The sequence below is a fragment of the Lygodium microphyllum genome, chromosome 22 (genome assembly GCF_053477565.2).
Source record: "Lygodium microphyllum isolate KBCC chromosome 22, Lygodium_microphyllum_v1.1.10, whole genome shotgun sequence".
Taxonomy (NCBI): Eukaryota; Viridiplantae; Streptophyta; class Polypodiopsida; order Schizaeales; family Lygodiaceae; genus Lygodium; species Lygodium microphyllum.
The window spans coordinates 78733606-78805694 of record NC_141156.1 but is presented as its reverse complement, the minus strand read 5'-3'; positions in this window follow the sequence as shown (position 1 = coordinate 78805694).

Genomic DNA, 72089 nt, shown 5'->3' with positions numbered 1-72089 from the left:
TCCCTCATTCTCAATCACCCAAAGGTCACAAAAGTTGGAGGAGCCAATCTCCCTTCGTGAAGTATCGCTCCCTCCAGAATCAGATCAGCAAGGCAGGATCGCCGGGAGCTCTTCTACAGTGTCTTTTTTTTCTTTTTTTTTTACCAAGGAAGCACCTTCCATGGTAAACCTATTGATCCCCCTAAAAACAAAGGTCCGACCTTCCCTCTCTCTTTAGCTTTTTAAAAATCCCCCTCTTTAGCCTGCCTTTTTTTTTTTCCTTGCTTTTCTTTTCGTGAACCAGAAAAAGCCCACTTTTTTAGCCACGGTTTCCTCTCATACACACGCAGAAAAGTAGTTTCTTTTCCTCTTCACGTTGCATATCCCTTCAACTCTAGATCTTTTGCTTTGCTTCAAGCTTGGTAAAAGTATGAACACAAAGCATCTCGGAAAGATCCCAGAGACTCACAAGAGCATCTGCACTCCCCATTGCAAAGTACCTCCCAGTCGGATCAATGGCAAAACAATAAGAACCTGCTGTGTGAGCATCAAGTGTGTGTAATGTAGAAAGAGATGGATAGACAAGATATCCACCATTCCATTCTCAGTTGTGAGGAAGAACAGTTCACCTTCTAAGGAAACTTGCGCTTGTTTCTTCTGTAAAATTGAACATGAATTAACTGAAAGAAAAATGTTCAAGCAAAGCAAAGCACAACGTCTACGTCAAAGTATGTACAAAGTTACAAATCTCATGCACAACTTTTGGGTGGTTTTCACACCTCGAATGCGTAGCAATACGACACCGTCACAGTCACTAACCAACTGAGGTGGTTGAGATATAGAAGTGTTAGGAGAGGGTAATGGAATAAGGAAAAGTGGATGAAGGGAGGGATAGGAAAAATCATAAAAGGAAGAAAAGTTTAAAGAAGGAGTGGCAGAAATTTGGAGGGAATCACTAAGGAAGCGTGTTAACTGATAAATAGAAAACGTGAAGGGTACATGAATGGATGGAGAAGGACAGGGTGGAGAAGGGGAAAATACCCTATCCTCAATAAAGGAACAATATGTAAAAATGGGAATTTGAGGGAAAGATGAAGGTTGGAAAAGAAGGGGTAAAATAATTGTGGAATTAGATTGACAAAGGGAAAGATATATAGCATATCGGTGAGCCATTTGTTGGTAATAGAGAAGGGTAGGAACAGAAGGTCGTAAGAGAGATCATCGATGATAGGCATCAAAGAAGGTAGCATCAAACGGATTATGTTTTGAAAGATAGACTAAGAGATCCATCCTCAGTTGATTAGTACTCTGGGCAGAGGTAGGAGCTGTGTTTTGTCTTTGATTCAGGACCACAGAATCAATCATGGGATGCCACGAATTATCATGACAATCAGCCACTTTGGAGAAATAACTCTAGAACATGTCAGCTATGCGCAACTCCAAATGGTTGGCATACAAAACAGCTTGTAGAACCACATCCCCCACATACCATGCCATATCCAAAACAAAAAACGCAATTAAAAATTAATATTGGAAGACCCGTGCATCGGAAGGAGGTGTAGAAAAAAGGAAAACTGGGCAGATAGACGTGCCCGACAATCCTATCACATCAAAACATAAGTCTGACTGAGATAAGATGCGTTCACGTGGAAAAAACCCAAAAAACAAACCAGAAAATGGGATTGGAAATTAATATTGGATGAATCGTTTGCCAGAATGACATGCAGTAAGAAGGAAAAATGTTCGCAGGAAGGAGTGGCACATGGGTATCTTATTAAACTGTAGTTCCGGTGGAAGTAGGAGGGGTTCACATGTGAAAAACACCAAAAATACACCCGAAAACTCAGTGAAAATTTAATAAGTAAAAATCCGGAAGTCAAAAAAGGGTGGAGGAAAAAGGAAAAAGGAAAAAGGTGGGGGAAGACACAAGGGACACGGCTGTCAAATCAAATTGGAATTCCGATGCAAACAAGGTAGGTTCACATGGAAAAATGTCAAAAAGACGCACGAAAAAGTCATAAAAAACCGGAAAATTAATAATGGACAAACCGTGTATCGGAATGACTCGGAGTAAAAAGGAAAAATGTCAAGGAAAAAGTGGTTGTCAGGGCTATGATGTCAAATCATGGTTCCAAAGCAAGAAAAGCGCGTTCACATGGAAAACCGGCTAATTTGCGCAAAATGCTTCAAAAATTAATAACTCGAAAACCGTGTACCAGAACAGGGGTAGGTAAAAAGGAAAAATGGTCATATCAAAGGGGGGAACAGGACTATAAGGTTGGATTTGGACTTCGGTGAGCGTAGGGTGCATTCACATGGCAGGACCTCAAAATCAGGGAATGAAGGAAAACTGCAAGGGAACAGCCCCAAGAGTGGGTGGAAAATGAACGGGTGGGTGGGAAGGGACCCCATCAGGGTAATAGCAAGGCATGGCATACATGTATGAGCAAGTTAAGGCATATGCAAAAGGATATACAATGTAGATGCGTAGGGACGCGTCCCCACACTTAAGACCTTAACGGATAGGGTTAACCGAGTAACAAGGACCTAGGACCATGCCACAGACCATCCACTAACGTCCCCACACTTAAAACATGAACACGGAGAAACAGAAGTTGTAGGGTTAGAAAAACTTGGCCCATTTCGTCAAGAAGCAAGATTGAGTGTCGATGGCACGTCCAGTGTTGTTGTCGGCTTCTGGAGGTACCAAGGCATCTTCACTGTACACGTCCTTCATAGCAGGGACTGCGTGGCAGCACCCAGGGAGGTAGCTGATGGAAGGAAGCGCAGGAAATTTATCGATGACGAGGGATATTGCACTCCACTCACAATCACTCAAATGGAATGAAAGAACAGTCACTCGCCCCATGACTAATATCGCTCGAGGAATAAGGATTGAAACCCATATCGCATACCCGATTTAGGAATCGACAGGGGAATGGTGCAGAGGGAGTATGCCAGGGTGCACAGTTGATGGTGCATTAGTGCGTTCAACCCGTCTGGCATAAGTGCAAGGAGGAAGGCAAGGGAGCCTTATAGTGCAATGCACAAAATAGGGTGATGTGTCTTGTGATGATGGCAAGGACCCATCCCGTGGGTGCATAGGGAAACGGGAACATACCTGACTCCAAGTATCGTAACGTCCCTCAATCTCACCTCTCGGTAATTGATTGAAGAAACTCCAGTCACACTCAGCCCACCCTCTGTCTCATGCTTTGTTGATAGTTACAGGAGGGCAGCCCATTCCTGAAACCAATTGATATAATCCTCACAGTCACTTATGCAAAGATTATATGCCTTGTGCGCATTTGATGGTGCAACGGTGCATCCCTCCCTGTGCCGGCATATGGTGCGAGAAGGAAGGCCAGGGAGCCTTATGGTACAGTGCACAGAACAAATTGTGCTTTGTGCATTGAGAGGCCCATCCCGTGTGTGCAACACTTCATTCACACGACTCACCTCTCATTTGATTTGAAGGGAAAAGATTGGTCTCTCGCCCCACCCTCTGTCTCACGCTCTGTTGATAATTATAGAGGGCAACCATACTCACTTCCACATCCGGTTAGGATGAAAGCTCACGTCACTTGATTGTTTGTCGATGAAGATCGCGTCGTCAGTTGTTGAAGAGGCGTACCCAGGGAGGTAGCCATCAAATCAAACGTTGTGTTAGATAGGACATGTCGTCTGCGAGAGAACAGGTAGACACTCTGTAGAAAGACCCAGGACACAGTGTACCAAGGGAGGTAGCTTCGGAATTGGATCTTGGAAATTTCAAGTGATGAATCCACTTTCTGGACTGTTGGGTGTTGCCACCTTTTCCAAAGCCAGCTTCTCGCCCAAGGGTGTTTACCACCCTTTCTTGGAACGAGGCCTGCTATGACATGGAAGTTCTTTCTTTTCTCTCATAACAATTTTGTTTTTCTTTTTTTTTGTATTTTTTTTTCTTTTTAATTTTTTTTTCTTTCTATTTTCCCCTATTCCCGAGGGTGTTTCCACCTTTTCTCGAAGAATAGGTCGGCATGACAGGGACCTAAGTCCTTTTCTCCCATGACCGATATGTATATATTTTTTTCTTCTTTTTTTTGTTCTTTGTTTTTTTTTTTCGAATTAAGCAAGGAAATGGTAGAAAGACCATTTGTCAGAACCAACCTCGCCACTGTCGCTGGTGGAAAATAGAGGATAAGATATCAAGGCTGGAAGATAGGGTTGAGGGGGCAGAGGGTTGTGTCCACTTTATCAGGAGTGGCTGAAGAACGGCTATTAGAAGTAGCATCATAAGAGTGATAGTGCCACGCCAACGAGGGAAAGGATCAAGTGGCCATGATTGTCAAGATCCCCAAGGAGGGAAGTAGTTCTTCAGGCGATATCCATTGATCAGGAAGGGATCATCAGAGGCATCAACGGTCTGCACTTGGACAGAGCCATTAGGGTTGACAGCAAGTACCTTATATGGGCCCATCCACCGCTGTTGAAGCTTGCCAGGAAACTTGCCAAATCGTGAATCATAGGCTAGGACCAAATCACCTTCTTTGAACTCCTTGTGCTTGATGAAGCTATCATGGTAAGCCTTACGTCGAGCTTGCGTGGCTTCCATGCACTGGAGAGCCATCCTACAAATTTCGTCCAAACATTCCAAGTGCAGGAGACGTTGTTGCAGTGAATTATCGTCCCCCAAACGCTCTTTGATAGCCACTCTCAAAGAAGGTAATTCCAGTTCAACAGGGAAAACAGCTTCTGTACCATACACCAGCTGGAATGGTGTCTGTCCTGTTGCTACTTTATGGGAGGTTCTGTACGCCCAGAGGGCCTCTGTAAGTCGATCATCCCAATCACGACGATGTGCTGCAATCGTTCTTGTCATAATCAAGCAGAGGATGCGATTGGTGACTTCGACTTGGCCGTTGGCTCTGGGGTAATAAGGAGTGGACTTGCGATGGCGGATCTTATACAACTCTGTCAACTCTTCCATGACTTTGTTAAGGAAATGAGTGCCTCTATCACTTATCAACTCTAAGGGACTGCCAAAACGGGTAATGATATTCTCGTACATGAACAGGGCCACACTGTTACCATCGTCCCGCTTTAGGGCTTTAGCTTCACACCACTTTGTAACATAATCCGTGCATACGAGGATGTATCGGTTCTGCTTCCTTCTGGTAGGAGGATCGATCGGACCTACGAAGTCGATCAGGTCTGACGCTTCAAGTCCTACGGATGGGTGGTCCCGGTTAGCCAGGAACTTTTCTCAAAGTCTTCGACGAACAGAAGGATGATCAACATCACCGAAACAAGTAATGAGAACGATGACTTGGAATTACCGATTACCCGATTCACGCTGTTTTAGGGGAACGGAATGGGACTATGCCTTTTGGCAGAGAGGTCGAGCCTTGCATCCCTCTCGTTTCCCATTCTCCTTGAACCAAGTGCAGCATGAATCCGCTTCAGACCAGGCGTTTCTGCGTAAAGTAGTTCGATCAGGTCTGACGCTAGTCGCTGTTAGTAAATGACCAAACAATTCCGGTCGATCCTAAGTGGGAACGGCCAGGACACTTCCGTTACGTGGCAAACACGGAAAGTCCTAGATTGCAAAACCCGCAACATTCCATGGGAGTGCCGGGTGGAGTTTTCTAGACAACCTTTTCGATGGGCTGCTAAGACGTGTTCTAGAGGATTCTAGTGGACACGTTACAGTTGGTATCAGAGCGGACTTACAATGGAATTGTTTTCATAAAAAATTCATTGAAAGATGAAGTAAAGAAATTGTTCCTGTCCAAACATTTTCTCATCTTCAATGCTGTCTTGTAGAATTACGAGGCGTGGAACAAGTTTTTGGTATTCCGGATCATGTTCATGACTGCAATGCATTCTCCGCATTATAGGCAGAGAATTGAAATGATGAACATCTTGGAGCAAATTTATAATCCATCACCGCTATATATAGAGCGAAGATGGACTGGGTCTTCAGGAATCTATTACATAGCTGCCCACCGGTTCGCTTATCTACAGACCAACCTGAAGAGGATCAAGTGGTTGGAAGATTTGAAAGTCGTGAAGCTGTTCATTTTTGTGGAAGCTCACGTGAATTCGACTTTGCATATTCGAGGTCATAGAGTTGAATTAAACTCATATGTATATGAGGAAGTAACCCGTGTAATTCCAGCTGATAGAATTAAGGTATTGGGCCGCCATGGGAAGTATGGATTCCAGCGGAAAGGATATCCTGAACTTCCGATGAATTATCGATTCTTAAAGATTCATGACCCAAAACCCTACTATTACACAGTTCCTGTAGACAAATCCAATACAATGTTGTTCTCCCCAAATTAAATGTAATGATTGGATTATCATCACTCGAGATGTTGTATGAGGCTACGCCATATAAATATAAATAAGGATTTCTTTTACCACTATCTGATTGTGCATCAGGGTTGTTGCAAAAAGTTAAGATGCTTCATGAGTTACGAATTAGCTGAACTAAAGATAAGCTAATGTCAATTATCATATAATAATGTTAAGAAAACTTTTACGCCAGGCACAACCCCAGGTACAGGTTCCAAATTCGCCCCCTACATCAAGTACTACTGTGATCCAGGAGAAGAAGTTCCTCCTCAAGCAAATAAAGCCACCCGAGTTTGACGGGAGAGGCAGATTCGTCCAGTCGGACGCTGAGATTTGGATTGAATCTATGGAGGACTACTTCGAAGCCGCTGGCACTGCACCAACCAATCAGGCCATGCTCGCCAAATTAAAACTCACCGGTGAAGCCAGACTATGGTGGAAAAAATGGTGCAGGGATCAAGGGATTTCAGAGGGGTCCGTTACCTGGGAGAAGTTAAAGCAAGCCGTGCAAGGGAGATATTTGCCACCCGCATATCGTACTCAAAAAATGAATGAGTTCTATGAGCTAAAACAGTTAGGACTCACTCTTGACGCATACTACTCTAAGTTTGTCTCACTCTTAAAGTATGCGCCACAAATGGACACGACACAGCAGGTGTCCAAATTTTGCGCAGGCTTAAATCCACCTGTAAATACCCGTCTCGAATCTATGCGACCATCAAACCTTCAGGATGCACTCATTCGAGCAGCCCCTATAATTCAGGAAGTACAAGCTAAACCAAGGAGTATTAAGAATTGGTCTTATAGCGACCCAAGCAGAGGAGCATTCAGACCCCAGGTTAAGAGAGTTCAAGGCCACAATCAGGGACAAAGAAAGAAAGCAAGGACAAATAACGTCAACAACTTTGTTCCTACTCACGGTAATGGCTGAAACATCCGATGTTTCCACTGCAATGAACTCGGTCACTTCAAAAAGCAATGCCCCAAGCTCAGCGAGGGACATCGTCAAGGTATTGGCCGCGGTCAGGGAGCCGCCGCCCGTGGAAGGGGAAGAGCTGCCTGCATTACCAATAGGCAAAGATGTGAAGCAGAGGAAGAGGAAGATCCGACTATGGAAGCGGATTTCGAAAGAGCGACGGTCCATGCTGCTCTACACAAGAAGGGGCCGAATCGCCAGTTCTCGGTAATTCAAACACCGTCGGACTATCAAGGTAAAGGTTTCAAAACCTTGATTGATTGTGGCAGTACACATTCCTTTATCTCACCAGCATGTGCTAAGAGATTAGGAATAGCCACAGTAGAAGCACCTACCCTACTTGTGGAATTGGCAAACGGTCGTGAGGTAACTTGTGCTAGGCAAACTGCTAAGGAGGAGTTCTATCTGGGAGGAAAGAAAACCTTAGTCAAATTCAGAGTCATGAACTTAGGCATCCATGAGTGTCTACTCGGGATGGATTGGCTTAAGCCCAATGACGCCCACATCCACTGTGGAAAGGGTCAAGTTTCCTTTCGAAACTCTGACAGAGAGTTTGTTACGACTCAAGGTGAGGCAGGAATGCCGAGAATCCAGCTAGCCAAGGTATCGCGGATCATAAAAGGGGTTAGGAAAGGATTACCTGTTTACTTGATCAAACTCAACAAGTTAGATCAAAAGCAAGAGTCTCATGAGGGACCCTCTTGGCTAAAAGAATATGCTGACGTATTCCCTGAGGAATTAACTGAACTTCCACCTCCAAGAGAAGTTGATCATGAAATAAGGCTAATACCTAGAGTTGCGCCAATTGCAAAGAGACCTTATAGAATGTCTATTCCGGAAGCTATTGAGTTGAAGGAACAACTCAAGCAACTGTTAGATCAGGGCTACATCCGGCCTAGCAACTCACCATGGGGAGCTCCAGTCCTATTCCAGAAAAAGAAAGATGGGACACTTCGACTATGTATTGATTACCGTGGGTTGAATCAATCAACAGTCAAGAACAAGTATCCTATTCCTAGAATAGATGAGCTTCTTGATCGCCTTCAAGGTGCAAAGATCTTCTCCAAAATTGATCTCAAGTCAGGCTACTATCAAATCAGGATCAAGGATGAGGACATTCCAAAAACGGCCTTCAATACAAGATATGGGCACTTTGAATTCTTGGTTATGTCATTCGGCCTTACAAATGCACCTGCCACCTTCAATAGATTAATGCAGGATATTTTTAGACCATATCTTGATGACTTCGTGCTTGTCTTCTTCGACGACATTTTAGTCTATTCTAAACAGGAAGAAGATCATGAACCTCAACTACGGATTGTTTTGGAGACAATGAGGTCTCATAAGCTGTATGCAAAAATGAAGAAGTGTGCATTCTTCAAGCGTCAGATTGAATATCTAGGATTCATAGTATCATCTGAAGGAATATCAGTAGATCCAGCCAAAGTCAGAGATGTGCTTGAATGGCCAATACCATTATCCGTCAAAGAGATACGTAGTTTTCTTGGCTTGACAGGATGGTATAGGGTCTTTATCAAAAACTATGCTTTGATTGCAGCACCTCTTACCGACTTACTAAAGAAGCAGACTTCCATTACATGGTCAACTCCCGAGCAAAATAGCTTTGACCAATTGAAGCAATGTTTGGTATCAGCACCTATTCTAAAACTTCCTGACCTCAATAAGGAGTTCGAGGTAGTAACTGATGCCAGCATTCTTGCCTTGGGGTGTGTTCTTATGCAGGAAGGTCATCCAGTAGCATATTCTTCAAGGAAATTGAAGAGTCACGAAAAGAATTATGCCACTCATGATCTGGAGTTATTAGCTGTCATCCATGCTCTAAAGCTTTGGAGACACTATCTGTTGGGAAATAAGTTCACTCTAGTAACCGATCATAAGAGTCTCAAATGGATTTTTACCCAGAACGAGCTCAACATGAGGCAACGTCGATGGATTGAAGTATTGGAGGAATATGATTTTGAAATCAAGTATCGACCAGGGAAAGAGAATGTAGTTGCCGATGCACTCAGTCGCAAGGCATTCCTAAACTCCCTAATCTTGCAGAATCCATCAACGGCCAGATCTCTGGCTACAAAGGTATCTATGCCAAGCAACCCTATACTCGAACTAGCTAGAGAGGAAGCATGCCATGACTTAGCCTACCAAGCAATGATAAAAGAAATATCTACCAAGGATCAGAATTTGAAGTTACAGGCCAAGTATCATGAATTTTCTGTTGACAATGGACTTATTTACTATAGAACAAGGCTATGTATACCAGCAAGCCAGTCACTTAAGCAGAAGATATTGTGGGAAGCTCATGACTCCCCTTTCGCAGGACATCCTGGCTATGCAAAAACTCTCAATACAGTCAGGAAGAGCTATCATTGGGAGAGGCTCAAAGGTGACGTCCTCAAATATGTCACTAAATGTTTGTCTTGCCAACGTATCAAGGCTGAACATGTCATGATGCCAGGAAAATTACAACCACTTGACATTCCCCAAATGAAATGGGAATTCATCAGTATGGATTTTGTGGTGGGCTTACCCCAAGTCCAAGGAGGATACAACTCCATTATGGTTGTAGTTGACATGCTTACTAAGGTTGCACACCTGATTCCAGTAAAGACAAACTATAAAGCCTCCGATATTGCAAGAGTGTTTATCAAAGAAATATTCAAGCTACATGGGTTACCTAGAAGGATCATTAGCGATCGAGATTCTCTTTTCACTTCTCACTTCTGGAGAGCTATCTTTGAAGCTATTGGAACCCAACTCTGTTTTAGCACTGCCTACCATCCCCAAACAGATGGACAAATAGAGCGAGTAAATCAAATCATTGAGGATATGCTTAGGGCTTACTGCTGTCGAGAGCCAAAGAGATGGATTCAATACTTGCCGTTAGTAGAATTTGCTTACAATGCTTCTTACCAGCAGAGCATTCAAATGACGCCTTTTCAGGCATTGTATGGTCATGATTGTCGAAGTCCCCTAAATTTTTCTGATCCTACCCTAAGGGTGGAAGCTTCAAGACAAATGTTGGAGGACATGGATGACCAAATAAGGTCAATAAGACAAGACATACAAGCAGCCAAAGATAGACAAAAGGCATATGCGGATTTGAAGCGCCAAGAGAGGATCTTCGGAGAAGGAGACATGGTCTTCATTCGTGTACGGCCGAAAAAGAGTTCTTTATCTCTAGGTGAATGCAAGAAGCTAAGTCCAAGGTATTGTGGACCGTATAAAATCCTCAAATGCCTGGGACCCAATGCTTATAAATTGCAACTTCCTGATAACCTAAAGGTTCACAATGTGTTCCATGTTAGTCTCTTAAAAAAATATGTACCCAACCCAAATCATGTACTTGATGACCAACAAATTGTAATGCCTAGTCAAGGAGTCCTTGAACTAAGACCGGAAAAGATTTTAGATGTCAGGGAGAGACAGTTGAGATCTAGAACCTTGAGAGAATGCCTCGTCCAGTGGAAAGATTATCCCGAAGAGGATGCTACCTGGATGGATGAAAGCTCTCTCAATCTTCAATATCCCCAGTTTATCTCGAGATGAGGACATCTCGATTCTTCTAAGGGGGAGAGAATGTAATATTTCCGTGTACCGCGTACCGTAAATATTAACTTCCCGCACGCCGTGTAAACCCTGTGCAAGGTTATTCCCTACTTCGTAATTATAAGTAACTTAATCCATATCATTCACGAGGCCGCCACATTGTAAATTAGAGGCAGGGATTGAGGACCGTAAAAACCGCAAGGAAACGACCGCTTGGGAAGGGGCAATTGGATAAATTTAAGGCAAAGTTTTTTATTATTATCCCTTCCCCCAACCGACGCATGGCTGGAGGAGAGGGAGTGTGGGGGGGGAATGGCCAAGGAGGAGTGAAGTCGGCTGCATGAGGGGGAGTCCTCCACGTGTGTGGAGGCCCTCTTCCCCACCCCCCCCCCCCCAATGCCTATAAAAACCCCCCCAAGGCTGAGGGTGAGGGGTGGACGGGCCGTGGAGAGGGAGGTGGGGTCGCCGTGGAGAGGAGGTCATCGTGCAGGAGCCGCCGCGCTGCCGTCCAGTCCGCCAGTCACGCTGCCGCCCAGTCCGCCAAACGCACTGCCGCCCCGTCCGCCTGTCGCAGGCCACTCCAATCCGCCGCCATGCTGGATCACGACCCCCCCCCCCCCCCCCCCCCACGTGGCCTGTAGAAGCTGGAAGCTTCTTAGAAGCTTCTTAGAAGCTTCTAAGGAGGGGGCTTCCTTAAGGCCCCTTCCCACCACATTCCCCAAAAGACCCATTCATACCCCTTCCCAGAAATTGAAGAGGAGAGGGTGAAGGCCGTAAAGACTCCCACAAGACCCTTCGAAAAAGGCTTTCGCAAAAAGGACTTTAAAGCCGCAAGCCATCCAAGAATCAACTCCGTGCCAACACGGGGTTTTCCCTAAAGATCTCCTAAAGCCCTTTTCGGCAAGCGCCATTCCGCAAAGGAATCTTCCGCATACGAGGAAAAGGCCAAAGGTCGGGAGGTTGCATTCCGAGGCAAGTAAATCCGTAGACCACAAAGGCAAATCAGAAGCCGACTCTACACCTACGATGGCCCCAAAAAGGACACAAGATGCGACTGCGGGAGGTTCATCTCCGAGTATACAAGTGGATATCTCCCCGACCCCTCAAGTCCAGGTTCTTTCGAGTTATTTTCACATAAAGAAATGATTAGGCGCGCTTAGTTCATAAGGGAGATTGCATCTTTACGCTTAATTTTAATGCATGTGGAAATTGGAAAAAAAAAAACATTTGGTAAAGTATCTCTTGAAACATTAGGCAAGATTGAAATATGTCATGAATTTGAACGAGTTATCCACCTTAGAAGACTAGTTGCATGTAGCTTCTTTGGTACATTATCAAAGTAATGAGTCTAAACTTAGGGCAAAGAAATGGAATTTATAAGTGCATTCTCTTTCGTCCTAGACATGGTAGGAATAAGCGTGTGCCGCATGTTAGGCAACATCCTCCTCGTAATGATTTCATGAGGCAAGGTTAACACCATAAGATATTATCCGAAAAGAAATAATAGAGTACGGAAATGATCTTATGGACTTGCAAATAGCATGTAAAATGGAATGAATTAACACTAGCTTTAGTTTGGTATAAACTTCGTCAACGACATTGTAGCTAGGAGAATGTTGCGTATTGCATAGTCATCATGCGAAAACGTCATTCATCAGAAGCCGCATTTAGGAAAGGTTGCATGGTTCGTCAAAGCATAAGATTCGAAAGTATAGACTACAAGGTTGTAGGCATGATTAATAGGTCTTAGGAAAAGTTAGTATCCAGATTATCATGTATTTTTGCTACACCAAGGAAAGATAAAAATTATTGTGAACCATGTGATGCGTAGAAGCAATAAATCGCATGTTTACGCGTATTGGTGTAGTTGTAACTATTGTTCTCCATTAGATTTAGCTTATTACCTTAGGAAAGGTTCATCCTTGTCGTAAGACAAGTATATTGAGTTGTCTAAATCACCTAAACCACAAGGATTCTTATGGGCATGGTTGGGTCGATATGATAGGTATCCCAAGTATTAACTAGGGTTTAGTGCAATAAGAATTCGACCTAGTTTTACACTTGTTGCCAAGTCTAAACCCGCAAACCCAAAGATCTTACATACGTTCACGAAATATCGAATCAATTGGATGTTCATGCATAAAATGATCTAAGGTTTTATCCTAAGGATCATTCGTTCAAATGGTGAGACTCCGACGGAGTTGCAAATTTCTAGGACCATGGGCCAACATAATTAGGAATGGGTTGGAGGATACCCTAAACCCTGCTACTCGGCTAGAGGTAATTCCGTGGCCGGAGGACGCCATTCAATGGGTGGAATGATCCCGTGGAATGATGCAACGCATGTGCAAAAAGGTTGCAACATCGTATAGACTTGAGATTTGTCCACAAGAGAGTTTTGTCATCTCTCGAAATGAGGTTGGCAAGTTATTGAAAGAATTTAACTTACAAGAGGATGAGTAATCATCCTGTTACTCACTTTTCTTGGGGAATAATTGCCAAGGAAAAGGAAAGTTAGGTATTTGCCTTGAAGCAAATGACCAGACAATAAACTAAAGCGACATGGTCGCTGGAATCTACCACAACAAGACCTAAAGTATTGGTAGGGTATGACCCTAACCCAAGAATGATAGGAATCTTGCCAAGTTGCAATTGATTCCAGATCGAATGCGGGTTGCATTCGGAGAAGAGGAGTCACTCCTTAATAGTTTGCCAGCTAAACGACCATTGGAAATTGATTGTGCTTGTATCAGTTTGGAAAGCACTGTTTGCAATGTTTGCTCAATGAACTAAAGGACGAAAATATATCTAAATACTTCAGGTTGAAGCCTGAAGGGAGAGGCAGCTTCAGTTACCCCCGACTGCCTGCCTGACCCTAACCAAGGGGGTTGTTAGCCACGCCGGGAACGTGGACCAAACCCGCCGCGAGAGATCTCTCCGTTGAGTTCTACTTGGAGCAGGAGGACGCTTGGGTGCCAGAGGGGGCTCTGGCCGTAAATCCCTCGCCTTCCGGGCCCTGCACAAGAGACTAACGTGACTCGGGATTGGATCTCGAGGCCCGCATACTAGTCTACGGGCGGAAACTTGGATTAGTGATCCCTGGTGGATTACTGGATAGCCTTCGGGCGGATTATGAATACGCCTACAGACGGGAACTCCTTGTATTTCAAAGATAAAAGGATAAAATGATAATAAAGAAGTTGTTTGGCATTGTTTTGTTTATGTCCTGTGATAAGATTACGTGAAGGAACCAGTGCATAAGAGGGTTAATTCAAAGAAGCTGTTTGTATATGTCAAACTAATGTGGTAGGTAATTACATAACTAAAACAAACCGAGGAAAGTGCGGAGGATGGACCATGGGTCCGTCCTACGGATGGGTGGTCCCGGTTAGCCGAGAACTTTTCTCAAAGTCTTCGACGAACAGAAGGATGATCAACATCACCGAAACAAGTAATGAGAACGATGACTTGGAATTACCGATTACCCGATTCACACTGTTTTAGGGGAACGGAATGGGACTATGCCCTTTGGCAGAGAGGTCGAGCCTTGCATCCCTCTCGTTTCCCATTCTCCTTGAACCAAGTGCAGCATGAATCCGCTTCAGACCAGGCATTTCTGCGTAAAGTAGTTCGATTAGGTCTGACGCTAGTCGCTGTTAGTAAATGACCAAACAATTCCGGTCGATCCTAAGTGGGAACGGCCAGGACACTTCCGTTACGTGGCAGACGCGGAAAGTCCTAGATTGCAAAACCCGCAACATTCCATGGGAGTGCCGGGTGGAGTTTTCTAGACAACCTTTCCGATGGGCTGCTAAGACGTGTTCTAGAGGATTCTAGTGGACACATTACAGAATTGAGCTTTCAGAAATCCAGACATATTCACAATTTTCCATTCTTCTCGGGTACAACCACGATGGGTGAAACCCATTCACTATTTACCATTGGATAGATGAAATCGGCTTCCAAAAGCTTCAGCAGCTCCGCTTTCACCAATGTGGAATAATTCGGGTTCATTTGCCTCTGTCATTGCCGGTACTGGCTTGGCATCAGGCTCGAAGTCAATATGATGCTGACATATTGTGGGATCAATCCCTTTTAGGTCTTTATAGGACCATGCAAACACGTCCAAATTTTCTTTCAACAAGTTGTACAAGGTTGACAACTCCTCTTCTGGGAGACTGCTACCCACCTTCAAGTGGCGTTCAATGCCATCTGAATCCACAAAGGTTAACTGCCTTTCACCTTCTACTTCACGGATGAAGGTCCCATGGATTGCTTCTGGGTACAGATCCGACTCCTTCAAAGGAGCGGTATCCTCTTCTGATGTCCCACTAGAACCAACTTCTTCTTTTGGTGGAGACTTAGGTTGCTCCTTAAGATGTTGAAATGGGATTAGAGCCGTTTCGGGTTTGGTTTCAAAATTAATTACCTCTTGGCTTCAAGACTCCTCTTCTGATGACACGTCTAGGAACGTCACATAACAGGGACCCTCTGATGCCTGTTGGGTTTGTGGGTCTGGTGCTTGTTGGCACGGTGCATCATCATCATCTTTCTTCGGCAAGGATGGGTTAGGACGACATGAGCCACTGCTAAAAGACGGCTTGTTCTTCTTAATCCATTCCTTATAAAGGTTTTGCATATGAGAAGATCCATTTACCAGACCAAATGGTACCATCACCATTCTGTCCCATAGCATGAACTCGTCTACTTCTGATGCTTCTAGAACTTCTTCCTCAAATGTATCCTCTTCAGGTGGGATAGATTCTTCTGGCTCACTTTCATAACCTTCTTCATCCATATCATATTCATCCTCTTCTGTCTCTGTCTCTATCTCTACTTCTGTCTCTGCTTCTGTCTCTGCTTCTGTCTCTGTAGGAGCTCTGTAACAGAAGAACAGATTCTCTGTTTCCTCTCCTGCCTATGTCTCTATCTCTGCTATGGCCATGTAACAGGGAGAGCAGTACATCCATGCTTCTATCTCACTGTCAGAAGTGATTTCAGAAGTCATTCCTGGTTCAGGCAGGAAGTATTCACCCATTGATAATGGCTTTGCATCTTTTAGAAGTCGGTTGACAGTGTCCACCACTGTTAAGGAACGTGCCACTATTTTCTTGGGGAGGATCTGTTTGACAGCATCTTCGTCTACTGATGTTCCATCTGTAGCCTCATTAGGGGAGTCAGAAGATAATTCCAAGGAGGTGGATCCATGTCCTTTTTGAGAACCATACAGTTTCAGCACCACTTTGTTGGGTCCTCTACCCAAGGTCAAGGTTTCTTTGAACCAATCCGTCCTTGCTCGGGCTTCAATAAGCCATGGTCTGCCCAGTAACAGAGGGTAGGATGTACCATAAGAATTTGGCTTCACCACGAGATAGGTTAGCCAATAATCTTTTCCAGCCATTGTAGTCTTCACATATGGGAGAATGCCCAAAGGCTTGATTCTGCTCTGATCCGCCAGTCTGATGAGCCATTGGGTGGGTTGCACACCTTGTAGGCCTAGATCCTTCATTGTCACATCCGTCATAATGTTCACTGATGAACCTCCATCAATTAGTGCATTTGCAATAAAACAGCCTTCTATCCACATGCCAGTCTCTGGAGTACCCGGATCTAGGAAGGCGTTAGCCACCTCCACTTCTTTGACAGGCTCTGGAGCCTTGTTGGACTTTGTCACTATTGAGGGAGCAATCCTTAAACCACGTCTTCTTGTCAGTATACTTTTGAACCTTTTTTGGCAACTGGGAGACAACATCAATAATTGTCAGAATGTGAGGTTTGGTTTAAAGGTATCTAGATCTCTGACCAGATCGTATTCCTTAATAGGATCCACTGGTTTCTCTAATCGGTTAGGGAATGGGGCAACACCCATTTTCATTTTCCCTCTTTCTTCCAACAGAGGCATCATGGGAACTTCTTCTGTCACTTGTGGCACTTCCTCTTCTTCTATCTCCTGGACCTCAAGTCCTGTCTCTGTAATTTTCTATGTAACTCTCTTTGGCACTGTAGGGCTCTGTACGGCACTGTCTGTTCTGTTCTGTTCTTCTGGTGGAAGATTCAACTTCACTATTCTGGCAGGAGGGTTATTTTCTTTCTGGATAGGTGGTTCATTCTGCTTTGCACGAGTGATGGCAACAACTTCCAATTCCACTAAATTGGAAGTAGGCTCTTGGGCCTTGGCCGGACTATCAGTAGCACTATTTTTCACTGGGGCTGGGCTTGGACAGTCCTTTGCAGTGTGGCCTTCTCCTTTGCATTGACTGCATAAGGGCTTGTAATCCACTAACCTTCTGGGATTTGGACAATTTGGTGAGATGTGTCCCTTTTCTCCGCATCTGTAACACTCCACTTCTGTTCTCTGACCACCGCCAGACTGTCTTCCTCTGTAACTTTGAGAGGGAAATCTTCTGGATCCAAAATTAGGGCCAAACTCTCTGGGCTTGGGTCCAATATCCTGTGTTGTCATTTTGGATTCCAGCAAGTTGAATCTTGCGTCTTCTTCCTTCCTTCTCCTATCATGCATCTCCTTCAGAGAGAAAATATCCTCTGTATGGTTCTTCCGCAAACAGTAGGAACAGAAGGCCCTAGGAATAGTTAGTTTTTGTGTACATTCAGTGGCTAAATGGCCTGCTTGATGACACTTACCACACCAAGTATTTGACTGCATCACATCTCTTCCTGCTCCTGCAACATTGGATATGCTAGCGGTATTCACTTTCAGCGTCTGTAGCTGCTCTGTAATCACATCCATCAACTCTTTTTTTATGTTGGCAACTGAGCTGGATAAGTAATCCTTCAAGCTTTCTCCTCCGTACGTACTGGCAGGAGGGTTTTGAGGAGTCTCTGTAATCACTGCATAAACCGGTTGGGCTGGTACAGAGGGGTCTCTGTTCTGGTTCTGATTCAGAGCTCCTGTTTGAACTATTGGCTATTGGCTCCAGTTGGTAGGATTCCACTGTTGCTGTTGATTTGGCATGGAGGAAATTGGTGGGGATCATTGTTGTTGTGGTTGAACCATCATTTGAGGCATGGATTGTGGCCACTGTGGATTTGGTGCACTATACTGTGATACTAGGGGTATCTGTTGGTAAGGGTAGGGGACAGTCCCTGGAACTGCATTTGGTGGATGCATCATTCTTGGCATCAGAGGAGGTAGGACTCCTCTTCCTGTATTCATCGCCAATCTAGCTTCCACTTCATCGTACAATCTTGCACCTTCTGTTGCAGCTTGCAGGGTGGCTGGTCTTTGTAGCTGCACAAACTTACGGACTTCTGGTTGTAATCCTCTGAGAAACACCCCCTTCTGAATGCCATAATCTAGATTATGGTTAGTCCATCTCTTCAGGATGGATTCCATTCGTGAGACATAAGCTTTCACTCTTTCTCCAGAAGACTGACTTAGGTTCATAAATTCCTCTCGCATCCACTCTTCAAAACCTTCACGCCTGAATTTAGTGAGGAAGGCCAACTTCAGGTCATCCCATGTGTCAAAAGTACCTACTGCTTGTCTCTCATACCACTGAAACGCCGCGCCCTTGAAAGTGGTGGGAAATATTGCCAACCAATGCTTAGGGGTTTTGGCATTGTTAGCCACACATGCTACCATAAACTCTACTACATGAAGATCGGGGTCTTCATTGTACTCTCCTTTAAAAACTGGCAATGGAACTACATTCGTTGGCCTATCATCAATATTTCCAGGACGGGGATCTGGCTTGGAAGTGGACCTCCAGCAGGAGGAGGAAGGGCTTGATGTGCCATTGGGACTTCTGTAAAGAGTTCCACAAGGGCGTCAAAGGCGGCTTCTACTGCGAGCTCATTCTCAGCCTTGATTTTTGCTTTCTCTCTTCTCACGTACCTCTGGACTCGTTCTAACGCTTGCCTCTTTATTGCGTCATTCATCAGGGGTGTGGCTCCACTATGTTGTTAGTGCTCCACAGAGGGTTAACAGAAGGCTTCAGTCTCTGGAGGACTCTCTTGCCAACATTTCTTCTACTTCTTTCTTTTCAACATCCCTGAATTCTGCTTTCATTCCACTGCACAGAGGAAGGTATTCAGTTCTGAAGGTGTCAAAATGCATACGTCTGAGCATTGTGGTGGTGCCATCATCATAGTAATGCTAGCTTCTGATAGTTTCAACAGTGTATGTTGTGAAAAACACTCTGTCTACCAACTTCCAGTGGGTTGCTAATTGAACAAACAGAAGATTATCAGTACACCAAGCATCCCATGTATCTTGCTGTTGAGCATCCACGAACAAATTCCAACTCTTTTCCTTCTTGTCTTTGTGAACCTCTACAGATCAAGACTCCTGAAGCTTCTTCACAATCTCCCACTTGATGTTGTCTGGAAACTTCTCAATGAATGCCAAATCTTCCATGGATGGTCATTCTCTCTGTTTCTGCTCTTCAGTTTATTCCCAAACAGTTTCCCACCAAGATGCAAGTTTCTTCTGCTTCAACAGGAAGAGGAAACTGTCCACCACATAGAGCATGCATCATGATGGTGATGTGTTTTCGCCATTGTGGGATGAACTTCTTGTGGAAAGTGGCTTTGATTATGAGTAATTCCAACTCTTCAGTGGAAGAAGGAACTTTACAAACATCCATTGAATTATTCTCTTCTTGGCAAAACATGGGGCCCCGAGAGGAACACTAAGGAAAAGGGAATTCTCTTGCAAGAAAATCTATCTTGTAACATCAACAAGCTTGTTTATTATGTTTCATATGATCACAATGAAGAAAAGAACACCAGGCACAACAAATCTTCATACAGCATCATGTAGATCTCCCACGGATTTGATAGAATCAATCATATTCTTCAATATCTTCACAAAATCCATCAATAGAACAAAGAAAGCAAAGGAATACACCATCTTTTAATGGAAATACATCACATAGTATTCATCTTCAATATCTTCATAGTCTTCTCTCTCAATCTCTCATATACAATCACTCTATTTTAGTAGAATTGACTATCTCTGACTCTCTCTCTCTCACTCCATCAATAATACATCATATCCTCACTACAATCTCTCAAAATCACTCTCAATAATCCTTCTTAGGTCGTGGATACCCCTCCCAAGAGGTATGTCTGATATGAAGAGTCACCAGAGCCACTATAGTGTCCTTTCATAGCTCACTACTGTCACTTCACTCTAGTCTTCACTTGAGTCTTCAGCAACTACTTCTTTCACTTCTTTCAGCTCTTTTGCACTTGTATTCACCTCTTTCCAAGGCTAGAAAACTTTCCCAAGCTATACTCTCATCCAGCAGAACACATACAGAAGCATACAGAACAGTCACAGAACAGTACCAGAACAACTACAGTACAGAACAGAATAGAACAGAGATAGAAGCTCTACAGAAGACCTACAGAAGGTTACAGAAGGTCATCAAAACCACATAACTCATACTCAAACCATTCCAAACTCTCACAAACCATTCAATAAGCTTTCTCAAGATCTCAATCTTCATCAATCAATATTCCACCCCTCCTTACAGAAGATAATCAGAACAAAACAGACCAAAACAGAACAAAACAAAAGGTATACAGAACCAATCAGAACCTATCAGAACATCACAGAACCACCAATAAACATTATGAACTTCCAAAACACAATCAATATCATCCAAAACACTCTCAAACCACTTCCAAACCAATAAATCATCTCATAAAATCAACCATTTAGCTCTCAAAAACAACAAAAATCAGCCAAAAAACAAGTCATTTCAACACTCAACAGTATTGACTCTTATAGTTTGGCTAGCTCCAATTTAAGATCCACTATAGCTTGGTTTGGTCAACACTCTTCTCTCTTTCTTTTTTTTGGGGGGATACTTGTTCACTAGTTGTTATAGCTCTCTAGGTGTTCCTGATTGCATGGCTACCTTATTGTACAACTTGAAAGCTTTTCCCCCTAAGTAAGTCATCTATCCATACGGCTTCCTCAAAGACTCTTGCAATCACGTCCCTTTGTAGTTCTTGAGTTGCTTGTAAGGGACTTATAGAGTTCTTCATTACGGATCCCATTAATGAATATGGTAGAGACCACTTTCTCATTGGGTGGCTCAGCTGCACACATCCTCTTATAGAGACTCCTCACATGTGTGATGTAGTCTCGTATGTTCTCTTCGTCTTTTTGGCTTACATTCATTAGCTTAACAATGACATGGTTGAAGAATCCGAGATTTGAGATTATCTTGATGAAGACATCCTTCAAAAGTGGGTGAAGCTATTATGTTTTGCATTATCTAGATTGGTGAACCAAGTCCACTATCCATTGTCTTCCAAGTAAAGACTAAATGCTTGTGCTTGTTGAGTGTGGTTCGTGAGCTTATTAGCCTTGCACACCTGCTCAAACTACTTGACAAAGCTATAGGGATCATTTTCTACTTGGTATTTATCAAGTTAGTGTGCAGCTATGGGTACTTTCATTTGGCTCCTAGCATTTGGGGTAACTCCCAACTCGGCTAGCAATGATGCCACCAAGGCTATCCCAATTTGCTCAGTGTTGGTATTCTCTAGTAATCTTTTTGTGAGTAGCTCACTTCTTGTAAGGTTAGCTTCTAGGGCTCTCTCCCTATCAAAATTACCTCTCATTCTATTCCCACCTTAGATAGCTCGTATCCTATGAATCTCATTGAGCTATTTCTCTAAACGCAACCTCTGAGCCCTTTGCTCTTGGCTATTGTAACTCGCAATGTGCTGCAATGCTATCCTTGTGAGTCTCCTTTCTTCCTCAAGATCAGCTATGACATTGACTACTGGTCTTCCATGTTGCGCTATCCTCATCTACTAGTCATATTGTGTGACAAGTTGTCGGAGGTCCGTCCAAGTGCTTAGCCATGTTAAGGTCAAGGTCAAGGTCTAGACTATTCTCATTAAAGCTGGTGCATGCCATAGTTGTTATCTCCCGACCCACTAGTGCATCTATAAGGTCAACTAAGCTAGCTAGAGATGTATCCCTAATCTTGGTGAGCCTTTCCTTGTCTCAAAAATGTGATGGTTTGATCCCCTCTATGTCTTTGTCCCTAGTTTTCTAGGTTGCTTGTATGATTCTTGGTTGTACTCCTAGTGATGGGTTCTTTTTTAATTGAATCTCCTTTAGTGTGTTCCTTGTTAACTCAATAGTTTTGTCAAGGAGAGGGACTGGGAGAGAGAAAGAAGAGAGAGAAGACTGCAGAGAAGAAGAGTAGAAGAGAGAGAAAGACATGTACAAGGAGAGAGAAAGACTAGAAATGGAGAGACAAAGACAGGAAGAGAGAGAGAGAAGACATGGAAGCTTGGAGAGCAAGGTGAAGGAGAAAGAAGACTTATATTAATTATCTGATAATGAAAAATTAAGTCTCTATCACCTTATATACCAACCAGTGTAGCTAGTATTTCTCCATTATTAAGTCCCCCTCTCTTACATTCCATTCCCACCCAAAGGTTTTTGCCCTCAAAAACAATTTGGGCATGTGTGGTAACTAGGAGGGGCTGATCAGAGTACTACTCTACTACATTATTACAAGGGTATACTAATAAATGAAGAGGTATTATTGTGTATGATAGGTCATGGGGTATGTACGATACATGGGCCTTATTGGGGAGTTATAAACATGAGTTTTGACCCAAATATCGGAGTAAATGTGGGTTGCAAACAGTGGACAGCAAGCTGTTTACTACAAGACCCTGTTGTAGTGAATCTGTCATAACTTTCTGTGGGAGGCTCTAAACGGGGTGTGCTATACATTAAAACAAAGCTCTCGAGAAATACTTTCAGTCCATGTATGGTGTGCATTGCTATCCATAGTACAAAATAAAATCTGCTTTAAAATAGAGTGATGTCTGTAGTCAGCATGGGAGAAAACAGGGCCATAGTTAGCTAGATTTCAGCTGAATCTGCTTCTAAAAGGTATGGGAACTCTTCCAAAACTAAAGCTGGCCTCCAAGAAGCTTCCTCGAGTGGTAAACCTTGCCATTTAATCAAGTATTCCATGATCGAGCAAGAGTGAAGCCTCTTTTCCCTTTGTCCTATGACCTTTTCGGGTATGTATTGAATGATGCCTTCTTCATCTATCAGTGGGAGTACCTCAACATAGTCCACTACTGAGCCAATGAAGGGCTTCAACTGACTCACATGGAAGACATTTTGGATCTTCATAGATGGGGGTAATGCCAATCGATATGCCAAGTCTCCCACTCTCTTGATAATCTGGTACGGTCCATAGAGCCTGTGTGCCAACTTATTGGTGGACCCATCTTTAAGGGAGGCATATCTAGACTTAGGCACTTTCAAGAGCACCAAATCCCCTTCTTGAAACTCCACAGCCTGTCTTTTGTCATCATCATAAAGCTTCATTTGATCTTGAACTCTCTTCAAGTTAGCTTTACACTGCTGAAGTAAGGCCTGCATTCTATCCAATTCTTCCTTGCTTTGTGGATTTATTTTATCATTGAAGATAACCACATGAAGAGGCATCTTGTAGCCATATAGGGCCTCAAAAGGTGAAACTCCAATGCTAGCATATGTGAAGTTATTAAAGGCAAACTCAGTCAAATGAAACCATGAGTCCCAAGCATGCTGCACATCATGAAAGAAATGCCTCAAGTAAGTTTCTAGCCATTTGTTAACCCTTTCTGTCTGAGCATCTATCTGTGGATGGTAAGCAGTGGAAGGGGCTAACACAGTGCCCATAGAGCTGAAAACTGCCTACCAAAAGTTACTCATAAACTTAGCATCTCGGTCATGCACAATGACCTGTGGTAAGCCATGTAATTTGAAAACATATTCCATGAATTGGTTGGCTACTTGAGAAGCATTATAAAGAGTCTTTGTGGGAATGAAATGGGCTACCTTTGTGAGTTTGTCCACAACTACATAGATGCTGTCCCAACCTTTCTTGGTCACCGGTAGGCCGATAATGAAGTCCATAGTGATGTGTGTCCACTTGCCTTCAAGCATAGGCAATGGCTGAAGTAAACTAGCTGGTTTTAAGGTGCTCTCCTTGTTTTGCTGACAAGGCATGCAGTCCAAGACAAAGTCTTTCACATCTCTCCAAAGGCCCTTCTAGTAAAAGCTTTTAGCAATTTTGTCATAGGTCTTAAAGACTCCCAAATGAATAGCTATAGGGGTTGAATGCATCTCCTACATGATTTTATGCTTGAATGGGAAAGCATGAGGGATGGCAATTCGGCCATTATACCATAAAACCCCATTTTTCAGCTGATACGAAGAGTTTTCCACACATTTTTCTTGCTGTAATTTCTGAAATACATTGCTCAAATTAGTGTCTAATAGGTAAGCCTCCTGAAGCTCATGTAACCAATCACTGTGTAACTCCATGGTAGCAGAGACTTTACATGCCCACATCCTAGACAAGGAATCAGCCACTACATTTTCCTTCCCACGAGTGTGGGTGATGTCAAAGTCATAGTTTTGTAAGGTGGCTACCCATCTCCTCAGCTTCGGAGTCAGATTTGACTGAGACAAAAAGTACTTAAGTACTCTATGGTCACTTTTCACTCTAAAGCAACTGCCATACAAATAATGATGCCATTTCCTGATGGCATGAAGGATGGCAAGCATTTCTTGATCATAGACATTCATAAATCTCTCATTCTCAGCTAGCTTTCGGCTCTCAAAGCTATGACCCCATGTTCTTGCAGCAAGATTGCACGAATTCCTCTCCCACTAGCATCACACTGAATGGTGAATTCCCTAGAAAAATCAGGGCATACGAAGATAGGGGTTGAAGTAAGCAAATCTTTCAGCTGATTAAAGCTTCTATCTGCCAATGCATCCCATAAAAATGCTTCTTTCTTCAGCCTATCAGTGAGAAGGGCTACAATAGTGGCATAGTGCCGAATAAATCTACAGTAAAATGAGGAGAGACCCAAGAATCCTCTCAAATTAGAGGTAGTGTTTGCAGGTGTGGGCCAATCTCTGACACATTGCACTTTCTTTGGGTTAGCTCTAATGCCTGGCTCACTGACAATGTGTCCTATGTACTCAACCTCAGTCTGCATAAATGAATACTTTGTCTCCTTAGCAAAGATTCTATGCTTTCTAAGTATATCAAATATCTGCCTCATGTGCATAAGGGGAGCTTCCTTTGAGCAACTATAAATGAGGATGTCATTGAAAAATACCAATATAAATTTGAATAAGTAAGGCTGAAGTATTTTGTTCATGAGGCTCTGAAATGTGGCTGGTGCATTAGGCAAGCCAAAGGGCATGACCAGGAAGTGATAGAGCCCATGATCAGTCCTGAATGCAGTCTTTATCTCATCCCCTTCACGCATGCATATCTGATGGTAGGCGGATCTCAAATCAATCTTTGTGAAATACTTAGCTCCCTTCAACTCATCTAATAGGTCGTCCACCCTAGGAATAGGGTATCTATTCCTTATGGTGATCTTATTTAGATCTCTCTAATCTATGCAAATCCTAAATCCTTGACTTGCTTGGCCACTTCTTCTCTTTCACATCTTATAGGATTTAGTAGATATGGGATTCATTGAACTCTTTCTTGAGCTATTTGGCTATAATAAGCTCAAATTCACTGTTGTTTTTAATTCCTTGCAAGGTGAACAAGCTGTCCAGACCTAAATAACTGCATGTACAGGAATGAAAAATCCATGGAAATGGTGCCCAAAGTTTTTAGCCAATCGCAGCCCAACACAAGGTCTATCGGTCCCATATTGAGTGCAATCAAATCCACTTTTTGCTCATAATTTTCAGCAAGCTTAATAGGTACAACTGGGCATACATGAGTACTAATTTCCTCACTCCCATTGGCCACTTGCACCCTCATTGGTTGCTGTAAATCAGAGACAAAACATTTCAGCCTGTCCATGACTACTCTATATATGAAGCTGTGTGTGCTACCACTATCTACCAAGATAAATACATCTTTCCCATGAATCTTGCCTTGAATACGAAGAGTGTTGGGGCTCTTAGATCCTATCCAAGCATCCAGGGAGATAGTACAATAAGTGGCAGTAGCATGTGAACCATTCTTATCACCCATATTTACATCTACATGACCGCTAGGGTCAAATGGAAAGGTGTTAGCCGGGTCAAAGAATTCTTCTTGCCCACATTCCTCTTCAACCTCATCATTTTTGGCAGTGATTGCAAAGGCACTTGCATCCTCATGATCCTCATCAGATTCATCAAAGACTAACATGCTATGTACCCTTGCTTTTGCATTCCTATAAGCACATTTAGATGCATGCTCGGGTGTATACTTTTTCCCACATTTAAAGAAAAGTCATTTTTATTTCCTCTCTTTGTCCATCGGGATAGAGCCATGACCACCAAAAGCTGAAGCATTTTTACCCTTGCTATCCCCTTGTCTATCTTCAGCTATTCCTTGATTTGCAATCCTAAAATTATTGTTTTTCCTAGAGGCATTAAAGGTGGGGTATGTGGGGATCTTCGGGGTGCTGAATGGCATATTTCCACCACCATAACTTGCCCCAAACTGCCAGAGCCTTACAGTACTTCTTTGCTTCCCAAAATGTGACTACATAGGTCCTCTTTGCTGCCCAAACAGTGGCTGAGATGCCCCTCTTTGCTGTCCATGCTGAAATAAAGCATCTTGGTGGTACTTACCAGAGTATCTCTTAGCCAACTCAATAGCTTTGAACAAATCTGATGGACTTTGGGCTGAAACATCAGCCAACAGTTGAGGATCCAAACCATAAATGTACTTGTGAAGCTTTGGATCGTCACTAATGGACTCAACATACATTGTGAGATTGAGGAATTGGTTTGTGTAGCCACGCACCATCATCCCATGTTGCTCTAAGCCATACCATTGCCTTGCAAGCTTCTCCTTCTCAACTAGAGATACAAAGAATTGAAACATAAGAGCTTTGAATGCATTCCAAGTGTCAACAAGCTGCTGATTTTCCCTCTTTATGTACCACCACCATGTGTAGGCAAATCCCTCTAAGTGTATCGTGGCAAAGTGTATCTTTTGATCATCATTTCTTGGCATTATGTCAAAGTAGTCTTCAAGCTTCAAAATCCATTCTTCTAATTCAGTCAGGGAGGACGACTGGCCATTAAACTTTGAGAAAATGATTTTTTCTCTCAACTCTCTTTCATGGTTGGGGGGCTGCCCCATATACCCAAAGTGGGGTTGATCCATTAGGCTGCCAAGAAATGACCCATTGTTTGAGTGATTTCTTCCAAAAGACGGATGAGCACACATAGGTGGCATGGGCACGGGTGGTGGCTGAAAGTTACTCCTCACCCATTATGGGCTCCTCATGCCTTTGTGAGGGTTCTCCTTGCTCAAAGCTAATGTTGGGAATGCCCGTTCTTCCCAAAATACCTTGGGTACTTGCATAGGCTGCATTCACGGATGGGATGGTCACTCTTTTAGCTTGCATGCTTGGTCTATCCTCTTTTTCCTTGCCTTTCATTTGGGAATTCATCCACATTGAGAATAAGTTCTCAAAAAATTGAAAAACAACCTCGTGCATTGTACAAATCCATTCTTTTCATGCTTCCATACACTAACGCATGATTGTTGTAATGAGAGAAGACACCGAGCCTTACACTCGTGTTGTACTTCCCTTTATTTAACTTAACGTTATCCTATATGAATAATGCAAAAAATACATAACATATTTCAATGTTCAAACTCCCCTTTCTCCCTACCATTTAAAGTTTTGCTTGCGGTGATAGGTAAAAGGGTAATTTCATGTGTATTACACACGAAATAAGCAATAAATACTCATAAAACATACAAATGGGGATAACCTTAGGCAAACCCTCATGCTTTATCCTCATTATACACTCATAGACATATCCATAAATTTCCATGATTTTCCTTGTCCGTTTTCTATTTTTTTCCCCTTTTAAAGAGCATTTTTCCTCATTTTTCCTTATTTTTTCTTATTTATTATCAATAAAAATAGAACAAAATTAGCATTATTTTAGAGCTCTTGCTCTCGAGTCCTTAAACAGTAACCATGTAGATTTTATTGGTGTTTTGTTTCATGCTTTTCCCATTTGAAGCCCAAAAACCCCACTTTTACTTTGAAAACCATGCTTTTCAGGTTTTTTTCATTTATTTCCCACACTTTAAATGTATATTTTCTGAGCTTTTTATTATGAAATACTAAAACCAACAACAAACAACATGTCCATCAATTTTCAGCCCATTTGAACATTGCTAACTTCATCAAATGCAAAAAAAGAGCAATTTTCTTTGTAAAAATGTCATTATCGTGTATTTTTCATTATTTTGGGTTTTGAAACTTGTTGCGGGTCTGCAAATCAGGGCCCGTTTGATGCTCAGCCCGCCTCCACATTGCAATATTCAACCCACCTTCAACTTGGAAGCAATCTGGTACCACGCCGCGGACGAGCATTCATCAACCGGGCTTCATTCTTCTTCGCATGCAGGAACTGCCCTTTGCAAGAGAGAGAGGGAGGAGAGAGAAAGGCTGAAATCTAATCTCTTGAACTGGGTAGCCATTTGAGGAGTGGACTAGAGAAATGGAGGGTGAAGATAAGAAGAAGAACATACCCAAGATTAGTTGGGGGGTTGTTTGCAACCCCTATCTCTCATTCTTCTCCAAAATTGATGGTGCCTTCTCTTGATGCAATAGGCGATGAAAAAAATGCCCCCCCTCCCCCATTCTCACAAAAATTTTGGGGGGGCTCCCACTAAGGTCATAACCCTTGGCATCTTAAAATTTCCATTCACACTTCCTTTGGACCTTGGCCTCATGGGCACTCCCTCTCCCGCGTCCGATGTCCGAATTATGATCTAAAAAATTCTAGGCATTCGTCTTGAGGTCCTCGAGTGTCAGGCATCTTGTAGGGTCTTGTTTGACATGCCAAAAATTATGAAAATTCACCAATGGTCATCAAATGAATCTTTTAAGCCTTTTCCGAGCATTGCCGCTTAAAATCGTACTGATTGCCATCGCCGCCTTCGATGAAGACTATTTTTCCCTTGAAATTCGTAAATTTTGACTATTTTTAAGCACTTCTCGGCATTAAAAATCATCTATCATTGGTGACCATGGGATAGGGCGACTCAGCTCATCGAATCCCACGAACAAATCTACACATAAACATGACCACAAAGAGCATCAAGCTGATACAAAATAGATACACAACACAACACAGTACAACTCTCACCCTACCCCCTTGTCAAAACCAGGACATGAAATCCACGAGGAGTAGGTCTAGCATAATTTGACAGAAAGTCAAAAGCGATTCACTAACCGATTGCTGCAACACAACCAAGCCTACTAGAACCATCAAAGAGGTCATCTGAAGTGGTGATCTGAACTACCTACCTAACTAAGGATAACTCAACTAGGAGCTCCTACTAGGTGAAGACTCCTATAGCCTGATTAACAAATATTTTTATTTAGCACATTGAGTCTTTAGCTTCTTATTTTCCATACCCGGGCATGTAAAAAGGAGGGAGCTGAGCGTAGTGACCCAAGGAGAACAAGGCATCGGCCTTAGGTCCTGTTTCGGTACCCAAAAGCCTACCAAGCTCGTGCAAGGCGACACTTAATCATTTTCAAACGCTCACTTTTATTTTCGCTCCAACCTTCTTTTATTCTTATTTTTCCTGCTAGAAGCCACCCCTAGGAAGACAAGGCATTTGCCACGGGTCTGACTCATCTCCAGGAACCTACAATGCCTTTGCAAGACAATAAACAACTGCTCAAAGTTTTGTCTTTCTTTCCATTTTTATTTTTATAGGGGTTAGAACCCCTTTTTACACACCTCCATATATTCATATATTATCTTTTAGAGATTTAGGTTTTTATCTCTTTCCATTATTATTTTAGTAGGATTCTCTAACTGCCTCCCAACTAATAGGAACTCCTAGAACGACTGCCTAGCAGGTCAGCAAAATAGGGTCACTAGAATTCCCATCTAGAACAGGTCTATCAATGCCTGACAATGCCTTGCAGGAGGCAATGACTACTCAGGCCTTCCCTAGACACAGAGAACCTAATCCTGGGACTTTATGCCTTGAGTGACGGTCCCCATCAAAGAAAAGAAAGTAACCCTTACACACACATATATCATTGATTGCTTAAGGGAAAAGACTCAAAAAAGGGACAAAACCACCTATAATGGCCAGAAGAAGCTCCTTCGCAGCAAAGGCTCTCTCCAGTGACTTCATTGACCTGTATGATGCAATCACTACAACACAAAACCATTAACTCTACCCGCACCAACCAGACGAATGGCCCTCTTGGCCTAAAGAAATAACACATTGCACTGCAAACTAGCTGGCCCTCTTGGCCTAAGGAAATAGATCATTAAGACTTGAAAACAATTGGTCCTCTTGGCCTAAAGAAATCAAGTAAAACTGCTCATATAGATCCCTACTTGGAAGAATGTAGATATACAAACACACACTCCACTCCAAGGGGAAAAACAGGGCGCTCAGCCCTAAACTAAATGCATCAAGTTATGACCCATTCCTCCTGTATATACAACAAGAGGGGTACGCATAACATATCGTCAAATCAACCTATGGGTCCAAGATAATAGTGGTAGATGAGTCTCAGCTACTCTTCTCATTACCCATATCAACCATCCCTTGCCATATAACACGTGGTCTGATAACATTCCCCACAAGCGACCATATCCCGTCTCATCATCAAGAACAACATCCGGACTAGGACCACAGTTGAAAAAGAGGTCTTCCTCATAAGAAAAATTGGCTAATGAATCCACAAACTGATTCCAATAATATGGAATGAGCTGAAGAGATATGCTCTCAAATTCATCAAGTAGGGTTATAGCAGTTCAATGATACATATGAAGGAGAGGATTCTAGATTGTATATGTCCCATTAAGTTGATTTAAAATCAACTGGGAATCCCCTTTTACTAACAACCACCGAATGCCACCTTTCTTGGAAATATTCAATCCCATAAGCAGGGCTTATACTCTGCCATGTTATTAGTGAATCCCACCATGAGATAAGCAATTAATTTCATTGTAACTCTACGTTGAGGATCTCGAATAATGACTCCAACACACCCTTTTCTATGAGGTCCCATGGATGCTCCATCAAAGTATAATGGATACGTGTACAATGGGTTTGCACAGCTAGCCATCAGGAGCTCCTCTATTCATAAGTATGATAATCAAAATTCAACATATTTAGAGGATGAACTGACGGCTCCACCCCACCTGCCTCATTAAACTCAACAGGGATGCTTGTCAATATTTGTAAATAGTGATGGCAGAAAACTTTAATCTCCCACACAAAGGTATTGTCTTCTTGCTCAACCACTTTGTATCCCTTGCTCCACCAAATAAGCCTCCCCTGATGACATCTTTGCTCTAGATATGGGTGCTCCAAATAAGGGATTAACCACCCCATCGACTAGTTTAAGCTCTCCTACCGGTCTCAAATCAGCCCCAGCATGGACCTGCAATGCATTTATCACGTTAGCATATAATCAGGTTAATCTTATTAAGATTAACCTTATTCTTAAATTCCACTCCTTGTAGGTTAGCTAATAAAACCGTGGACTTATTTTTACCTATCCGAACTATCTTTTAAGGGCCATCCCATCTAGGTTCTAGCTTTCCTGGAAATAGCTCCCTATGCGCGTCGTAATATAGAGCTAATTGCCCTTATTTAAAGGTATACTTCTTTGCCTTTAGATCATGCAACTGCTTCATCTGACATTTAGCTACCTCCTGGTGCAACAAACTCTGCAATTTGAGCTCGTCCAAGTGGGCTATAGTCTTAAACTACTCAAATAAGGCATCTTCATCACCCAAAGAATGATTGATTGTGAATCTTATGGTCAGCAACTCAATTTCTAAGGCCAAGACACACTCCTCCCCGTAAACTAATTTGAATGGGGTGTGTCCAGTGGCTTGTTTAAACATCGTGTTATACGCCCAAACCGCTACATATAATTTTGTATCCCAATCTCATTCTTTTTAGAGACTATCTTGGATAGGACAACCACAAGTTGCTTATTGGTACTTTCAACCTGTTCATTGGCTTGCCGATTATAGGGGGTCATCTTGTTATGCTTAATGCTCCATGCTTCAGTTAGGCTTCTAATTACCTTATTCAAAAAGTGAGTTCCATGGTCCGATACTACTTTCTTTGGGGGACCAAAACAATAGATGATCTGCTCAAGTAGGAAGCTAGCAGTCTCTTTTGCATTGTCTTGCCTCGTCACCCATGCTTCTGACCACTTTGTAAAGAATTAGTTGCTACTATAATGTATCTTTTCTGAGTAGTATACAGCAAGGTAATAGGCCCCACAAAATCAATGTCCCACTTCTCAAATGGAAGGATAACCATAATAGGCGTAAGTGGACGCTGCCTATTCTCTCTGTTGTCATGTCTTTGACATGTATCACATCTCTTAACATAGTCAAATGCATCCTGGAAGATGGACGGCCACCAATAACCAGCTTGTAAATCCTTGCATGCCATCAACCGCCCAGCAAAGTGCCCTCCACAAGCGGTATCATGGCACTCTTCCAAAATGAAGGGAACCTCATCTGGCATCACACATTGGTGATAGATATCATCAACACCTTGCCGATATAATGTCCCTACAATCAAGGAATTTTTCAATGCCTACTGTTTAATCTTCCTCTTCTCGGGTTTTGATAGAGTAGCTCCAGTCTCCCCCATAGAAAGATAGTGCGTTATAGCAGCATACCACTTCCTTCAGCCACGACCTCTTTTGGCTCTCCGAAATCCACAAGAAACTTGACAATGCCCTGAAGCTTCTACGACTTGCTTTTAATCTCATAATCAAACTCCTACAAAGTGATTAACCACTTTGCTAAACGATCAGGCAGCTCTAACTTATTCAACAACAATCAAAGCCCTTCCGCCTTCGTATAAAAAACCACCCTCTCATAAAGAATGTAGTGCTTGAACTCCTTGGTCGCAAATACCATCGCAAGAAGGAAAAAATTCTCCATATAGGTGTAGTTAATTTTCGATATGCCCGATTTCCGACTAGCAAAAGCTATCGAATGGTAGCACTTTTCCTCCCAAATTTGGGTCAAACAGTAGAGCTGATACTATACATAGTTGCTGTTGAAAATATATAGAACATTTCACCCATTTTTTGTGCTTTTAAAACAGGTGCTCTGGCAAGCTCGTGCTTTACATCGTCAAAAGATACTTTGCAAGCATCACTCCATGAAAACTAACAATTAAAGGACAATAGGTTTCTCAGTGGCAACATTCTTTCTGCCAAGGCATTGATAAACCTCCAATAATACCCTACTGATGACAGAAATCTATGCACTTCCTTCGGAGTACACGGTGAACTCATGGGGACTATGACCTTGATCTTTTTAGGATTAGTCGCATTCTCTATGGAACTGACCACATGGCTTAATAAGAGCCCATAAGGAACTCTGAAGATGCACTTTCGTGGGTTGAGAGCTGCAGAATTGTCTGCAATGCTCAAAACACTTCCGTAAGATAATTAATTGTCTATCCTTTACGGTGGTTGCCCCCAAATTGTCAATGAATACTTTCAACTCCTTGGGAAAAATGTCACCAAAGGTCTTGTTAGCTATTCTCTGCCATGAACCTGGTGCATTACATAACCCAAATGCCATCACATGGTACGTGAAGGTACTGAAGACAATAATAAACGTCGTTTTTAGCTTGTCTTGCTCAGCAATCGCCATTTGTTTATACCCTGCAAATCAGTCCATAAACGAATAGACTTCCCTACCTGCTAATTGATCCAAAATTTGGTCAATAAATGGCAACGGGTAGTAATATTTAATAACAGTTTGCTTATTCAACTTTCTAAAATCTTCGCAAAGTCAAATCTGATTATTTTTCTTCTTCCTGATCACAACTCGTGAGCACCATTCAGTATGCTGAACAGGGAATATCAAACTCACTTTTCACAACTTTTGTAGTTCCTTCAACAACTTGTCCCTTAATTCAAAAGGCATACGCCTTACTTTCTGATGTACAGGGTGGGTACCTTCCCTTACAGGAATAGTATGCACAGCCAGACTAGGAGAAGAAATACCCCGAAGTTCATCATAGCTCCAAGCAAAGATATCGTGGAACTCTTGAATCAGGGACACATAGTCCTCTCTCTCTTCCGAACTGAGCATAGAAACCAATTTGATTTTATGAGAATCATTACATTTACCAAGGTCCATCTCAATAATATCTGTGTCTCTTATTCAATCATGAGGCTCTATCGTCTCATTCAAGGTTATCTGATAAATATCCTTCATAGTGGACCCTTCCATAGATGCATCGCTTGATGACGTCTCACTATTAGATGGATCATCTACTATTTCTAGTTTAGTGGAGGATAAAGGAGCCCTCTCACTCTGAGGAGACTCAGGATAAGCATCCACTATTACATGATGGGCACCTCGACCTAGAATCACTCGACCAACGGGTATATCGACTTGACAGTCTATTCAAAAAATCCAAGGCCTTCGTAACAAAACTCGATAGCTAGGACGTCTTGCAAACCTTATCATCCTAAAGTCTAGATAGCATTCTATACTTGCAACAGTAATGTGGACTTTAGTGATGCAACCTTCCAGTTTTCTTAGACTATCATCCGCCATCCTTAGAAGTGTGGAGCCGTCTTTTTGAATTTCGAGACCTAGTCACTGCATCAAGTCTAAACTTATGATATTGATGAAGGATGTAGTGTCCACGATAGCGTGCTCCACTAATATTCCATCCACATATACTGGCACCCTAGGCCAATGCTTTTCAGCATGATCAAACTAATCTTCTCCCACTCTAGCTATGCCCAAAGGTTCTATTATATACTCAATACGTAGGATTTTCTTGAATTCCTTGCATACTCCTGGAGAAAGTTTAATCAATTGTAGGAGATTCACATCTGGTTTGACTTCGCAAACAGGATTTGCTAGGTCAAAGTCATGGTAGTTAGCTAAAGTTCTCTTCTCACGCCAAACCATTCTTTCCTTTGGTCATTGGACTGCCGGCTTTAGTGCCTCTTTTTTTACTTTTGTCTTCTTTCTTGGCACCTCTCTATCCTTCTCGGGATCTACTTTACCATCCATAGGCCTTAGAGGTCCACCTTTCATATCTGGATTTAGGACTCACTTTTCCCTAGCATCCTGCTAGGGTTTCCCTTGACAGGTTTTACAGTTCCTTTATCACTCTCTTTAACCTTTTTCCCTCTTGTTATGGCTCATAGATTAGAAGTTTCTCCATCATTGACACGTACAGCCTCAATGAGGCTGACTCCAATGCCATGAGGCAACTCCTCTACAACAGCCTTTCCTCGTTGTAGTATTTGTCTTGGTACCTCATCTTGCAGGAGATTATTCCCTTGTGTGCGATGGTTAACTGGACTAGGTTGTTTACTTCCTTGTTGGAGAGAATTGATCTTACTCCAATAGATAGCAGCTAAGTGGCCAAAATTTCTGCGAATATCACATTTGACATTTGAGCAATTTCTAGGGAAAATTTGGCCACCACACAACTTACAGTTGAATCTTGAGGGGCCACCCTCTTCAGGGCGTCGACTCCCTATCAAATTCTGTTGCTTCTTAAGAAAATTGACATCCACAGCTATTTGTCAATACTGTTTAGAGAGCATATCAATGTAGTGCTTCATCATGTCCTTAACTTCACCAAGGATATTAGAGGCACTCGACTCATAGCCGCGATTGTCACTTTGTCATCCCATGGGCCTAACCACTTGATTCGGGATTGGCCGTTGACCTACTGAGACAACATTAGAATTCATTGTTTGGCCCCCACTATTTAGTGAGGCTGCCTGACTAGCCATGGGCATAGTTATGCTAGGAGGAGCTGGTAACATAGGCAAATTCGGCATGATCCCTCCTTTCCCATTCGCATTTGACATGGGATCCCCTTGACTCCCATTCAGGTCAAGGCCAAGTTATTACCATTCCAATTTATCCTTGTTGCATAAGCCACTTGCAAGTGCGACTCTACTCCTTTTTCTTGGGTAATAGCAATGTCAATGTTGGCCAAAGAAACACTACTCAGCTACACCTGGATATTAAAATCCAGTCCATGTAGGAAATATTGTAATTGGGCAATCGCTGAAATGGGGATATAAGTATTTAGTTTACGAAGAACTTGCTTTAATTTCTTGGCATAGGCTTGGACATTCTCAGTTGGCTCTTGGCGTGTTACATTCAAGACACGCAATCAATATTGTCCACCCTTCTTAGGGGAAAACTCTCTACGGAAAGCCGTAAAGAATTGGGCACTACTAGTTATGATTTCGGCTTCGAGACCATGATACCATACTGCTGCTCTTCCTTTTAATGTCATGTTAAAGAACATCATTAGGTGTCCTTCATCTTGGATTCGATAATTGAACATGAGTGTTTGAAACTCCTTAATGTGGAGTTCTCCATGTTCTTTTGCTAACCCATGGAAAATGGGCAACGATGCTCCTAATGCCAGCAAATCTGGTATCCCTATTGGAATTGCGATAAGTTGTGCCATGGCTACAACCGGATTGACAACTAGAGTTTGTGTAGGTAAAACTACACCCCCACTTGTTGTAGGTTCATTAACTGGAAGTAGGGAAGTACTAAGACTTCCACTTGCACTCGTAGAGCTACTTGTAACACTTAGGTTACTAGAACAGCTGCCTCTTATGCAAATGGGCTGCTCCTTTGAGGAGAATAACGACTTACAATCTCCAACTGGCATCTAGCCCTCTCAGCACATTCTGCTTTTTGTATTTTGGCTTAACGATCCTTGTCAGAGGACATAAACCAACTATTTGGTCCCTAGAAACCCTTGATTTGAGAACCAACATTTTTTGGCGGCTCCCAGTAGCAGAGCCGCACCATTGATGGGACCTAAAATGGGCCGGAACTGACTAAGGCACTAGCCGGACCTTATGCCCTCAACAAACAACCCCACCACACAGCCTCGCAGGCCATGAGCATCTATCGAGGGATACACTATCCTAAACACTAATCACTACGTGTTTATAGTCTGTAGTCCAATGGATATTCCCTTTCCTCGTCTCCTCACAGGGAGATTATACATATATCGGCATTAAATGCCACATATCACACACACAAGGACACCCCACCAGCTCATTGCTGTGGCCCTACCGTAGCTCTCCTACATCTTAGGGATTGGCCCCTCAATGCGTTGCTCCCACACATAGACACATTCGAAACAAACTCCCCTCTTAGTTCCAATATATTTAACGTTCCAGGAATGCACTTATCCTCACTTATCCATCCCCTTTAACCCACCGTCTCGACCTATAGCCGGGTTGCACACTCTCTCAATGTGGGTCAAGTCCTAAAGAAACCAAGTGCAATGCATCCAAGAGCTTGTAATTGATACCTTTTAATGATGGTTAATGAAAATGTGTATATGATTAAGTGCTCAAAAAATTGAAAAATAGCCTCGTGCATTGTGCAAATCCATTATTTTCATGCTTCCATACACTAATGCATGATTGCTGTAATGAGAGAAGACACCAAGCCTTACACTCGTATTGTACTTCCCTTTATTTAACTAAATGTCATCCTATATGAATAAGGAAGCAAATACGTAAGATTTTATAACATATTTCAACGCTCAAACTCCCCTCTCTCGCTACCGTTTTTAAAGTTTTGCTTGCGGTGATAGGTAAAAGGGTAATTTCATGTGTATTTCGCACGAAATAAGCAGTAAATACCCACAAAACATACAAAAGGGGATAACCTGAGAAAAACCCTCATGATTTATCCTCATTATACACTCACGAACATATCCATAATTTTCCATAATTTTCCTCATCCGTTTCCTATTTTTCCCCCCTTTTAAAGAGTATTCTTCCTCATTTTTCCTTGTTTTTCCTTATTTATTATCAATAAAACTAGAAAAAAATTAGCATTATTCTAGAGCTCTGGCTCTTGAGTCCTCAAACAATAACCATGTAGATTTTATTGGTGTTTTGTTTCATGCTTTTCCCATTTTAAGCCCAAAAACCCCATTTTTACTCTAAAAACCATGTTTTTCGGGTTTTTCCCATTTATTTTCCACACTTTAAGTGCATATTTTTTGAGTTTTTACTATGAAAGAATAAAACCAATAGAAAAAAACATGTCCATCAATTTTCAGCCCATATAAACATTGCTAACTTCATCAAAAGAGAAAAAATAGCAAATTTCTTTGTAAAACTGTCATTATTGTGTATTTTTCATTATTTTGGGTTTTGAAACTTGTTGCGGGTCTGCAAATCAGGGCCCGTTTGATGCTCAGCCCACCTTCACACTACAATCTTTAGCCACCTTCAACTTGGAAGCAATTTGATACCACACCGGACGAGCATTCATCAATCGGGCTTCATTCTTCTTCACACGCATGAACTGCCCCTTGCAGGAGAGAGAGGGAGGAGAGAGAAAGACTAAAATCTGATCTCTTGAACCAGGTAGCCATTTGAGGAGCGGACTGGAGTGATGGAGGGCGAAGATAAGAAGAAGAACAGGCCCAAGATCTGTCGGGGTGGTTGTTTGGAGCCCCCATCTCTCATTCTTCTTCAAAATTGATGGTGCCTTCTCTTGATGCAACAGGCGACGAAAAAAATGCCCCCCCCCCATTCTCATGAAAATTTTGGGGGGGCTCCCTAAAGGGAGCCCCCAAAGGTCATAACCCTTGGCATCTTTAAAGTCCCATTCACACTTCCTTTGGACCTTGGCCTCCCGAGCACTCCCTCTCCCGCATCTGGTGTCCGAATTACAATCTGAAAATTTCTAGGCATTCGTCTTGAAGTCCTCCACTATTGGGCATCTCCCAGGGTCTCATTTGACATGCCAAAAAATTATGAAAATTCACTAGCTGTCATCAAGTGGGTCTTTTAAGCCTTTTCCGGGCATTGCTGCTTAAAATCATACTGATTGTGCCACCGCCACCTTCAACGAATTCTATTTTTACCCTGAAATTTGTAATATTTTGCTATTTTTAAGCACTTCTCAGCATCAATAATCATCTGTCAAAATGGAATCAAGAATGCTAAATCAAGTATAATGCGGGAAATATTATGATCAAGCCGTTGAAATATTATTTGTGAGGTATATTTACTTTTTTGTTGGATGGGTTCATTGAGGCGTCTTCTCATGTTGGATTGCAGAATTGATTTAATGCAAGATTTGATATTACATGCGGTCACTTATGCAATAACTCAACGAGTAATTTTTAAAACATTTCAAGTCCGAATTTATTTTATGAAGTGTTTTGGAGGGAATATTACATCCTCTCCTCCTTAGAGAAATCAAGATGTCCTGATCATCTTGAAAAGAACTGGGGAAACTGTTTTTCTAGAGTCGTCTCTTCTATCCAAGTAGCATCGTCCTTAGGATAGTCTTTCCACTAGATAAGATACTCTCTAATGGTTCTGTTTCTAAGAGGTTTCTCTTTTACATCTAGAATCTTATCAGATTCGAGTTCAAGGGCTCCTTGACTAGGCATTACAATTTGCTAGTCATCAAGAATATGATCTTGATTTGCCACATAAGCTTTCAGAAGACTAAATTGAAATACATTGTGGACTTTCACATGATCAGGAAGTTGCAGTTTGTATGCATTAGCTCCTAGGCATTTGAGAACCTTGTATGGTCCACAATACCTTGGACTCAACTTTTTGAACTATCCCAATGCCAAAGAACTCTTCTTTGGGCATACATGGATGAAAACCATGTCTCCCTCTTGGAAGATGTGCTCTTTCCGTCCTAGATCAGCGTAAGCTTTCAGGCAATCTTTGGCAGCTTGGATGTCTTGTCTGATATTTTTGACTTGATCATCCATGTCTTCTAGCATTTTCTTATAAGCCTCAACCTTTAGGGTTGGATTAGAGAAATTTAATGGCATCAAACAATCTTGTCCATACAATTCTTGAAACAAAGTTATTTGAATACTCTGGTGATATGATGCATTGTAGGAAAGTTCTACTGAGGGAAAATATTGTATCCACTTTGTCGGCTCTTTGGAACAGTAGGCTCTCAGTATATCTTCAATGGCCTGATTAACTCACTCTATTTGACCATCAGTTTGGGGATGGTAAGCTGTGCTAACGCAAAGTTGGGTTCCAATTGCTTCAAATAGGCTTTTCTAGAAATGTGACGGAAACAGAGAGTCGTGATCGCTAATGATCCGTTAGGAAATCCATGAAGCCTAAACATTTCTTTCACAAAAAATCATGCAATATCTGAAGCTTTGTAGTTGGTCTTGACTAGGATAAGATGAGTGACCTTTGTCAGCATATCCACAATCACCATGATTGAATTATACTCTTCTTGAACATAAGGTAAGCCAACTATGAGATCCATTTTGATAAACTCCCATTTCATCTGTGGAATGTCAAGTGGCTAGAGCTTACCTAGCATTTTGACATGCTCAGTTTTCATCCGCTAGTAACTTAGGCATCCAATAACATATCTGAGTACATCATGCTTCAGTTTTTCCCAATAGTAACTTTTCCCAACTACATTAAGAGTTTTGCATAGCCAGGGTGTCCTGAGAACGAGGAGTCATGGGCTTCCCATAATATCTTCTTTTTCAGCACTTGACTGAGGGGAATGTAGAGCCTTGTCTTGGAATAGAAAAGTCCATCATCCACAGTGAAAGTTTGGTATTTAACTCTGAGCTTAGGATTAGTGTCCTTAACTAGGATTTCTCTAAGCATTAACTAATACTTAAGATCCTTGTCTACTTCTTCTTTGGCTAGCTCAATGATTGGATTGCTAGGCATCGATATCATGGTAGCTAAAGTCTCTCCTTTAGATGGATCTTCCATGATAAGTGCATTCAAAAAAGCTTTACGACTTAATGCATTAGCAATCACATTCTCTTTCCCAGGTCTGAACTTGATTTCAAAATCAAATTCTTGCAAGACTTCAATCCACCGACGCTGCCTCATGTTGAGGTCTGGTTGAGTAAAGATCCATTTGAGACTTTTGTGGTCAGTGACCAAAGTAAACTTGCTTCCAAGCAGATAGTGTCACCACAATTTGAGAGCATGGATCATAGCTAACAACTCGACATCATGGGTGGTGTAATTCCTCTCATAGATTTTCAGTTTCCTTGAGGAATAGGCTATTAGTAGATGACCTTGCTGCATAAGCACACAACCTAGTGCATGAGAACTTGCATCTCTTAGGAATTCAAACTCTCGATTTAGGTGAGGTAGCTTTAAGATGGGTGTTGTTACCAAACTTTTCTTGAGCTGCTCAAAATTGGTTTTCTCAATGGGGTTCCACACAATAGCAATTTACTTTTTCAGCAAATCAGTGAGAGGTGCAGCTATTAAGGCATATTTTTTTATAAAAATTCTATACCATCCAGTCAGTCCTAAGAAGCTTCTCACTTCCTTAACTATCGTTGGAGGTTGCCACTCTTGAACATCTCTAACTTTGGCTGGATCTACAAAGATTCCTTCAGCAGATACTATGAATCCGAGATATTCCATCTGTCTTTTGAAAAATGTACACTTCTTTTTCTTCGCATAGAACTTGTGCGTCCTCATGGTGTCCAACACAATGCGCAATTGTAGCTCATGGTCTTTGTCTCTCTTGGAGTATGTTAGGATGTCATCAAAGAAGACTAGGACAAACTCATCAAGATAAGGTCAAAAAATGTCCTCCATTAATCTATTAAATGTAGCAGGGAAAATAGTTAGACCAAATAACATTACAAGAAATTCAAAATGACCATATCTGGAATTGAAGGCAGTTTTGGGGATATCTTCTTCATTGATCCTTATTTGGTAGTAACCAGATCGGAGATCAATCTTAGAAAAGATTCTCACTCCTTGCAGCCTATCAAGTAGCTTGTCTATTCTTGGGATTGGATATTTATTCTTGATTGTTACCTGCTTTAGACCTTGGTAATCAATGCAAATGTGGAGAGTTCTATCCTTTTTCTTTTGAAATAGTACTAGGGCTCCCCATGGAAAATTACTCGGTCTGATGTATCCTTGATCCAATAACTGCTTAAGTTGCTCTTTCAGCTCAATTGCTTCAGGGATAGACATTGTATATGGACTCTTAGAAATTGGAGCGGCTCCTAGTTCAAGTCTGATCTTGTGATTGACTTCTCTTCAAGGTGGTAATTCAGTTAGCTCTTATGGGAAGATCTCATCATGTTCCTTCAACCAATATGGCTCTCCCTCGTCTTGTTTATTTTTCTTAACCTTATTTAATATATGAGATACACTGGTAATCCTTTTCTTAACCCTTTTTTTTATGGGAGATGATTTGGCTAGTTGAACCTTGGGTTTTCGTGCCTCTCACTGTTTCCCCCTTTAGGTTTTGAAAAGTCACCTGGCCTTTTCTGCATTGAATATGTGTGTCATTGGGGATTAACTAGTCCATACCCAATAGACATTTGTAGGCGCCTAAATTCATGATCCTAGATCCCATTTCAGAGATATTGCTTCCCAGGCTAAATGTCACTTTGCAAGTTTGCTAAGTAGACATGATTTCTTTTCCATTAGCAAGTTCCACAAGTAACCCAGATGTAGGTATTGTGTCTATACCTAATTTCTTGGCACACTTTGGTGACATGAAAGAGTGTGTGCTTCCACAGTCAATTAGGATTTTAAAGGACTTACCCTCATATTCTATTGGTGTTTGAATCACTAAAAATTGGCAATTTGGGCCTTTCTTATGGAGGGTGGCGTGAACTGATGCCCTCTCCATATTGGCTTCCATAGTTGGGTTTCCCTCTTCTTCAAGATATTTAAGAATTATGGCAGATGCTTTTCCTTTTACAATTAAAGCTTGGTTCTGACCTCTATACTATCCTTGGCGAGGAATTTGGCCATGACTTGGCTCATTACAGTGGAAACACCTAGGTACTCCTGAATTACTTCCCATAGGTATGAAGTTCCCAACTACATTTTTTTTTGCCCTATTTCCTTGACCAAGTGGACGTTGACCTTGGGCTCGCTTAACATAGCCCCATGAAGTCCCTTTGTTTTGATTCCAGAGCTTATTATTCCTTGGCTTTGATTGAATCTCCTGAATAAGAGGTGTTGGACAAATCAAAGTACCTTGTAGATCCATTGGGTGTATAGATTCAAGATGTGTGTTCAGAGGAGCATTCAATCCATGACAAAACTTAGACACCTGTTGAGCAATAGTCATGGAAGGCGCATATTTAAGTGGTGAGATAAAATTTGAGTAATATGCCTCTAGGCTCATTCCCAGCTATCTTAAGTTAAAGAACTCATTGTTTTTTAGCGTGCAATAAGCTAGTGGCAAATATCGACCATGCACAACTTCTTTCAAGTTTTCCTAGATGATAGTTGTCTCAGCAAGTCCCTGGTCTTTACAACACTGTTTTCACCACAAGCGTGCCTCACCAGTTAATTTCAACTTGGCGATCATAGCCTAATTATTAGGGCTAGTTCCCATGGTAGTAAAGTAGTACTCCATGGTCTCAATCCAAATCTCAGCCTCGGCTTCAATGTCTTTTCCCTTGCCATCAAATTCCAGTGGCTTAACCTACTTAAGGAGATACTTCTTCTCTTGAATTTCAGTAGGACTAGCGATAGTTGTATTACCCTCGATTATCATAAGTTTCACAAATTAGTTTAGTGCTTTAAACTTTTTAGCTTCGTTTCCACATTAACATATCTTACTAGTTTTGTAAAACAATGATGGGCCAAAGAGCACAATCTTTTTACAAAATCTAGTCACTGTTATCTTTTATAAGCAGTAGTCATATGTTATGATTTTTACAAGTAAGAAATATTAACAAATGGCAGATGTTTAAAAGTAGATATGCATTAGCATCGAGATAGGATAGGCTAGATGCTATATACAATTTCCAAAATAGGATATCATTATAACTTTCTTTTTCAGGGATGGATATCAGTTACATTCATGTAGAAGAAAGTAGGCCAATTGCTATCTATGTCTAGAAACCTGTAATGTGGAAATGGCAGATTTGGAAAACCATGGATACGGTAATCTCGATACTTGCGACGTCCTTGGATTATAATCATGTCAGCTGGAATTACCTTCAGTACCTTGTCATAGACATAACGGTCTAGACGTATTTGTCGAACACTTGTAATCATAAGTGGATTCCTTTTGGACAAACAAAAGATAAATGCCTCAACTACTTTTAAATTTTCCATCCATTCAAGGCGTTTTAGATTAGTTTGCATGTCAAGGAATCGATCGGCCTTGATGTATCAATAACGCTCATCCAAAAACCATCTTCTTTTGCGATTCATGGGGGATGGATCATATAGGTGATTGAGTATCCTCATCATTTCTCTTATCCACTCATCATCTGTGGAGTTCAATACAGATGTGTACATTGCTCAAAAAACAAGGAACTTGTTCCAAGCTTCATTATTCTACCAAAGTTTATCCCTTAACAATCAACACACCGATTATTACTTAGAATAGTTAGTCTTAAAAACCATATATATTTTTAATTTTAATTATGCTCTGATACCACATGTCATATGCCTACCTAACAGTTCCCTAGTAGCATGTTTTAGTAGTCCATTAGGGAACTGTCCTAGATGGCTTCACCCAGCACTCGCGAGAATGCACACGGTCTATTGTCTAGGTTTCCCAGAGTCCACCTTATAATGAAAGGTGCTGGCCGTCCCCATGAGGATCAACCTGCAAGCTCAGGGTCCTAATTTGACAACTAAGGTCTTGATGCATCAGCTAGCTCCATCAGAGGTTTCCCACAAGGGCTTCTTGTCTGATTGGAGTGATCATAGTTACCCTAGGTTCATGGAGTGCAACTCTTTTTTCTAGCAACTAGTTAGGATTCAGGGAACCTTAACGAAGTTCTAGCACAGCCGCTGCACCTTTCCCCTAATATAATTATTGATCAAGGTTTTAAGACCCGACCCTAGGTAAGGCAATGCTCGGATCTACCTAATTTCTGCTAATTAACATTTCATTCGATCTCTTGAAAGAAGATCCTAGATTACCGGGACCTCCCATCCATAGGACGAATCTATTAAGGATCTCGCCCACCCACTTCCCACAAATGGTTTTCTTTAGTTTTCGAATTATCTATCACATTAAGTTATGACATATAAAAGTAGCTTCGTTAATTTACTCAGTATCATAAGTTCCTTTGTGTAATTTTACGACACAACACAAAGACAGAGAAAAATAATCTTTTGGCAAAATATATTTCTTTATTATTTTGCAAAGGTTATTTACAATGCTTTTCCCCTTCTGGCTTTCCAGAAGATAAAACCTCAGTTCATTGGAAAATCCCTTCTATCTGTGCAGAAGAAAGCAAACCCTCCAAGATTTTCGTCCCTTCACTAGTACCGGGGACTTTAGGATCCCATCCTGATTCGCATGAGGGTCAGGCAGTTCCTAGGAGTGGTCGAGAGATTTATAGCTAGATCCCCCTGGCACTCCCGCATCCTCCTACCTAATGGATTCCTCACCGAGTGACCTCTCGCCATCGGGGCCGATTCAAAGCTCCTCGTGGCAGTACAAAACAATCCCCCTTGGAGTAGGGTTCCATGTCTAGCCATGGGGGAGGCATAGCGCGATCTTTCCTCTTATTATCCTGATTATATATTTACAAACAGATCTAACTACTACAAGTATAATTAATCATTCTTGTGCAACCATCAATACATGCACAAATAGAAAAAAGAAACGACAGCAAATGTTTTTAGCATAGAAAGTAGCTCCACCCAAGTCTAGGGTTTCTCTTTTACGGTCTCGACTTATTCTTAGGGTTTCACTTCCTACCTGCAACTCTTTTTTTCCAAATCTGAAGTCTATTTAATCCTTATGAAAACTTGGTATTTTCGCCCTAAAAGGTAACATGGGCATTTATACCTATGGCATGCAATTCATGCACTGCCCTACCCTAACCCACACTTAGCAAGATTTCAAATGCTTTTCCAAATCTGTTTAGAAATTAGAATTTATATCGACAAATTCTTATCAATGTCCAATAAGTCTTACAGACTTTTGATATTTATTTCATTTCCTGATACTGATAGTTTCAAGATTGTCAAGTATTTCATAGTTGTTTTTGCTTCAATATCCTTGATATTTTAGGTAAGGTTTTCTCATTGATTCATATGTGGGTCGACTCATGATATTGATGCTCTCACTAATATAACCATTAATATTATCATTGTGTGTGTTTTCAACAAGAAAATAATTTTTATTTTATTATGCTCGTATTCTATGGTTTAATCGATGATGTCCGACCATTTGTGGAACTTTGAACATTATCTAGGAAGATCAATTTTCATTTAGCTATGTCATAAATGCAATGCTAATTGTTTTTATGAAAACTTTATTCTAAGTAATGCAAAAATCATAAGTGTAAATTTTCTTTCATCTTTCAGACATCGAATTATATTACTACACACCTAATTTATGCGCGTCTAGTATATATTTTCCTATACAATTTTTTGTTGATTTAATTCATTGATTATTTCTTGATATTATCCAAATGATTTTTTATAAATTATTATAAGACACATATACATCTATTTATCATTAGAAAAATAAAATAGAGATAGTCACTTTTAGGTAAAAATTATAAAATATTCCCTTTCCTAACATTATCTACGTTTTTTAGTTATTATAATCACACATATCATTAACAAAATAACAATAAATATCACGAAATAAACCATGATTACGATATTTTCTTCATGATATGTATATAAACATTTTTCAAGTGAAAGAGTCTTTTTATTGAATAGTTTATTATTATATTACTTAGGCCATTTTCCTAACCGACAGTTCATATGTATCTTCTTTAAATGCGTTTATAATCATTTAAAGCCAAAATTGGCAATAAGCTTATAAAACATTATTTTTTCCAAACCGATGAGATGTTACCTCTATCAGGTTTGTAGTAACTAGGGTTTTGCCAATTCCTACCATATCATTTTCTCCATCGACCGTGTTTCTTGCTTCTTTAGCTTCAAATGGGCTTCTTGAATTTTTGCGACCTTGATGCCAGGAGCCATATTCCACGGTGGATTTCGTGAGGTTTTGCGATGGATTTCGTAAAATTTTATTACTGGGGCTCATACACAAGGTGGATTCTTTATGCGAAAAGTCGATGGGGACGTCTATCCTTTTTGGGTGTTTTATTAATTTAATGTGTAAGTGGGTGATTCCATTGCGGGTGATTCCATAAAATACATATTTAAATTAATAAACATTTATGAGTTTAGAGTGCACACTCATAATAAATTCAGGTTAGGATTGAGTTCTAACCAATTTATTGATGTAGCTGAGGACTGCTAGGTATTCACTTTTGTCGGTTTAATTGTATTATTTTTCTAACAATTGTGAATGCTTCAATTGATGTGTAGAGCAAGCAGCGGTGGCATTAGGAAGCATTGGAGGATAGCTTGTATTCAAATTATCATCAATTTTTTATGGGCGCATATTTCACTCAACATCCATGGCCTATATTTTTTTACATCAAATTTTTATGGGCGCGTATTTCACTCAACATCAATTTTTGAGGAAGCATTGGGAAGCATCAGAGGATAGCCTATATTTTGTCACGCTTATTTACTAAAGTGCTTGATATTTATTTATTATTTTTGTATGCGCACGGGCACCCGATTTAAATATTTGTATTGGACATTGTATCTGGGTACCGCTTGACTCCTTGGGTGCCCAATAGCTTTAATTCTTTAGTGGCACAAAAGCAAACACAAAAGCTAAAGTGTGCTAATTGTAAATTGGGCTATTTTTTTTAGCTTGAAGATGAATAATATATAAAATACATGCTTTGTGGAGCGCTCACACAAGGCATGGGGGGAGATTGCACCCAATTAGTCTCTTGCTTCATGTCGTGCAAGCTTCTTCATTGTTTTTTATTCAAAAAGTAGATTTCTTTTGTTCTTCGGAACCTTCTGATGCTCACTACGTGCGCATACGGCGTCTGATCTGTACACCAATGGTATCAGAGCGAAGCTGAGATCAAGAGCTTCCAATCGCTTACCATCTCATGTGAAGGTGGAGCTCTTGGAACGATCGAGCTCTACAGCCAGTCTCATGGAAAACTGTTGATAACACCGTGTTCCTGGTAGTCAAGAACCCCCTGTTGTACACTCAGATCGCGAGGGACCGGCCTCTGTAAAGGCGGAGGACCATGCGGGAAGATCTTTCATCAAGTCATTGAGTACAGATAAGAAAATTCATCCATAGCTTTTTAAGCTTTAATAATAAGCTTATTAAGCTTCAAAAGAAGCTTAATTAAAAGCTTCATAAATCGAATTCATATGTTTGTGGCGGTAGCATGAATTGGCAATTGCCGAATCTGGCGATGACATACTCAGGTCCTAGAAATCAAGGATTAGTCTTTTAGACTAAAGCCTCAAGTACTCCAAGTATTCTAAGTAATCGAAGTCACAAAGGTCATAAAAGTCATCCTCAACAACTATCATAAAGGCAGTTCGTATTCAGCAACTCACGAATTAGTCTACTACCCTCTGGAAGCCCCTATTCACACCTATGAACTAACAGAAGCAAATTACAGCAATCAATCATCAACATGCAGTCTATACGCAGTCTATACACAAAACTAGTTTCTTGGAAGACGGTTGTGACATCAAATTTTGCAATCGTAAAGGAGAAATACTACAAAAGCCAAACTAAAAATATATATACAAGCCTTGTAAACCCGCCTTTGAGCTACGCTCATCCCACTAACAAGGTTTCGAGTGTGTGAGGTCTTTTGGAATTTTGCAGGATGACTGATCAAACCATGGAAGATTTTATGGCTGAAGGTGATCTACCCGAACCAACAATGGAGCAAAAGTTGGATTTGATTATGATGCAGCTTCAAGAGGAACGAAGAGCACGACAAGCTTTGCAAGCTCAATTGGCCAATCTGCAACGATCTACCACCGACCAAGATTGATCTCAACCTAAAGATCTTATACGACATACCATCGATGCAACACTTGAAGCCTAATCTATTCGGAAAGAAACAAAGATAAGTAAAAGAAACTTCAAATTTCATACTTTCAATGGATCACACGACGGAAAGACTGTTTTTGCTTTTATCAGTCAATTTGATGATTATTTCCATGAAGAAACATATGCTGAGAAAGATAAAATTAAATGTGTCACTAACCATTTAGTTGATCGGCGAGCATCCTTATGGTGGACTGTGGTCCACAAAAGCGTTGATTGTCCCACTACTTGGGAGACTTTCCAAAAGAATTTTTTGCAGAATTTCCTTCCTCCCCAATTCCACGAAAAAGCAATTAAACAATGGGATCTTCTACAACAAAGGGATCGCGAACCTATTTCACAATATACTGAACGTTTCTAGAATGCTCTATTGCAACTATGAATGCTTGAAGATGTACCTGAAGCAACTCATAAATGCAAGTTTATGTCTGGCCTACTTGGACATTTTTATGCGGAGGTCAATATGTTCAAGCCAACAACCCTTGAAGATGTAATTTCATTGGCCCATGACACTGAAGACAAAATTTGTGGATGAGATAAGCGACCACAACAATTTCCAACTAATGGTAACTTTCATTCCAAACAATTCAATTCAAAATTTTGAAGATTCAATCAAAGTCGTTTTCTTCCGTCTTCATTCCGTAAATCTTGGATACACGCACCTGCCTTGCCATAAAACACAAATCCAAACCCTAAGCCATCTCTTTAGTCAAATCCCAACATTCTTAAACTTCCTACCATTACCAATAATGTATTTAAAGCAAAACCCATAGTTTGTTATAAATGTCATCAACCTGGACATCTAGCAACCAATTGTCAATCCAAAAAGCCATCCGTTCATATCAATTATCTGGGAGCAATAGAAGATGAAGAACGTGAAGAGATGTTGGACTTTACGAAAGAAGATGAAGACATTTGACAATGAAATGTTTTATACATGGTAAAGAAAAGACTATTTTACATGATGATGGGAGTACACATGACTTTATTTCTACAAAATTGGTCAAAGAATTGAATTTACATACTGTTTCTACACATTATCACATCAAGGCTGCATTCCTAGATACGAGATATAATGGAACACAAGAGGTGCATAATTTAGAAATTAAAATTGGTGATTATACTGAACGAAGAAATTTCTTAGTTGTACCTTTGCAGTCTAGTGACATTATCTTAGGAATGCCTTGGCGTCATCAATACAATCCTGATATAGATTATTCTATGCATTCAATTAAATTTTATTTTCAAGAAAAACAAATCACACTGCATGGTATGCACGCTTCCAATAAATTTCCATTGCTTACTCATACTCAGGCTAAACGTGCATTACGTAAAAGTAGCAAATCCTATTTAATATGGGTGAATGAAATTCAAGCTAAAGAAAAACAGATGCATCCTAGGCATACACAATTTCTTTCCCAATTCCAAGATTTTTTTGCTACTAATTTACCACCTAGATTACCACCTTCATGTCCTGAAGATCATAAGATAGATTTAATTCCTGGAACACAACCACCATGTAAAGCACCATATAGACATAATCAAATTGAACAGAAAGAAATTCAAAACCAAATAGAAGGATTGCTTAATAGAGGATTAATTAGACCTAGTAATTCTCCATTTGGTGCATTTGTCTTATTAGTGAAAAAGAAAAATAATACCTATCGCATGTGCATTGATTATCGTGCCCTAAATAAAATTACTGTTAAGAATAGATACTCGATTCCTACGGTAGATGATCTTATGGATAAACTACAAGGATCTACCATATTTAGTAAGATAGATCTTAAATCTGGATATCATCAAGTAAGATTGGACAAATCTGATATATTCAAAACTGCATTTAGAACACAATTTGGACACTATGAATTTCTGGTTATGCCTTTCGGTTTAACTAATGTACCAGCCACATTCAATCGTATGATGAATCACATGTTTTTGAAACATCAGCATTGTGTAATTGTTTTCTTTGATAATATATTAGTTTTCAGTAAAAATGAGAATGAGCATTATGAACATTTGTCTTTAGTTTTTAAGTTATTAAAAGATAATAAATTATATGATAATCCAGAAAAGAGTGAAATTTTCCAAACAGAAATTGAATATCTGGGAGATATTATTTCATCAAAAGATATTAAAGTTGACCCTAAAAATATATAAGCAATTTTAAATTGGTCAATACCCAAAAATGTGCATGAATTACGTTCTTTTCTAGGTCTTGCTAGCTTTTACAGAAAATTTGTGAGGAATTTCTCATTACTTGCATTACCTTTGACAAAACTCTTAAAGAAGGGTATCGTGTATAATTGGTCTGACAATCAACAAAAGTCATTTGATTTGCTGAAACATGCTTTAACTCATGCTCCTGTATTACAATTACCTAACTTCAATATACAATTCTTCTTAGTAGTTACTCACACTAGTGGATATGGAATAGGAGCAGTCCTTATGCAAGATCCTCATCCCATAGCTTACTCTAGCTGCAAACTCAAACCATCTGAACTTAAATATTCTACCTATGATAAGGAATTGCTAGCCATAGTACAAGCCTTACGTCAATGGAAACATTATTTAATGGGATCTGAATTCATGATCAAAACTGACCAACAAAGCATTAGACATCTCCTTAGTCAACCACAAATATTAGACCAACACATTAAATGGGCTACTTTTATTCAAAGTTTTCATCCCCTTATACAATATCAACTTGGAAAAGAGAACGTTGTTGCTGATGCTTTGAGTAGAAGACTGACAATTCAAAATATTTCTGTGATATCATTTGATTCCCTTATTCCTATGAAATATACTTATTACCAAGATCTTACTTTTCAAGCTGATTGGAATAAACTAGTTGCAAATAATTGGATTCATATTGATTCATTGTCTTACACTAATGGATTTATGTTTTATGAAAAAAGATTATGTGTGACTGTTCCATTTCGATCATTTGTTTTGCATGAAATTCATTGTCCCCCATATCAAGGTCATATAGGAATTATATCTACTTTACATATATTGATTGAAGATTTTTATTGGCCACATATGGACACTGATGTATCTAAATTTGTATCTGAATGCTTAATTTGTCAATGAGTTAAAAGACACCATGGTAAACAATATGGTTTATAATGACATTATCAATTCCATCACGACCATGGGAACATATTTCGATGGATTTTATCACTTGTCTACCTAATACTAAAGCTAATCATGATATGATTTGGACTGTTGTCGACAGTTCTAGAAAACAAGCATATTTTATTCAATGCAAGAAAACCTTAACTGCATCTCAAGCTGCTCAATTGTTTTTGAAAACTGTTTTCACTAACCATGGTTTACCAAAAGTCATTATTTTTTATCGTGATTCTAGATTCTGCAATAATTTTTGGATTACTTTATTTTCTAACTTAGGAACAAAGATTGATTTTTTATCTGCATTCCATCCTGAAACAAATGGTCAAATAGAAGCTACTAGCAGTACCATTATAGATCTTTTGCGTGCTTACACAATTTCAAAACCACACACATGGGATACATATCTACATTTACTTCAGTTTGCATATAATAACACACCACATATAGCTACAAAGAAAGCACCATTTGAAATTATTTATGGATATCGATTGCCTACACCTGTTACATCATTATAAAAAAAATTTCAAACTTCTGACGATTTTGCTAATATGCATGCTACTATTTTTGATGAAGTTAAAGATATGATTGCCAAAGCCCAACAATCATACACAAAACAAGCAAACAAGAAAATACAAGATATGAGTTTTAAAGTTGATGATTATGTTTGGTTATGAACTGAAAAACGAAGATTACAAAGTGTAGGTAAACACCCCATTGTTAAATTAGCACCTAGATTTTATGGCCCATTCAAGATCATACACAAAATCAATGACAATGCATTTAAACTAGAACTACCACAACATTGGAAAATCCACAACACCTTCCATATCAGTTTATTACGACCTTTTAGAGGACAATTACCTATACACCCTGTCTATGAAAACCCTCCTTTGCTAGACAAAGAAACTGAAATCCTTGAACCTGAAACTATTATGGATACTGACTTTATGACCACTAGAACTGGCCATAGATATTCTAGATATTTGTTCAAGTTTAAAAGTCATCCTATTGAAGAGACCCAATGGATGCACGCTAGGGACCTAAGTGCTTTCCCCACACTGTTAGCTCCACATTGAGCTAATAGCAATTGAGAATAATTGTTATCCAACCTCAGGGGTATGATGCCAAGAGGCATATTCCACGGTGGTTCCGTGAGACTTTGCAGTGGATTCCATAAAATTTTATTACCAGGGCTCATACACAAGGTGGATTCTTTGTGCGCAAAGTCGATGGGGACGCCTATTGTTTTCGGGTATTTTGTTAATTTAATGTGTAAGTGGGTGATTCCAAAGCGGGTGATTCTACAAAATACATATTTAAATTAATAAAAATTTATGAGTTTAGAGTGCGCACTTGTAATAAATTAAGGTTAGGATTGAGTTCTAACCAATTTCAGCTGATGTGTAAAGCAAGTAGCAGTGGCATTGGGAAGCATTGGAGGATAGCGTGTATTCAAATTATCATCAATTTTTTATGGGCGTGTATCTTAGGCATGGTGCCTATATTTTATCGTGCTTATTTACTAAAGTTCTTGATATTTATTTATTATTTTTGTATGCACATGGATACACGATTTAAATATTTGTATTGGACATTGTATTTGGGTAACGCTTGACTCCTCGGGCACCCGATAGCTTTAATTCTTTAGTGGCACAAAAGCAAACACAAAAGCTAAAGCGTGCTAATTGTAAATTGGGCTATTTTTTTGAGCTTGAAGATGAAAAATCTATAAAATACATGCTTTGTGGAGTGCTCACACAAGGCATGGGGGGAGATTGCACCCAATTAGTCTCTTCAAGGCTCAGGGAGAGTTGGTGGTCGTCTAGAAAAATTTCGCCAACGCTTTGCTTAGTGATTTGGCTGTATGGAAGAAAGGCATAATAGGGGGTAGAGAAAATGGATATAAGGTAGAAGAGGGGTATTTTCCTTCTTCAAGGCTCAAGCTAGAATGGAAAAGAGATGTAAATAAAATTTTCCATCATTAGGAGGTCTTCCTTCCTGCCTTTTTTGTGAAGGAGAGAGGTTGTATTTGTAGCCATGAGGGGGAAGCATGCAGTCACTCATTCTTTTGGCTACTTGTCAAGAGCTAAGTAAGCTTGATAAAAAATACTTTTTGATTGCCTACCTTTTGGATGGTGGCATGGGGATGATTTTAAAATGCTTTCTCTTCCTCCATGCATAAAATAGTCATGATTTTTGGCCTATTTTTTCAAAAACATATTTTTTTTCATCAAAATGACTTCATCTGGTAGTTTTTGGCTAAGTTACCTCATGACTTATCTAGTTTATAAATTCATGCCATACTCTTTGATACTTAACTTACTCAATATCATGCTTGTTCTTGTGCGTTCTTTGTCTATCGATTAAGGATTTTGCGATTTGTCTTGCCATTGAAAAATCAATGCGATCTTTGATGCATTAAATGGAATCGGGAATGCTGAATCAAATATAATGTGTGAAATATTATGATCAAGCCGTCATAATATTATTTACGAGGCGTATTTTCTTTTTTGTTGGCTGGGTTCATTGAGGCGTCTTCTCATGTCGAATTGCGAAATTGATTTAATGCAAGATTTGATATTACATGCGGTCACTTATGTGATAAGTCAACGAGTAATTCTTATAACATTTCAAACCTTAATTTGTTTTATGAAGTGTTATGGCAGGAATAGTATACACTAGTAGTGTGTCTCGATGTGCAGTGTACGACATCAAGCTTTTATGCTTTTTCTTGCTTAAATGCCTACACGGCCAAGTGTGACCTTTGATGGAGTCAACTACATTAATCAGTTTCCTGTTCTTGATGCTTTTGGAGGGGATTTGATTACTCCTAAAATGATTGAAATTGGGTTCTCTACAAGCTGTGATAGGTGGTTGGTCAGGTTTCTTGCTAAGTGAGCCAATTTGGGTCTCTACTCAAGTAGTGGCCAATGGTCAATTCCTTCACCCCCCCACGAATTTCTAGGTCAAGGTTTTTTATTTTTATTTTTCTTTTTGAGTGTAAATAGTCTTATGATTTTATCTACTAGTCTGGACTTCAACTTGGTTGTTGGTTCGTTGGGAATAGATCATACGAGCCTGTCAAACATTAGTCGAAATAGGGTTCTAGACAATTGGTTCGAGTCCTAGACTTATCCATCCGAGTCATGGTCTCCCAACCGTACAAGTAGACTTCTTAAAGGATTCAATTGTCCGAGTAGTCAAACTGGAGGCCTCATCTGAGTAGTCAAATTTGGACTTGAACATGGCCTCATCCGAGCATCAGAGCGGCTATCTGAGTGGACTTCAAGTTTGGCAATTGAGTGGCCAAGTCCTTCCAAGTGAGATGTCTGAGTGGTCACTCAAATGACTCAGATGTTTGAGGCCTATAGTATCGTTTGAGTAGTGCTCAGAAATTCACCGAAGGACACAAACAACCTATTTAATGAGTTAATATCACTATTTCAATCACCCATGATTATAGATTAATGCAAAAATCAACAACAAGGATCGAAAGCAAACTTGGAAGAGCTAGAAATGTCAAAGACAAGAATAGTTGGTGCAATAGCTTGTGGACATGTCAATCCCTATCTATCTCTCACTAGCTCTCTCAATCTCATTGAATGCGAATGAGCTCTCTCTCCCCCCTTTTTCATATTTTGTTTTCTCTCTTTCTCCCTTTACACTCTCTTTTCCTTCTTGGATATGAAAAAACAATTTTCTTTTTTCCCCTATTTCCATGTTTCCTAGTTATCTAAAGAGTTATCTTTCCTTCTTTTTCTCTTATTTTCCAAACCTAAATGTCTCAAATTTGATCAAAATGCAAAAACCCTACTCTAACCAATGCATACAAAGCTTCCTAAACATAAACTATTCCACAAAAGAAATCGAATGGCCTCTGACACAGTTGCTTTCTACCTAAAACCAACTGCCATTTTGGAGTCGAATGCATACTTCATCACCTGATTTAGAGCACAAGCATTTCAAGCCAAGTGCAATGGCTACCTCTCATATAGTCATGTGTGCTCTCACGACTACAAGTGTAGTAAGCTTACCTTCATGCCCGATCAAGATGCATCCTCCCTCAAGCTCTTTGGTACCTCCACCATCCAAGGTGCAAGCTCAAGCAAGCTTGATCCTCAAGCTTTAAGGTCCATGCTCCATTTTTGTATGTGAGACAGAGACAACAAGAGAAGAGAAGAGAAGAGAAGAAAAAGAACAAGAAGATAGGAGAAGATGGAGAGCTTCTCCACCATGGTCCCTCACCCTCACACACTCACTCCCTCACACTCGCTCTCTCAAGCACAAGCATGAGCAAGAGCGAGAAGAAGAAGAAGAAAGCTAGTTCTAGCCACACACAAGAATGATTCTCCATTCACTTTTTTTTAATTTATACATGCCATTATCCCTTCCTTGGGCGTCCATCCCCCTTTTTTGTTTTCAGCCTATGTCCCTTCCTCTAATCTCTTTTCTTCTCCTTCCTATTAGCATAGGCCTTAACTTACACCTCTCATTCTTTACAATCTACACAAGAGAGAGCCCAAAGCTATTTGACAAAATGAATTACAATGAGCCAAGCCCTTTTCTTGCTAGAATATTTGGTGCTCTTATTATTATGTACTTCCTTTTACATTTGAGACTTTTCTTGCACTTTTTTTGAGCTTGTCTCTCTCTTCTATTTTTTTGTCACATTGGGGTTGTCTTCCATTTCTTACTTTTCAAGGCTTTTCTATCTTGAACCTCTGTAGGTGTAACATGACACGAAGTAAAAAACATAGAATCAGATTATTTTGCTCAAACTTCATCTACTAGAGCTATCCATGAAGAGTAATGGGATGGATAGATGAGGAAGCCTTGTACAATATCTGAAGCTTTGCCCAAATTGTAGGAGAAGTCCTACACATGATGACTGTCAAAAGAAGTTATTTGGAAATGCAGTGAAGATAAGCAAAATATGCATGAGCATCATCAATATCCCATGTGAGCATAGCTTCTTCATAAATTTCCTAGTCAAATAGAGTCAAAAGATGAGGAGGATGCTCACAAGATCTAGATACAACATATCATAACCACTTCTATAAACCAAGATCTCATAACAACACTCCATGTGAGATAATAAGAGCCATGTAATTTGTCATCGATGGAACAATAGGAGGGAGTGATCTAAATATGGTAGGAATAGAAAAGAATGAAGAGAAGTGGAGAAAGAGAATATATCCCAAACCAAAAGCATAGACTATACTCTAGAGTTCACATGCAATGGATAAGGTGGAAATACACACCAAACACAGTAAAAGTCAACCTAAAGCATTGTCCCCTAGCCATACGCAAGCACAAGTAGTGAGAACACAAAGGTTGAAGTAAAAACACAATCAATAATTGTAATAAGTACACTCATCTTGCATAAAAATAGGCTACTTAGCCTATTGTCCCCAAAATGTAGATGGCAAACTACAAAACACTAGGAAAGAGAGTAGAAATCAAGTTAAAAATTAATAGAAGATGGTCATCTAGGCTTGAAAATTAGTTTGCAGTAATCAACCAATTAGCAATAGAAAAGCCAAAACGCAAACCTCAAATAGTAGAAAATTAAAACAATAGCAAGAAGGCTCAAGATTTTATCAAAACACCCAAGATCTCCAAAGTTATAATTTCCTACCATGAACTTGAACCAATATCTATCATGGTCTTCCCATCAAGGTAGGACATGTTCAAAGAATACAAATGTATCTTCCAAGGAACCAAAAACATGATTGGCCCAATATGACAAAAGTGAGAATGAATGGGGCTCAAGAATCTACAAGCATTGTACAAGGCAAGGGCTTACTCATTATGCGAGCAAAACAATGTCAATATATCTAGTGAGCCACAATGTATCTCCTATTAGAATTTTGAAATGATTTTAAGACTTGGTGCATCATCATCATCATTCTAGGACAAGAACCACATGAAATATGAGAAATTTTAGTACCCAAAGAAAGTAGGGAAGCATCCAAACTTAACACGATCTCCCTTGATCTACTCAGGGGCCTCCGAACTTGTTGAGATTGGTACCTGAGATTTAGATCCTTCACATCACAGAGCATAGGGTCATTATTATTCGCATACAGTTTGATACATCTATCATTCTGATTTGCAAACCAATTGATCTACTTCCTACAAGTTGTCTACATCCTCAGACAATAAGTAAAGCATTTTTCCACGGATTAAAAAAACCTTGCAATAGCAATTAAACAAGCGAGAGTATTTTTCAATTATTATTGAAATAGCAATCAAAGGCATTTCTCTGTAGGGGTAGAAGAGAACCAACAATTGAATTGAAAAGGCATCATACTATGCCTTTTTGAGAGATTGGTAATGCATCAATTATATATTTCTTTATCAATTTTCTATATCTCTCCCTCATCATGATGACATCTAGAATATAAATTAGGATCACATCTATTTGAAAGAAAAACTCCTAGAATGAAATAGGAGGCAACAATGTTTATCTTTGCAAAACGTAAATGTAAAGGTTACCAATTTTTGTGAGATATTGACATTAGGAAAAAAAATGAACTCATAAATGGGCCCTTTAAAATAATATAGTTTAAGATGTGGGCCTTTTAGATTGTCCAATAGGAAGGCTAGATGTTGACATCCATGGAGGGTGAATTTTCTCTCTCCAAATCTTGGGTTTTCTATTAAAGAAAGGGTAGTGGGAGATTTAAAAAAGGGAGAATGAATAGTACACAAAATTTGAGTTTCTCTCACCTCGTATTTTCCCCTTTCACTACAACAGAAACAAGGCATAGACGCGAATGTTAGACACGCAAAGTCGGGCGCGTCTATCATCGCGTGTGTATGTGCATGTAAAAGAGCGTGTAAATAGACACAAATTTTACGCCTATATATCTGCATAAATAGACACGAATATAGATGCGTTTTCAGACGCATACTACAACAAGCAGTAGTTATAGATGCGCGTATAGACGTGCACTAAAATTTTAAATTTTTTTAAAAAATATAGATGCAATTGCGCGTCTATATTTGCGTCTAATTTGCAAGTGAAATCACATCTATGTGCGCATGTATATGCGCATCTATAAGCGCGTGTATATGCGCATCTATAAGTGCATTTAACTGTGCATATATAAGCCTGTCTATAAGCAATTTGTGCTCTATATACACGCGCTTATAGACACGCTTATAGACGTGCGCACAGATGCGCACTAAAATTTTAAAAAAATTTAAAAAATATTGTTGGTGTGTCATTCTTTTCAAAGTAGTCCCGTCTTGCATTTCTTTTGGGTTTTTTTGACAGGCGCACGACACAAAGAGAGTAGAAAGGAAGAGGCAAAGAAGAAAGGGTGAAGAGAGGAGGAAGCAAGAGGCAAAGAGAAAGGAGAGGGAGGAGAAGGAGTTTGTAGCCCTGTCGGTGCCCATCACAACACCGATTCAAGGTGAGTCCTTCTTCTTGTCTCTCTCACTCACTCACTCACTCTCTCTCTCTCCCTCTCCCTCTCCCTCCCTCCCTCCCTCTCTCCCTCCCTCCCTCCCTCCCTCCCTCCCTCTCTCTTTCTCTCTCTATCTTTGCTTTGAGTTGTATTTTGCTACCTTCTTAGCTTTTGGTATGTTTGTTGCGATGAGGAGAACAGCCAAAGAGCAAGGAGATGGAGAAGAAGGAGTTTGTAGTTGTGCCGCTGCCCATCACAACAAATATTCAAGGTGAGTCCTTCTTCTCTTCTCTCTCTCTCTCTCTCTCTCTCTCTCTCCCTCTCTCTCTCTCTCTTTGTTTACTCTGAGTTGTATTTTGGTTCCTTCTTAGCTTTGGGTATGTTAGTTGTTGCTTGCTTTTCCTAGTTTTATTTTGTGATTCACTGCTAATTCACGTCTACAAGCACGTCTGATATATAGAGTAGACGCTCTCGTAGACGCCCAAGTCTTGAAGATCCATAAAACCTCCTAGGTTTTTTTGAGTTTTGTGGACCTTGCGCGCACGTCTGATCCACAAAGTAGACGCACTAGGTTTTTTTTTCATACACTGTTTTTCACGTCTATATTTGCATCTAATTTGCAGGTGAAATCGCATCTTTGTGCGCGTGTATGTGCGCGTGTATATGTGCATGTATGTGCGCATATATATGTGCGTGTATATGTGCATGTGTATGCGCGTATATATGCGCGTGTAGTTTTCACTATAAGCGCGCTTGTAGACGCAAAATTTCAGATGCGCTAGTAGATGCGGTAATAAACGCACCCGACATTTTTAAACACAATTCAAATATTGTGTCTACAAGCCCGTCTATGGAGCCTTTTTGCTATAGTGCTTTTTTTTGGAGAATTTTCAATTTCGATTTTTTTCCCTCTCACAAAATCAATTTGACCCAAAAGTTGAGCAACATACCACTTTCCCTCTCTTCTCTATACTCGTGAATTTTCATCTCCATTGAAGCTCCCTGCTAAGAGTAATTAGGGTTTTGAGAGTTGTGCTTACCTCTACACTTTCTTCTCCATGCAGCTCCAGATTTTGGGCAAAACACAGGTGCCCATCTCTTTTTGCATTTTCTCTTGTTTGCTATTCTTTCAATAGGGTTTGATGTCATTTCTTACTGTTGTTGTTGTTTTATTGCAGAGGTTGTTTGGGGCAGGAGAGAGAGGTGCTCATCTCTCTCTCCTTTCTTTCCCCCTCTCTCTATGTGTTGTTTCTCTTTTATGTTGTGTTTTCAATAGAATTTGATGTTGGTTCTAATTGTTGTTTTCTTGTAGAGTTTATTTGGAGCAAGAGGTAAAGTTATTAATCTCTCTCTCTCTTTGGTTTTTTTTTATTTTGCTAATATCTTTTCGATACAACACAATGTTAGTTCTAACCCTTGTTGTTGTTTTGTTGCAGAGATCATTTTGGGTGACATTGCATAAGTGCTTATCTCTCTCTCCCTCTCTCTTTCTCTATCTATGTTTCCTCTTTTCTACTATTTTTTCAGTATACCTTCATGTAAATACTAACTCTTGCAAAATTGTCTTTTGTAGAGATCAATTTGGACAAGATTGGATAGGTGCTCATTTCTTTCTCTCTCCCGCGTACTCACACAAACTCTCTCTTTCATCCTCTTTGCATTATCCCTTTTCTACTATCTCTACAATAGGGTTTGATGCTAGTTCTAACTTAAGGATCAATTGTTGTTGTAGCACTTAACACAAGGTAGAGCAGAGATTCTGTAGCTCAATTTTCAGATAAATCTACAATATTTTATGATGCCAAAATTTATTCATTTAATTAGTGACTTTTATATTTGATGGGATTGATGTTTTCTTATGTCCATCATTTGCAATGGGTTATGATTAGCAATGATTCAATCTTATCTTCAACAAATCAGCTTATAGGTAAATTGGCCTTGTTTTATATTGCTTCTATTCATGGAGTTATCTAGAAATTTTTGCTAAAAGAGATTCATGCAAGTATTTTTGTTAAAAGGGATTCATGTAAGTGTTTTTTTGTACATGTAGGTATGGTACAAGGAATCATATAATTCTCCATCAACTATTTTAATGTGATGAGTGATTCCTTTGTGTTGGATGATATGGATCTACTGGAAGTCGATGGTTCAAAATCCTCTGCTTTATTGGTCCTATGTGTCCATTTGGGTCTCCATGCCAATTGGCAATGATCCATGAAACTCTTGTATCATATCATCCATATAACACACAATGTGTTGAGTCTTAGAATATCTCAGGTGTCAATCCAATGTGCCTATTAAGATTTGCATGCCATGTGGCTGCTATCCTTGTAACAACTACTCTATAATACCCACATTTCATACAATGTATTGAGTCAAATCAGACTTCTCTTCATTATAATAAAATTTATTTTGGTGAAATTCTATGAGTATTCTTGTGCTATTCTTTTCATTATATTTCATGTAAATGGTATGATTAAAGTGATGTCTTGAAATTAAATTTATACTTTGTGTTGATGTATATATCCACATACGTTTCAATATCGATGTTTATGTCTGTTTACAAAAGTGTAAACATCTCTTAATGCCATGTTGATTTGTATGACATATTGGTGATTACTAGATAGACTTAAAATGCTTATTATTTAGGGGTTAATACATACTTCTTTACATCTAATGTGTAGATTATAATGCTTGAGAGAAGAACAAGCATTCTCTCGATAGAAGTACGTAACAGAAAAGATGAAGAAGGGAATTGGATCATTGATATGTATCATTGCTCATCTTGGGTACATATGCATCCAAGTATGAAGGGAGATTTTAGGGTGAAAGCATTTGCAATTGCAAATGTATCAAAGCACTAGAAGGGTAAAATTTTAGCTCTCAGACAAAGGAATTTGATTCTCACCTTGTAACAGAGGCGTTTGTACAACATGTATTCATGCAAAAACAAATACACATTGCACCCACTATGCGCTTTCAACGAAACATTGCAAACAATAAGTATTTGCAACTCATTGAGAATGAGAACTTTCATGATACCTATGTAACAACTTGTCTTGTATTTACAGAAGTATACCCTTCGAATTGCTGTGAGTGGCAAAATGTTGAGAGTTTCACTAGTTCTTTTAAGTGTTACCACCTCGAAATTGGTAGACTACTCTTTGAGGGGCGTCCAACTAAGCAACTCGGAGAGGACCTTGTTTTTTTCTATGACTCCAAGTACATATTACCCAAGGGGAGTCAAGAATATGGAACCCTTGAGTCTATGCACATATTGAATCTCAATAGCATAGAACGGTCATTGTGTAGTAGCGACATTTTGCACATGTATAACACAAAAATTTCAGCAAACATTTTAAAATCTATGAATCCAAGCACCGGCTCAAAGAGTGTACACCATGGTCGGATCTTCCTCTTCTTCTTCTTCGCATCTTTGCCTATTGGCAATGCAGGTGGTTCTTCCTCTTCCACCGGTAGCGGCTCCTTGACCATGGCCTGTTCCTTGAAAAGGCGCTTGGCGATGTCCTCCACCAAGCTTGGGACATTGCCTCTTGAAGTGACCGGGTTCGTTGCAATGGAAACAACGGAGGTTTCGGCCATTACTTTGAGTAGGAACAAAGTTGTTGACGTTATTCATCCTTGCTTTCTTTCTTTGTCCCTGATTATGACCTTGAACTCTCTTCATTTGAGGTCGGAATGCTCCTTTGTTCGGGTCATTATAAGACCAAGTTTTGTTACCCCTTGGTCTAGCTTGCACCTCTTGAATTATAGGTGCCGCTCGAATGAGTGCATCCTGAAGATCTGATGGACGCATAGATTCGAGACGGGTATTTACTAGTGGATTTAAGCCCGCTCAAAATTTGGACACCTGCTGTGTCATGTCCATTTGTGGCGCATACTTTAAAAGTGAAACGAATTTAGAGTAGTATGCGTTGACAAGAGCGAGTCCTAGCTGTTTTAGCTCATAGAACTCGTTCATTTTATGCGTGCAATAGTAATCCTCCATGGACTCAATCCAAATTTCGGCATCAGCCTGAACGAATCTGCCTCTCCCGTCAAACTCGGGTGGCTTAATTTGCTTGAGGAGGAACTTGTTCTCCTGGATCACAGCAATACTTGATGTAGAAGGCGATTCTGGAACCTGTACCTGGGGTTGTGCCTGAATAAAGGTTTTCTTAACGTTATTATACGATAATCGACGTTAGCTTAGCTATCTCATAAACAATGTAGCTACTTAACTTTTCATCAACTCTTATGCATAGCTAGACATTGATAAAAAGAAATATTTATTTGTATTTACATGGGCATAGCCCTTTCGAATACAACGTTCCCTAAGATGATAAGTCAATTGTTACATTTAGTTTGGGGAGAACAACATTGTATTGCATTTATCTATAGGAACTGTGTAATAGTAGGGTTTTGGGTCATGGATCTTCAGGAATCGATAAGTCATTGGAAGTTCAGGATATCCTTTCCATTGGAATCCATACTTCTCATGGCGGCCCAACACTTTAATCCTATCGGCGGGGATTACACGGGTTACTTCCTCATATACATATGAGTTCATTTCAACCCTCTGACCTCGAATATGTAAAGTCGAAATTACGTGAGCTTCCACAAAAACGAACAGCTTCACGACTTTCAAGTCTTCCAACCACTTGATCCTCTTTAGGTTGGTTTGTAGATAATCAAACCAATGGGCGGCTATATAGTAGATTCCAGAAGCACCCGTCCATCTTCATTCCATGTATAAATGTGATGGATTATAAATTTGCTCCAGGATGTTCATCATCCCAATTCTTTGTCTATAAAGCGGAGAATGCATTGCAGTCATAAACATGACTCGAAATACCAAAAACTTGTTTCACGCTTCATAATTCTGCAAGACAACATTGAAGGTAAGAAAATGTTTGGATAGCAACAATTTCTTTACTTCATTTTATTGAGATTTTATAAAAGCAATTCCGTCATTGGTCAGCTCTGATACCAACTGTAACGTGTCCTGGATGATACTAGTGGACACGTTACATGTGTTGAACACTTCTCTTCTCTTTTTTCCAAAAAAACTACTCAGGTTTTAGTTTTTCCCTTAATTTTTCAAGTTGCCCCTTACTTCCCCTTCATTGCTAGATGGCAAACATGCCCCTTGCCACATAAAATTCCACTCAGGGACTCAAAATCGGAACGAAAACACATTTTCTTCTCTTCCTACATGAAGCATGTGTCTCAAAACTAAAATATCTCAACCATGTGTCGAACATGCATGGCACCACTTGGGATTTCCATTTATCAACCCAACTCTCGCTACGAGTAAGTGTTAGAAAGACAAAAAAATGATATTTGCATGTGCTACCCCACTTGACTTCATGAAGCATCATGTCCCCGGTCGCTCATTTTCACTCACCATGATTAGCCACCCCTCTGCTTTGGAGCACAAAGTGTGAACAAACCTTTATTAAAAGCTCAAAACCATCTGACAAAGACAAACACCTTTTTTTGAAAATCTGCTTCATAGAGCACTACACAAAACAACTCATAACTTTCTAACCAAACCTTGGATTGCCAAGCTTTAAAAAGGAAAGTTGTAGCTCTTTTTTGAATCTATAACTCTTCAAAACAAATTAGAGTCAATTTTCTTGATTTGCTGCCCTGAAATAGCTCTGCACAGTCTATAGTCCTAAATTTTTGCATGCAATCCACTTCAGATATCAACCTTCCAGAGACCATAACTTTCACATTCTTGATTAGATCAACACCAAACTTGATTGATACCTTTAATAGGTGTCAAAGCACACTTTGAATATGTTGTCCACCATTTACAACCATCTGATCAACACCAGATTTTAGAAAATTGAATCTACCCCAAACAGTAAACTAGAAGTAACCTACTTTATGTGCATTATGTACATTACCTATATCCCCTTTAGTTACAAGATTCTGCATATATATTTATTTAGAAGGAACCCATTGATTCTACTGTTGCGAACAGTCCCATCTAAATCTTGTAGCAATCAAGTGCCATTTTCAAACTTCTGCTTTATGAGGAAAGGCCCTTCAATCTAACTTGAAACTTGGTCCGAAAAGTAGAGTCCAAGCTACTGTCATATCTCATAACCAACATTCCCTCTGCAAATTCTTCTTTTTCAACTGTGTATTAAACCATTCCCTTCTCATCACAATTTTTTTTTCATAACAATTCATTGCTTGCTATCTATCCAATTGTAGGGTATGCAAGTTCAGTCCTCTATCAATTCCCAATTCTGTTTGATCTAATTGATGCTTTCTTACAAACTCCATCGTAGGAAACATGACATTCATAGGTAATAAAGCATCTTGACCATATACTAACTGAAAAGGGGTGAATCCTGTACTTGCCTTCTGCATTGTTTTACAAACCCACAAAGCTTGATGTAGATAATTGTCCCAATCTTTAGGATGATCTTCCACCATATTAAAGAGAATCTTCTATAACATTCCATTGAATGCTTCCACCAATCCATTACAGTGAGGGTAATAAGGAGTAGCAAATCTGTGTTTTGAGTCTAGTTTCCTTGTTAATTCTCTCAATAGCTTATTTTTGAAGTCATGACCTTGATCTGTCACTATTTCTAGTCATATCCCAAATCTGCAGCATATGTCCTCCATGAGGAACTGAGTTACATCCTCCTTCTTGCAATTCCTTGTAGCCTTAGCTTCATGCCATCTCGTCATATAATCAACTACAGTAATGATGTAAGACTTTCCTATTTTTGTACCAGGAAAAGGTCCAATAAAATCCAAACCCCACTTCTCAAATGGTTCATAGGCAATAGCTTCATTATTACTTTGTATCTCTTTACTTTCTTGACTTCCAGAAAAGACTTCTCAATTTTCAACATCCATAATGACAAAACCGAGTGCTCCCTTTTTTAGCACTCTTGTGTAACTGCCATAAAAAAACAAGGTTGCATCTTTATCCTTCATCTCCTCATGAATTTGTGGATGCAAAATCAACTTCTATCTTATAACGGTTGCACTTTCAACAGGTTCTTTATAAGTCAAGATATCAGCTAGGCTAGCCCTTACATTATCCTCCTTCAAACAAGTAAATTCAAATTCTTGCAAAGCCAACAGCCACTTAGTAACTCTTGGAGCATTTTCAGCAGATCGCAACACTTGTGGAAGCAATTGAGAACCAGTAAGTACTACAAATGGTTTCTGAATCAAGTATGATTTCCATATTTTAAATGCATATACCAAGCTCCATACCAACAATTCTTCTTCCATCCAAGATTTTTTAGTCGCTCCAATGGATCAGCTTATGTAAAACATAGGCCTAATATAAGACGTCCCTTTTTCCTTCTACATTAAAATGGCTCCCACTACATTTTTTCCAACAGTGATACTAATGAAGAAAGGTTCATCCCAGTTTGGAGGCATAAGAATTGGCAAAGTGCTTAACTTTTATTTAATATGAAAGAATGCATTTTCTTCAACTTGGATCCAAACTAAAGATCCTTGAGTTTCCTTCTATAAAGGATATACATATTCAGCCAGCATATGGAATGATCTTGATAGGTACCTCGACTTTTGAACAAATCTCATCAATTCTTTTACAGTTTTTGGAGAATCCATAATAAGTAAAGCCTCCACTTTACTAAGCTCAGGTGAAATACCATTAGCAAACACTTCATGACCCAAGAGTATCACTCTAGTTCTTACTATTTTACATTTATCAGGGTTTGGTTGACAACCATTCTCATCAAGTCAGCAAAAAACTTCATCAAGTTTTTTAGAGTGTAATGCCCTTGAGTTGTATGCACAAAGGTCATCCATAAACACCCGCAAAGATTTCCCAATGAATGTAGCAAATACCCAACTAACCCATCTTGAAAAACTAGTGTATGCATTCATTAGACCAACATGCATCACTCTATAGCAGAAGCATCCCCATGGGGTAATGAATGTTGTTTTCTTCAGACCTTCTTTTGCTATTCTGATTTGGAAATATCCTGAGTATCCATAGCACACACTGTAAAATTCATGACCAACCACTTGATCCAAGATCTCATGCTGAAACAGAAGAGGATAGTAGTCCCTCTTAGTAGCTGCATTAAGAGGCTTTAAATCAACACATACCCTCCATTTTCCATTCTTCTTTGGTCTGATTACAATAGGAGATACCCACTCTGCATCATCAATAGGATAGATAAATTCAGCATCAAGTCCTTTAAGTACATTTTCTTGAATTTTACCAAGTCTTCTAAGTTTTTGACCCACTAGTCTTCTTTCAATTTGATATGGTGCACAATGCTATCAATACCCCTCAGTTGGTGATATTTTGTAGCAAATAGTTTCGGGTATCTCTAAAAAATGGCTGAATATTCATCTCTTTCATCATTAATCAAGTCATTTCCCAACATAGTCATAAGCTTAGGCAGTCCAACATTTATTTCAGATTGCTGATCACATGTTTCCTACATGAAGTCTGTACTTCTTGTAGAAATATTTATAACTTTTTTCTCTCTTTTTGAACAATGTAGGCCAGCTTCCCATTCTCTATCTTCCTCATCAAGGATGGAATTTTTTGAACCACTACTTTCATCACCTCCAATATCACTTTCATGTCCATTTTGAATGATGGACCTTGTTTTCATGTCAAAGATCACCCTCTTATGAACTAGTTTCTCTAGATAAAGATCTAATTGACCTCTATACCAATCTTTTCTAGTTCTCATACCAATCAACCATAGTCGTCCCAAAATGAGAGGATATGCCCCAAGTTTTGCAGGCATAACATGGAAATCCAAAGATTCTCTTTGGCCTCCAATGTTGATCTCCAAGTTCTCAATGACTCCCAAACATCTCACTTTTGAGCTATTTGCCATTTTAACCTTCAATAGTGGCTTCCCTGTCATTTTAAGATGCATTTGCAACATTGCTTCTTCACTAATCACAGAAACTTGCGCACCTCCATCAACATAAACTTGATCAATTTTCCTTCCATGTATCCATGCCTCCATGACAAGTATAATGTCTTTCACATCTGATAGGTATACCACTCCAACATGCCCACTTTGGATTTTTCCTTTCTTGATGCTAACCAAACCATGCCATTGCTGTTGAGAAATAGGCCAAAGTCTAAGGCATAGTCTAAGCCTTATCATATTGTTGTATGTAAAGTGTCCTTAAGTTTGGGGGCATCTATCTTTTGAGGATACCATTTTAGTGTGTGGATTGTTTTTGAGATATGGTGGGAGAATATTGAAGAAGAAGAGAATGAAGAAAGCTTGAGCCTCTCCTTGTCTCAACCACCGTTCATTGTGCATCCCCATCGAATCTCTCATTTCATTTGGTATCAGAGCGGGAGTGAAGGATTGACATGAGGAGCGCGTCAAATCGAGGTCTACATCAGATTGAAAGCTTGATGTCCATCATTAAATGAGGTACAAATCCCTATCTAAACACTCAAAGAAGGTTCATCAATTGGAAGAGCTATTGGGGCTTGAATTTGTGGGCTATTGAGCTCGCATTGAGGGTTTTCTAGAAGCTAAAGGAGGGGGCTTGCCTGCAAGTGCTAGTAGAACTTCTGATCAGAGAAATGTCGCCTTTTGTTGATAACAATATTCTTTCTCACTGCGTTGATGATTCCAAAATGCCAGCAGTAGCCACAACATTTGGATCGAACCCGCTCTCGGATTGAGTCTTGCCTACATAAGCTTGCCTTCCCAGCAAATAGGATACGGATTCGAGAAACTTCTCAGGACTTCCATAGTCCTTGATAGAATTATTGTCTGCAAGGCAGCACCATAACAGTCACGTCGTTGTTAGCATCGAAGTTACCTTCATATCTGAGTACAGTCCCAGGAAATTCTTGCTCCTTGCTCGGATTCCATTTGGATGGAATGTTGAGAGAGAAGCCATCACCAGAGCGACGAGCACAAAGCCGGTGTCTTTCTTTGGAGCGCCTACTGCCAGGCCATCCACTCCCTCCCAGATCACAGTATGAGAGGGTGTTGTGAATCCGAGGTCACTGATGGATTATCAGAGCATAGTGCCGTGTTTGATTGAGAGAAGATGCTTCCAAGTGCTAGTGGCAGTGCCAGTTCGCACTATTCTAAACCCTTGCATCCTTCTCTCGAGGAGTCCTTCAAGTCTGCAATACTTGATCTTTCTCCTGAGCTTCTGGAGACCATGAAAGCTGTGCCATTGCGGTGTTAGGACGAGATAATATTGCAAGCCCCTACCATTTACAGGACGCACAAAGCAACAGTGCACTATGATGAGACTATCAAAGCTATCATAAATGAAGAGTTTGGCGATGGAATAATGTCTGCAATTGGTTTCTATTGCACGGGAAAAAATTCAAAGGAAAGGATGGAGAAGATCATGTAGTCATCATCTTCAATGGGAAATATCTGCCGCATACTGTACAGCATGGTATTGGAAGTCGTGTAGTCATCATCTTCAATGGGAAATATCTGCCACACATTGTATAGCATGGTACTGGAAGCCCATGTATAAGATTTGGAATTTTCATGGTGATGGACATTAAGGTGTTGAAAAATTGAGCAACCAGTTGCGTGTGTTGTTCCAGAATACACTCGAGCATGGTTTGTGCATGCAGATTCATCACAATATATATATAACTCATGAGGTGATAGGAAAGCTCAAGCAGTTGAGTAAATAGATAAAAAGACTTATAGAGGCCTTTACATCAGTGGTCTGGGCATAGCGTTTGCAGGAGTAAAGTATGGCATTGCAGAAAAATTTTGGAGAAGAGAGAAGAGAATGGTAAAGTGGGGTATTTGGTGAGATGGGCTGATACAGAAAAACCTACATGGGAGCCTTTTGAGAATGTTGCAGCTGGGTTGGTTGTAGAATTTGAGAAGATTTCTGTGCAGAAGTAGAGAAAATGCAAGAGAAAGACGTAGTGACATAATTTTCATGTTGTGAACAATCACACAGCCAAAGCATTGGGTGGCTTACTCTCACTCTTTAACTTTTGAGGCTCTTACTTGATCTTATAGCAGATGGATGTATATGACAGTTTTTGGACACATGTATGATAGTCATATTGCTGAATACCATTTCTGGACAGATTGTATTGTTGTTTTCTTCTGAATTTACAATAGTCATAATGTGTGACACGGCACAAATCACTCAGATCGTGGGGGACAAATTGACCAAAGACAACTATAGTGTTTGGTCCTACAGGATGGAGAATTTTTTGATGGGTAGAGGTCAATGGGATCTCATAACAGGTGATGATGAATGTCCAGAAGTTCCCAAACATCCAACTGAAGAGCAAAAGAAAGCGTACAAGGATTGGACTGGGAAGAACATGAAGGTTTTGCATTGGATCTCTATATGTATTTCAGAAACATTGATTCCTCATATAAAAAAGGCAAGTACTTGTAAGGAGGCATGGGAAATCATAGGAAAAATGTATGGAACGTGTACAGAGGCTCGTAAGATACAACTTAAGTAGAGATTACATGGTGCATGGAGAGGCAATCGTAGTATCAGTGACTATGTGGCAGAAATCAAGCAAATTGCAGAAGACCTTGCATCCATTAATGCACCTGTTGATGATGATGATTTAGTGTTAGTGACACTAAATGGGCTTGGACCAGTTTTTAAATCTTTGGATACCTCTATTTCCGTTAGGGGAGGCTCTATGCCTGACTTTGAGGAGCTTATTGGATTGCTGCTTATAGAAGAAATCAAGTTGGGATTGAATGTATCTAGCAGTGGCAAAAATGCACGTGGAGATAGTGTTTTCTATCACCAGAGACCTCGTGGCAGCTCATCTAGAGCTAGAGGCTCTTCACCTGGTCGTAGTAATTATGGTTTTGCTCGTGGAAGAGGCAACTTTGGTCATGGTGACACTTCATGCATAGAGACAGGGGGAGATCTTTCTCTAGAGGTAGAGGACAATCTAGTCCTTCTCCACAAAGAGATGGCACTTGTCATTATTGCGGGCATTTTGGTCACTTTGAGAGGGATTGTTATAAAAAACAGAATGCTATGTCTAGGGGTCGTGGAAGGACCCAATATGGCCACTATGTAGGCACTTATGGTGGTACAGGTTATGGACCTAGAGGTGGATTGCCTAGAGGTCATTTATTTGCTATGGAGCATGTACTTGGGAGCATGACTCATCCTCCTCGTGAAAATGAATGGTTTTTGGATTCAGGAGCTACAAACCACATGACTCATCATGTTGAGTGGTTTGATAGCAAGGAGCAAGTGTAGAATGATGAATCTGTTGCCACTGGTGATTACTTTACACAAAATTACTCATATTGGTAGTGTGCCACTTGTTACTAAAGATGGGATTGAGAACAAGCTTGGTGATGTACTTTATGTTCCCACAATAACTAAGAACCTAGCATCGATTGGCAGATCAAGGATTGCAGGTGAGACTCAATAAGTTTGGATGTTTCATTGAAGAGTTCCATAATGGGAAAATTGGCAGGGTGATTGCTCATGGTAGAAAGAAAGGGAGATTGTTTGCTTTGGATGCAGGTACTCCAGTGATTAAAAACTCTATGTATGTTGAGAGAGGACATGGGCAAGATAAGGATGTGGAATTATGGCATAGACGGATTGGTCATGTTAATTTGCAAAGATTGAAGCAAATGCAATCAAAACAGATAGTCTGTGGTCTATTGCATTTAGGATATGTAAATTTTGATCATGTATGTGAGGCTTGTCAATTTGGCAACCAGTCTAGATTGCC